The following is a 71,246-nucleotide window of genomic DNA, read 5'->3' as shown; positions in this document are numbered from 1 at the left end:
CGCCATAAAACACAACCACTTCGTATCGTGGATGTTGGTCAACGCGCTGTACACCAATGGCGCCATCAGACGGCTTAACCTCATTATACACCCAATCAAGTGAATTGTTGCGACTTGAATCTACGTATTCAAGATCCGAACTCGGGACCCCTACCATCACCCCAATGTTGGATCTACTCGATGCTTGTGTAAATTAGTGCTTGTTAGACAAATAAAAATCGATGTCGTTTTAAAAACTAAGGGTTAACAAAAGCAAGCAAGACTACGAGGTACATCCTCGTTCAATTGGTATCAACATCAACACGAACAGTGTAAGAAAACTAAGTCTCAGCCTTCCGACGTCCCACCCGAGCGACGAAGCCCGCCTTTATTGGAGCGACTGACCTTTCCGAACCGCACTAGAAAAAAAAAAGACAAATTTCAATTTAAAAAATTAATGATTATAGAATGAAATAATACGATGTAGCTAATAAAGAAACCGAGTCGAGAGGACTGAAAGTTGGCTTTATTCAAATATCTATAGGATGATATCATTTTTTTTGTAATCCTATCTAACTAAGGGTGTGAATTTGACACGACCCGAAAACCCGACACAAACCTAACACGAAATTCGCGGGTTTGGGTTTAGTCTAAACGAGTTCGGGTCAGTTTCAAGTTGAGCCAGCGAACCCGTTTAGCTAATCGGGTCAGGTTCGGGTCAACCCGAACGGGTTGACAGGTTGACCCGTTTAACTCATTTATATTATATTATATTTTTTATAATATGTTTTATGTCATAAATTAAATATTGTGTGTATTTATTGCCATAATTATAATTAAAAAGAGTAATTGTCATAAGATTTTATAATTTTAATGTAATTGTATTATATAAATTTGTGTGTTTTTGTAGTAAATTTTACATTTAATATATTAAATTGCATAAAAATATTTAAAAATAAAAAAAATTTGGGTTAAACGGTCGTGTTTGGGTCCAAATGTATGACAATATATTCGAGTTTGGGTTCATCTAAAATTTTCGGGTTCAGATCGGGTTGAACCCGCGAAAACAACCCGTTTAGCACCCCTATATCTAACCCATTAATCAGTAACGAAAGAACCCAACTCGACCCAGTTTGACATGCAAAAAAGCACGTTCTGTCACGTACGAACACGCTTACTTCGAGTTGATTGGGTACCTTATCACATTTCAGGAAGATCAGACGGTTCTCCTTGTCCTTTTCAATGCTCGTATCTCCGCCCTTGCAACTGTTGCAGATAACATATTCATCTGTAAAAGAAAACTTGTCAGCAAAGACGACTTTGGCCTCTAAAACAACAATCAATGCAAAGAGAATCGTACTCATGTATCGGCGTAGAATCCCTTCAAAGCTTTTGGGTGCAAATCTACCCTTCACCACCAATCGTTGCTGCCCGTCAAGCGATCCGCTAGTACCCAGTTCAGCAAGCAAGAAGGTCATAACATGTTCCGGCTGCCTATGCATCCTAATGTCGACACAAAACCAGAAAACATCTCAATTTTATAATAAGAGGCAATTACATATATACCCTTACTAACATTGGAAATATCATAAACACTGTTACAAAGTAGTTAAAATACTATATGTAGCGACGCTACGCTATTCGCTATAGCGACCATAACGACCGCTATGGACAACTATGTTCTATAGCGCACTTACATTTTGCAAATATCAACAAGATTGACGAAGACAGTTTTCTTCGTTCCTTCACGTAGAACTTCTGGTATCTTCAATATAGTTTTCCGTTTTTCCCCTGCAAGCTCCGGATTGCTTTCACGAAGAGTGTCAAAGACTCGGCTCAGAAGCTGTTACATTTACGAAAAGAGAAATCAAAACAAAAATTTTATAAAAATCATTGAGACACAAGATTGTGTACCTCCTCATACATGTAATCACGATCTGTCCCTTCCCATGGTTTCTCAGGATCTAGGTAACAAACAAACAAACAAACAAAAAGCAGCGTTCATCGAAGAAAGTAACAACAGTTGGTTGATTAACAGAAACTACTTACCATTTATATCTTCTTCAGCATCAACATCTTCGCTTTCAGCATCTACCTAATATGATCATAAAAAAAGACTCGTATTCAGGCCTATGTACAAGTCTAAACCGTAGAGAGAGGGGGGGGGGGTATGTAACTTACCTGTTTCTTCTTTTTCTTTTTCAGACCAGTAAATGTAGGTTCAAGAGTTTCAGCTACTGCATGCCAAGTTTGGATTTTAGTAAACTTGAGAGAAGGTAAAACATACAACTTCAAAATAAATATATATATATATATATATATATATATATATATATATATATATATATATATATATATGTATATATATATATCATGTAAGGATGACTCGTAGGGCTGTGAACGAACTGAATGTTCAGCGAACAGTTCGTAAACCGTTCGCGGAAAGTTCGTTTATGTTCATTCGTTTAGTTGATGAACGAACACGAACAAGATATTCCGTTCGATTAACTAAATGAACGAACACGAACAAAGGTCTCGTTCGTTCGACTGTGTTCGTGAACGTTCGGCAATATGTTCGTTTGCATGTGTTCGTGAACGTTCGGTAATATGTTCGTTTATGTTTGTTCAAGTTCGTTTGTTTTACTTTTCCCTTTTTTTTTACTTTCTCCCATAAACATTAGTTAATAATTATATTAAAAAAATAGTAAAAAATGTCTAACTTAATGATTGTTTTTGTTCATTTGCATTTGTTTGTGTTCGCGACTGTGGACACTGCATAAGAGTTCCAGAACCTGGAATTATATTCCTGTGAAGCTGTCCGTTCCGGGGGTTTGGAATTCTATATTTAAAATCGACTCAGATTTTTTGCAAGTTAATGTAAACATTAGAAACTATTTCGTCGCCACTATCGAGCGGGGCGACAAAATAAGGTTCTGGCTCGATGTATGGGTTGGGAAAACTCCGCTATGTTCTCGGTTCCTGGGTATCTTCGAACTGGAGCGGGTCAAGCAGGTGTGTTTGGCAGAGTGCCTGGTTCAGAATGATGGCACATGTGCATGGGTGTGGCAATGGAGAAGGAAGACGAGTGGATGTGGGGTGAGGCATCGGGTGAAGGTTTTTCTGTCAGGGAAGTGAAGGAGTTGTCTGCGGCATCGGGATTCCATGGGGAGTTCTATGCGTTCCCGTGGAACAGCTGGGCACCGAAAAAAGGTAAACCTTTTCTGTTGGAGAGCGAAGATGGGTCGCATACCTACGGTAGATTCTCTGCTGAGACGGAATATCCCGGTACCGTCACCGGTTTGCAAGTTATGCGGGGAGTTAGACGAGTCCGTAGATCACTTGTTTATTGGTTGCGAGTTTGCGGGTCAGGTTTGATGTCAAATTAGCAGCTGGTGTAGGATCCCCCAGATCTTTGCTTTCAGGTTCAGAGATCTAGTGGAGTTGCATAGGGCAGTTCCAGGAAACAAAACAAAAAAAAAAACGATGGTCCAAGCAATAATCATGGTTGCGGTTTGGAGCATTTGGAAGCTACGGAATGAGGCGATATTTAGTCAAAAAGCGGTGTCATTGTCTAGAGTTCTGGCGGACACCAAAGCTGATAGTTAGGCCTGTAAATGAACCGAACGTTCATGAACTTGTTTGGCGGGAAGTTCGTTTATTTAATAAACGAACGAACACGAACAAAAAAATTTGTTCGTTTAATTAAATTTTAGTAAATACATAAATAGTTAGATTTATATAAATATTAGGTTTTCTAACTACTTATATTAATATGACTAATTATTATAGTTATGAACTTTAATTTAGATATGTTTTCGGATGAATTATAATATATTAGACTTGTTTGTTCAATCATGTTAATTTATGTTTGTTTATGTTTATTCAAATATGTTTAGTTAAATTTTTTTTGTTTATATTCGTTTGTGTTCGTTAATGTTCGTGAACTGTTCGTTTAGGCTTTAAACGAACGAACATGAACGAACACGAACTTGCCCGATTTTGTTAACGAACGAACACGAACATAAACTTCTGTACCGTACGTGTGTTTGCGAACAGTTCACGGACATCTACATTTCCTTAACGAACGAACACGAACATAGCCCGGTTCATGTTCATAGGGTTCGTTTAAAGACTCGTCTTACCGTATAAGTGGGCGGTGGTATCGTCAACCAAGTGTTGAATAGGATCTTCAATGACCACCTTCTTTTTCTTCTTCTTTTTCATTGGGTCAACTGGTGCAACCTGCATGTCTGCCATCTGAAGCAAAGAACAACAAGAACGTGAACATCCTAACAGCAAATGCATTATTATTATATTAAGACTTGTTCGGATTTGAAAAAGAATTTTTGGGGCTTGTCCGTTAAATCGAATTCAACCGCACTACACTACACTAGAAGATGATTCACAACTAATTAGGGTAAACTAATCACAGACGAAAATTACAAACATACCTTGAGAGAGAGAGAGAGAAGAGGTCGATTAGGGTAAACTAATCACAGACGAAAATTACTTCGGATCGGCGATTAGGGTTTGGGTTTATCTGACGGGCAAGGGTATTTATATGTATGTATTGGCTGAGGAAAGGAACAGATTTTGGGGATTATCGTAAATTATTACAGTAATCCTTAATTAACTAGGATTATTATAATAGCTGTTTTTTCTATTATAATAATATAATTAAATTATTATTATTTATTTTTTTTTAACCGCCAACAAGCTCAATCACGAGCACTTTCGGAGCACCCACTGGACAAACGGAGTACTCCGAGAGTAACTCGAGTCCACCACCAATTCCGGGGAAAACCCGGCAACCCACCAGCCCGTAGGTACGACAGTGAAATTAACGGTAAAACCCGTTTGGCTCAAGGATCCAACCCAGGCTTACCTGGGTCTCCTATCATTGCCCACCAGTGCCTCACTCTGCACCAAGTGGAAGTCAAACCTGCATCTCTCAAGAGAAATGTAAGCCCTCCACCACTTAATCTAGAGATCATTGGCATTAATATTATTTTGTTATTTTTCATTTTCCTATCAAACTCTTGCCATGACTCTTCGAACCCAACGTTGCCTTGTTTGCGAACGCTTCACAAATACATATCCAACAAAAATCTCTCTTTCCCTAATTATGTTTATTTATTCTTCACAACTTAACACTAGTCATATTGGGGTGAGATAAGGCTTAAAGACCATTAGGTACTGAATTCAATTCTCACAAGAGAGTTTTCCCAAATTTATTGGTTTTCCTCATGAATTGGGTTGTTCCGCTGATGACACGATGATACTCCAGTGGTCCGTCAGTGATCAGAAATTTGTCGTTAAAAGAATATCCGTGGAGATTGCAATTTTCTTTTTAAGTCTACTTTGCCTTTACATTTACATAGTGGCAATGCCCACATGTTGTGGTGAGTGCGTATGTTTCGTCGGCTCGTAGTTTTTGTCACCAACCTTAGTAAATGGCAATTTATCGGGCGCTTCCTGCCCGCAGATACCTCCATTATGTATGTAAATATAACATTTTAATTTTTATTTGATACAATAAAGACTATTATGCATATATTTGTAATCGTAATTATAAATATATATGTAAAATAACTATGTATTTATAATATATAAACAATTAAGTAATTAAAAAATAATGACTAGCCAATCTCGGGCTTGAAAAGTTACAAGTTGAGTTCAAGCTTTGGATATAAAACTTAAAACAGGCCGAGCTTGAGCTCGAGCTCTCTTGAGTTAACGAGCCAAGTTCGAGTTTACATGAGCTTGGGTTTAGCTTGACTCATTTACGATGATAAGTGACCACCTAACCCCTAAGCTATCCAAAAATATATTCTTAGAAAATGTCATCATAAATTTAGTTTCTCTTGAATTCAAGTGATGAACAAATATCAATCAAGTTACTTCAGAACAAGAAGATCTAACTAAAAACAATATGCATGTATCTCCAAACACGATATTCAACATAGATGGTTGAATTTTCATGGACAGGAAAATAATAATGACAGAGAAAAGTTGGTTAGGGGATATACATGATGATGCAAAGCCTAACCGATAGTTATTAAAGGCTACACGAGGCGCACTCGGGGCGATTTGTTGGGCCCGGAGCTTTATTTGCGCATGGGCGCTCGCTTTAATAACTATGGCCTAACCTAAGGTTCTTCGGCTCCACAAGCTCGAGCCACTCTTGCGCCGGGGTTTAGCCGCTCTCTTTTTGTGTTTTTTGGGGTGGTAATTTGAAAATGGAGCGTATTTTTGGAGGTGGTCGTTCATTCTGGCTTGAATCTTCATAAACCAAAACAGGAGCTGTGTTGTTATTATTCTTTTCTTCTTCTGTTATCCGTAGCTTCTATATAGGATGAATATTTATTGTCTCTGAATTTGTTGTGGCTTCTTTGCTCTTGCCCAAAAGTTTGTTTATAGGTTATATGAGTTCAGATATTATATAAATCCAAAAAAAAAATGTAACTCACTCGTTTTCTTGATGCATCGCGAGGCTATTCCATGGGTTCATTTGCATTTTGAACCTGAGTGGACTCAGAAGTTGCATTTTCAGGTTTGACAACATCATCACCTGTATCTAATTTCATTAGCTGAGATGGCAAATGTAGACTAGACGGTCTTTCCATGTTGGTTGAAAAATACAGTTCCCCAACCGGTCAAGTCAATGGATTATTAGATTCTTGCAAGATCAAGTCCTTAGTGGATGAGATCCCCTCATTTTTCAATCATTAGTGTGTCGAGTTGTCCTTTATTTTGGAGACTTGTGATTGTGAAACTTCAATCTTCCAAAGTATTGTTCCAAGAAATAACCGTCGACAACAGATGGACGTCAAGGTATTGGAGACTCTAAACTCATTAAGCATGTTCTTAGGTGAAGATGGATCTGCAAGGAAGATTTTATCCAATAAAATCATGATAAAAATCCATCAAATTTTTATAAGATTCAACAAAACTGTTTTAAAGACACCTTTTGAAACTGATTATTTAACACTATATAATGTGATAATCGAAGTGAAATCTATTTATTCAAGCATTTGAAATTTGTCAAAATTATCTAACCTCAGGATTTCCAGTTTCAGGCCAGTTCAAAAATCTTCCCTGACTCGGGATCCAACAATAGTCAAATTAAGTATTGACAAACTTCAATGCTAAGCAAAATTACTGTCATAAACATAGATAACTGTCATGTAAATATCTTCACTTAAGCAAGTAACATAGTTTACAAATGTTAAAAATTTGCCAAACCCTTTGTAGCACCACTAGATGAAAGACTAATTTACCCTTATTATAAGTTTGTATCTTATGCATTATATTTAAAAAAATTTCTTTACTTTTGGGTATCTTAAAATATCATTCCCTCATGTAATTTACCCTTATTATAAGTTTGTATCTTATGCATTAAATTTAAAAAAAAAAATCTTCACTTTTGGGTATTTTAAAATATCATTCCCTCATGCATTATAATATTGTATATTTAAAAAAGTTATTGGGGTGCAGCCGACCCATGGCCAAGCCATAGGTCCCTCTTTTTGCCCATGATGTTTTTGACGACTAACCTTTACTTTGCACATATACGATGAAAAAAAATCATAGGTTGCGAGTGCGACCGACATCCATTAAAAATATTAAAATAATATATATGTTTGCACGTCTAGGGCTGCAAACGGACCAAACAAACACGAACAGGACCTTGTTCGTGTTCGTTTGTTAAGAAATATATGTGTTCGCGAACCGTTCACGAACACTTATCGAACGTGATTTTATGTTCGTGTTTGTTTGATAAGGAAATGAACTTTTTCGTGTTAGTTTGTGTTTGTTTCTTAATTTTAGGCAACGAATAAAAACGAATGTTAACGAACACAAACAATCGTTCATGAACAGAATATATAATACACTGACATTTATAAGATATTTAATTTGTCGGAATATTGAAGTATCTAAATAAATATAAAAACTAAAAACACTAATGAACTATTGAACACTAACGAACACGTTACCGAACGTTCACACGAACATAAACGAATGAACACGACCTCTGTTCATGTTTGTTAATTTAACTAAAAGAACAGAATTTCTTGTTCATGTTCGTTTGTTTAATAAACAAACGAACTTCCTGCCGAATAGTTCACGAACTGTTCGCCGAACGTTTGGTTCGTTTGCAGCCCTATGCGCGTCAGATAGAGAGAGACATGAGAATGGGGCACCACTTTTATCCGTTGTTGCATGTTAGCAATTCCAAATCTCACCCACAAACTTCATCTCAAACCCCATCCCACATCGCAAGGTTTGGAAACCCGGACAACTCTATGTTACACGCGTTGGAGGTGATCTTAGTACTACTTTCTTTTTAATCAACGCTTATATTAAAATAATCAGGATGTTGTAGCTTATAAGCAATATTAATGATCTATTAAATAATCAACAGTAGTTACATTAAAATAGAAATCTAAATTGTTTTGAAATACCTCACAAGAGAAGGAGTAAGCCACAATGTTATATAATAGGCAAACGAAAATGACTGAGTTATTGAATAATATGATCGCACTTGTGACTCTTGAACTACTTTGCACAATTTTATAATTCATGTGGAAAATGATGCAATATCTAACCATCGTTATCTGCCTTTAAAAATCAAAGACAACACTTATTGTAACCATCGTCATCTGCCTTTAAAAATCAAAGACAATACTTATTGTATGTTTTACAATTACTCTTTCTGGGGACAAATAATACACGTTATAAAGTTTCCATATTCACAAATACCCCTCTAACTTTTGATATTTACATTATTTCCCACCTTTCACATTTTCTTTTACAAATTCCTTGATGGTGAGAAACCACATTTGAGTTCCCTTCTACCATCTAGAGACAAACCATATGACAATACCAACCTAAATTTAACTTACACATGATACTTGATACATGTTTAATGGTTTCTTCTTATGTTTCAACTTGCAAGGAAACACTTTGGTCGACTTGCCGGTCGTTATATAAACTTAATTATCATAGGCTATGTACGAAGATGTAATCTCATCCCCCTTTGTTTTCCATCTCCAACATGTCAACTTTGTTGAGAAAATCCAAACCAAAATCGTCAACTCCGAAATCTTGACAATCCATTAGCCATGTAGTAGAGTCGTCCCATGAGCCTAACACGCTTGTATGATTCATGGACCTTTTGTCATCGTCTGATGACTCCCAACTCGATGCGTCAAGTAGAAGAGGCTCATTGTCACCTAAGAGGTAACTTAACATCTTCTCATCATCACATAGGGTTTGGAACGGCTCATTGTCCATACATGAGTAGTTGTTTTCGATTTGTGGAACACCTGGGTTCTCCTTTGAATTATCTCTACTTTCTAAAGTTTGTGAAAGGTTGTTTTCGGACACCGAGCTATGAGGAGATGACGTCTCACTTGTTTGAATTTCTTTAGGAAGAGGTTCATGAGTGACCGGATCAATTCCCATTTTCACAAGCTTCTTCTTGATATGAGTGTTCCAGTGATTTTTTATCTCATTATCTGTTCGGCCCGGTAATTTTGATGCAATCTTTGACCACCTGTAATTTCATTTTTCCACCAAAACCAATACAATGACACCGCGTGTTATTGTGGGAATTCAGTATATGCACAAAACATAAAATAATGTTTACAATTAGTGTTAGGCCTAATCAAATAAAAGTTACAAACATAAAGTTGTGAGCTAAAAAATTACGTTGCATGAAAAAAATACTGAAATCCACTCATATCGAAACCAAATACTATAAAAATGAATACAAGTGTAGTTTACGATATCAAAAATAATATTTTTTTTTAATACAACTCCGTTTTTAATAAAAAATATATCGGAATGTTGACAAAAAAATAGATTAAGCATACCGTAACAAAACTTTTTTAAAGTTAACGAACGCTGATTATTAAAAAATCAAATTAAATTATAAATAAAATATAAAAAAGTATATTATTTATAGTTTAAGGAGAACTAAAACAAAGAAAAAAAAAGGCATACGGTGATTGAATAACTACACATTTTATATATAATTGTTTTAAACTATCTAAAATATAATAATGATTACACAATGCATTTGTAAATTAATCCCTCACAGTCGAAAATAAAATCAAATTTTTGAACAACATACAGCATGATGTTACAACTAATCTAACATACCGACTGAAAATTTTCGTTGTCTTTAAGATTAACGATGAATTAAATAAATTACATTTTGACATGGTTTCTTGGCTCTTAAGAAAAACATTTTCTTGTTGGTTTGTTTCTTAATTATCGTTTAATTGAAAAATATTGCCATATTTTTTTTACCTAAAGAAATGAGATCACTTTAATTCTAGTGCAACCAAAACTTTTTAATTGGAGTGCATCATAAGGTTATTTTTTTGTTATTACATTTAGAAGTTCGAACTCATATTATAGTTAAAAAAATTTAGATTTGCAGACCCCCTTGACTCATCTGGTTTCATTGTTGATTATTGTGAATGCGCTTTTGCAAAATATGTAGAGAAAAAAGATGGAGCAAATTAAAGACGTACCGATTACCAAGGCGAGCATGTAGGTCAATAACGAGTTGTTCCTCGGATTCAGTGAGGAGGCCACGCTTCAAGTCCGGACGGAGGTAGTTGGTCCAACGAAGGCGGCAACTCTTGCCACAACGGCGGAGACCCGCCAACTTAGGGAGGGCTCGCCAACAACATGGGCCGTTTGTGAGGATAAACTTGATGAGTTTCGTGTCTTCTTCCGCGGTCCATGGTCCTTTCTTCACTCCAAGTTTGTCACAACATGGTTGCCTTCCCATTACTTAATTGTTGTTGCACCACCAACCTCCACCAAATAAACGAACTAAAAACTATGACTACTTGAAGACACTTACCAACTTTAGTACCACCACCAACCTACAATTATATATACAAATATATTCATAGAGATAGAGTGAAATAAAAGTAGGCATGTCCCACCATGAATACATGAAAGATACGGCTGAACCGCAACCCGGTTTGATGGTAAAAGTTGATGTGTAAAGGATTTCAAAGATAAGGGTGATACATACAAAAAAATTTAGTTAGCTTATACACATTATTATTCAGATAAATTGTTTGTATTGCTTTACGCAATAACTACTTCTAGGAAATTGGTTGATTTTCTAATACCACCATTTCTATGAAATTGGTTGATTTTCTAATACCACTATAAGTTATGATAAAATAATGAAATATTGGATTTTAATAATCACAACTATTCGTCGTTGGCCGCCAACAGTCCCAACTTTAAAAATAATCACTGGCAGTCATAACTTTTAACATATTGGCCTCTAATGGACCCTGACTAATAGAATCCTAACGCCGTTAGTCTCCGGTCGCCGGAGAAAATGTATTTTGGCCGGAAAACTCAACATTTTTGTCCCGAACCTCTTTGTAACCTTATTATGGACCTTTGGGGACCTTTTTCTAGTAAAAGCCAAAATTATTAAAGTCGCCGGAAAACTCCTGCCGGAAAACTCAAACTTTTCGGCCGTAGAACTCAATATTTTCGTCCCAAACCTCTTTGTAACCTTAGATTGGACCTTTAGAAACCTTTTTCTGGACAAAAACAATTTCCCGGCGATCGAAGACTAACGGCGTTAGGGTTCTGTTAGTTAGGGTCTATTAGTGGCCAATATGTCAATAGTTGAGAGACTATCAGTGATTATTTTTTAAGTTGAGACTGTTGGCGATCAACAACGAATAGTTGAGATTATTAAAATCCAATATTCCTAAAATAATTGGTGCTTCTTTATGAAGGAAATGTAAGTGGATTTAACCTGCTAACTAGGTATAAACTATAAAGCATATATCATAATTAGATCTTCAATGGTTACAAGATTTTTTTTAAGTCATTCACCTCAACTTAAAAAAAAAACCATACACAACACAATAAGAAAATGTTAATAAGCGATCACAAATCATATGCGTGACGATACCGAAAATACAGCTACAAAGTATGAAATTCTCATAAATGCAATATACTTATAAACAATTTGCACATGTACATAAAAAAACACTATACATATAACTATACAAGTATATAACAAGTTTTAAAAAATAGAATAAACAATTTGCACATGTGACAGAAATTCTTCATGTCTTTGTGCCACAAGGGTTCCACTAATAATTGAGCATAACATGATCATTAGAATACCAAATTCAAACAATGATATAACATTGAACATATGGGTGATAGATGTGTGAAACTATGAAGAAAATGCGGTGCAACAATAAAATCTGATAGAAACAAGGCACCGACGAGTTCAGGCAAAAACACGACAATGACGAAGTTTGACAAAAGCCGTATGACGAATTTTGAGGCACTTGCTTACACTGGTTTCTATCTCTATAGTTAGTTCTTTTCTTACGGTACAATCTAACTACATCTTTTTCTCAAGCAATTTTAGTGTTTTGTTGTTAGGAGATACTTGTGGTATTATAAAACAAAAATATAAAAACATTTAGTGCATTTAGATTTATCTAATATACATGTTAAAGGTGTTTCAAAGTTAGATTATTTTTTAAAGGAGTCAATATAGTTTTTAAATATGTTAAAGGTGATTCAAAGTTAGATTATTTTTTTAAAGGAGTCAATATAGTTTTTAAATTATTATTGTACCAAAATTAATTTATATAGTTGATAAGCAACTCCCTTTCATAAAACCGTCATTCTTTAAAAATGAATAGAATAATAAGTCTTTAATATTCAATGATTGAAATAAGAATATTTTGGCATGTTATATGAGAAAAGATGAAACAAATATTACATGAAAAAATAAAGACAAATTAGAAAACATAGATTTAATATCTCAAGAAACAGTCTTTAAGTTTGGATCATGTTCGAAGTTTTAAAATGCAAGATTTACTCGATTATCGGTATAAATGTACAATGGTAACCCTTGATATGATACGATACAACTTGAGGGACTAATCTAGAAACAATATAAAGTGTAGGGGTTAAAGTTTCTACTAGTTTAAACAAGTCTCCTCTTTCTTACGCTATCATAGCCTCACTGCTTTCGTCATTATGACGTTTCCCAATAAATTTACGAAATATTATTATTTTCTCTGTAATTTTTGTCAAAAGTATATTCTTTGGACCGGTCATTGAAACTCGGTGTTTTACCGAATCAGTGTCGGTACGCAATGGGTTTCATCTCTACGTTTGATATTTCCACATTTTACGGACTACTGAGTACAATATATATATATATATATATATATATATAAATTAGTTAGAAGTATGTTCGTTCTTAAAGTTAATGTTGTTGAGTAGAGGTGTAAACAAGCCTAGAGGCTCGAGAGCTACTCGTGATCGGCTCGATTAAAAGCTCGAACGAGCCGAGCCTTGACGAGCCCGAGCCCGAGCTCGAACCTGAAATAGAGCTCGTTTTGTTATCGAGCCCGAGCTCGAGCCTGAAATACAAAGCTTGTTTAGGCTCGCGAGCCTAAACGAGCCTATACAAAATTTTAATTTTTTAATATATAATATATTAATAATGATGATAACATTGATGGGCCGAGCTAGAGCCGAGCTTTAGCTCGTTTAAACGCTGTTGAAGTGAGCTCAAGCCTAGCTTTTAGCTCGTTTAAGGTTGTTCTCAAAATAGTTCGAGCCAAGTCGAGCCGAGCTCGAGCTTTGGGTTTTACTCGCAAGCCGAGCTCGAGCTCAAAGAAGTAGGCTCGAACCGAGCCGAGCTCGAACTCGAGCTTCATAAAAACCTAACGAGCCGAGCTCGAACTCGAGCTTCATAAAAACCTAACGAGCCGAGCTCGAGCCTGGTCGAGCTCGGGCTCGGCCCGGCTCGTTTACACCCCTATTGTTGATGTATCTACACTTTGATTTCCATATTACACCATCACTATACCCTTTGTAATTGTCTTTTTCACAACTACAATTACATGCGGATATATATGAAGGGGTATGTTCCGATGGTTTTAGTGATTAACTTGAAGACATAGTCGAGTAATACTCTGTCGTTACAGTCTACTGTGCTTTATCGGAGCAACAAATCATAGTACCCGCCGCAACGCGACAGAATGCCATTTCTAGTTTATGTATATTTATAAAACATGCGTTACATTATCATGTATAAGACAAAGTAATACATGGCTTTGACTTACAAACTAAATAAATAATATTGGGTTAAAAAAATATACAATATGAGACGTTTTTTTTAATATATATATATTTTTTTATAAACTTCGATCATTTTCATTCTAATCATCAGGGCAAATTACATAAGGATAGCAGGTAGACGAGCAACAAACTGCGCCGCCATCCCTTTCTAAATAGAAAACCCCAATCTACTAAAAACAAAGCCTCACCCCTGAGGGGTCGAAAAGTTGCTGTGTTCCACACGCTGAACTCTGGACAAGAAACGAACTGCCTCTGGCGCCAAAGAGCCAAACGTGTCAAACGGTAGGGGGACAAAGACATGCTGATTATCCTCACAAGCTTTCGCGTGCTTTTCCACCTTCTTCGACTCTGCTTTTAGTACCGCTTGCCCCGCCACAAACACATTTTCCCGGAACCCGGCTAGGGGGATACAGCTGTAATATAATTGAATTACCAAGGTTTTTGTTTATACTAACAGTATAACATATTATCGACATATAGTTTGAATGATAAAATTATCATCCATGCAATGTTAACGATATGTTGTGACTTACATTCCTATAATTGTCACTACGTAAATTGACAAATTCACCAGTTATAAAATAAAACATGAATGCAAAACAAAATGAAAATTAAATGCATACAAAAGAAGTTATCATTTGCATATAGGAACTTACGTTACAACCAAAGCTTCTTTGTTCTAACGCCATCAGTTTTCATGAAGTATTTGAGAATTCAAATCTCGCTAAGATTAATAATCAGATTCAAATAGAGATGATGAAATGAAACTTTCTCTTACTTCATCGTTTTTTGTTTGTGAGAGGTGATACTTGATTGCGACACTACGTGTTGATTTTGATCCAATTTTTGAGACCATAAGTCAAGTTGTACATGCAATTTAGTTGATATGCAACTGGTGAAAATATAATTGACACAACAGTTTACGAGTTTTAAAATAGATCAGTAGTAGATAATTCTCAGTATAAAAACTCAAGATAGCAATTTAAAGTAGATATTCAGTTTGAGAAATTAAGGTTATAATCACTAACAAGCAAAAAAAATAATATTGTGTTCTTAGAGCACATACATATTTTTAAATTCGATTTTAGAGTCTTTAAATAGTTAATGATTTGAGACAATGAGTAGTTTAAAATCCATGATTTTATTTGGAATTGGGTCATTAGATTTTATCACCCCCAACTATTCGCTATTGGTCGCTGCCACCCCCAACTATCACTTTGACGCACATCACCTTCAACTTAACACTTAACATGTTCTGTCACCACGTCGTTAACTGATCACTAATTTTTATCCTGTTACTACAGTTTTTTGGGTGTCATAGGGATCTTGGGAAGGTTTTAGGGATCTTAGGACACCCCCAAAAGTATAATAACAGGATCAAAAGTTAGTGATCTGGTGACAGAACACACTAAGTGTTAAGTTGGGGGTGACGGGCGTCAAAGTGATAGTTGGGGGTGGCAGCGGCCAATGGCCAATAGTTAAGGGTGATAAATCCAATAAGCCTTTGGAATTTAATTAGACCATGTGTAGTGGTGAAGAATTATAATGCCCCCACCATGTGGCATTATCCGACACGTGTCATCCCAGTCAGCATGGGGCATTATAGCAAAAGTGGTGTAGTGGGCATAATGCCTAATAATGCCCCTTCCAATTATTAAAAAGGATTAAAAAAAAAACTTATTCAAAAAGATGAAAAGTCATCCACTAATGTGTGCTCCTATTAGTCAGTCAAAGTTCTACTTGTTTGCTTTGGGCGTTTTAAAGAAAACGCCGGAAGATTTTTTTTTCAAAAATTTTATAAAGTAACGCCCCATGTAATGGTGGGGTAGGCGTTTTTGGGCGTTTTTTTTGAAATTTTTTTAAAGAAAACGCTCCACTACACATGGTCTTACATATCTAGAGTGATATACATTATGTGGGTAATGTATGACGTATCTTTTCCAAGTGATAAAAAGCCATACCTACTACAGGACATCTGACATTTTCTTCAAGTTACATATCAACATTTTAAAAGAAATTCAAACTTTAAGTGTGATATTTCAACTAGAGAGGGATTGATATTTGGACTTCTTTAGAGGCTAGCATTAAGTTAGTCATGAGTGGTCAAATGAAGATTATTACAAGTCTTATGGAGAGTTTGGTAAAGAAAACATGCACTTTGGAGTAAGTATTTTCTAAAGTATGGTTAGTGGTGGGGATTTTAATTTTTCTCCAATTTTTTTGGTGAACAAACTAACCCACTTTTTGGGTTCACGCACTCCAAACCTTTTTCATTACATGTGCCTTTCAAACACAATATGCCATCATCCCTTCAATGACTTGTGCTTACACATGGTTTGATACGTATAACTATAGACATACATAATTGTATATTTATTTATATATGTACACACTATATTAGAAACCTGTATATTACATGAATTGAGTAAAATAACTATTAAATAGTTAGTAAATAGAAGATTTAGAAAAAATAAAACGATATTTTAAGATAAGATATGACTAGCTAGCCTGTTTTAAATCAAGAAAAAAAAAAGATAGTACGAAGGTGTAAAATAAAAAAAAAAACGAGAGAATAGTCTTGAGCTTACAAAATTATGACACAACCAGTTAATTACTAAGTAGGTGTGTCAAGAGGAGTGTATTTTCTAGTAGTGGTGTGTATATATACATAGAGAGAATAGATAATGTGAGAACTACAAAGTTACATGAAAACCAAGAAAATCAGCATCAACCAAACAAATTTTTTATATTTTTTCTTACTTACACACACATATATATTACTAATTAAAAAACACAAAAAATACATAGCTTGTAAATTACTTACTTACATACACACACACACACATATATATATATATATAGGGTAAGGATAGTGTAAAAAGGGCCTAAAGTGTGAGAAGTGTAAGAAGTGTATTATAACACTATATATAATACTATATAACACCATATAAACACCGTATAACAATATGTAACACCATATAATACCATATAACACTATGTAACACTATATATCATTATATAACAAATATAACACTATACATCTATCATAGACATGCTACCAGACAACATATAGTGTTATATTTGTTATATAATGATATATGGTGTTACATAGTTATATATGGTATTATATGGTGTTACATATTGTCATACGGTGTTTATATGGTGTTATATAGTATTATATATAGTGTTATAATACACTTCTTACACTTTGAGCACTTTTTACAGGATCCTCTACCTATATATATATATATATATATATATATATATATATATATATATATATATATATATAGCTCGTTAATCTACATATATTTTTCTACATTTTTTAATATTTTACAATAATAACAGTCTAATAAAAAAGTTTAAAAAATAAAATAAAAATAATTGTTTGGTTGATAGTGGTTCTCTCAAGTTTTTAATTACTTGTAGTTCTCTTATCATTCTCACCCTATGTATGTAGAATTATCTTGTAAACTCTAAATTGTATAAACCGTGAGAACTCATAAAAAATTAATCAAAATCATTATAAATGATAAAAAAAAACTTTATTTTTTATTTATTTAGAACGAATTCTAATCATTCTTTACTGATATTAACCACATATACCCACATCTTGCAATATTTTAAGTATCCACTTATTGGATTGATGTGAGGCACCGTACACTAGACAGTGCAAAAGCAATAACAAATAGTATGCACAAATAGATCACAGAACAAAATTTCTGTATGAATAATAGTCAGCTGCAACTAGTGGCTTCTCTGAAGCCACCTTGGTTGCCATGCCAAGATAAAAACGTCTTCATAGCCATTAGAAACTAATTCACAGTTTAATAACCACTATAAAAACAGTAAAGAAATCATCAAAGCATGTTACCTCATGTAAACACAAAATTCTACACCAAGTACAACATAGTTAAAAAAGGTCTCAAATGAGGTTGTCCTCATAATCATCACCACATATGCCTATCAAACAAAATAGCCCAAAAGAAGCAACGTAAGGACGATAAACCTGTAAGTATGTTGTTCTTTTTGTTGTTTTGTTAGTACAACTTAGGTCGGTAGAGGGTTTTAAGGTTGACCCCTCAACGTCATATCGAATTAGAATGACGTCTCAGATGACTTTGTCCTCACCATCCTTGAATACAAAGTTCCCCGAGACCACAAAACCAAAAGAACCAACACAACCACAATTAAGCTATAAGAAGTGACACCTCAAGCTAATCATGTTAAATATTTATAGTAACTGAATACAACAATCCATACTGACCACCAACAACAAAAACTAGATCCCAACTGAAGGGGTATGGTCCCAAAAGCCCGCGCAAAACTTCCTCCGAGTCGCGCGAAGGACCATACTCCTTAATCAATTACATTTTCGATCTCAACCTCGTGCGGGGTCTAAGCAAGACAAAGCAACAACTTAGAATCCTGAAGTCGAGCCTCCAAGCGCCCATACCTTGCGCAGGCCAGTTCCATGTGCAGCAAGAGCCACGCATGGATGCGGCGTAAAGACGTCTTAAAGTACAAAGGGTACAAGTGTCAGAAGAAAAGAGCCAATCCGCATTCTCCAGGCTCTGCTTAATCGTGCACCACGATCACCTGATGAGCAGGAGACAAAAAGTACTCAAGGACGCCTACGTGACACCAATCACGGGGCAGAGACACCTGCACCACGATCTCCACTAACTGGCTGATGACAGAGTCCGACAACAGCGACACGTGGCTCCACTCATGGTGCGCCAGCACCGAGAAACATCCAGAAGACACTAACGGTCGACACCAGTGAGACAATAGGCATATCCATTCTATTGTCGTCTTCCGGCCCAAGGCCCATCAGCCCACATCCTTCACACCACTCCGGCTATAAATAGAACACTTCATTCACAGGTTGATTCATTCTATTCCCTCTACTCTCACTCATTACTCACTTTAATCTCCTCGAGATAGTTACTTATTCTCACGCGCAAATGTGACTCATGTCAACACGATTGATAACGAAGCAGAGCGTCGTCTCGACCTCGATTTACTAGAAGAGAGGCGCGAAATTGCGCAGATTAAAGAAGCAAAGTACAAAACACAACTGGAAAGGTATTATAATGCTAGAGTCCGCATTTGTACCTTCACTCCAGGAGAGTATGTCTTCAGAGACAATGAAGCTTCAAACGCTGAACGGCCAGGGAAACTAGCACCCAAATGGGAAGGCCCGTACTTAGTACACGAAGTGCTAGGCAAAGGGGCATACAAGTTGCGCACTCTGGATGGACACATCATCCCACGCACATGGAATGCGCAACAATTGCGCAAGTGCTATATGTAGCTACCCTTGGCCCCGCGCCTTTACTTTAGCCACGAGCCTTTTCTAATTTCTATGTTGGCTAAACGCTCTACGAGTCTGCAATGTATGACGGCCTAAGCGCCTATTTCTTAAATGAATGAAAGCATATGCCTTATGTTTTCTCCTAGAATGATGACTTGTACGTTACAAATGCATGTTAAACTTTTGATTAGCACGAAAACACTTCAGTAAATTACGAGCTATAGATTTACACCTCCAAGGTCTCCGCGAACGTAGCGCGAGACCAAACAATTACATTCACACAAGAGCCACACTTACGTTTATTCGCGCTAACTTAACCAAAGTTTCTAGCAACAGTGCAATAATTGTAACTCGAAAAATGGAAAGCAAAACGTAAAAATCATATTCAAACGGCGCAAAAGCGCAACAATTACAATTCGGCAAACAACCTTGCGCATTTCAAAACCAAAGGCAATGTGTCCAAAGAACAACCCTGGTAGCCGCGCAGAAGTAATCCAAGCAATTACACGCGCGCCGTCAACCAGGGTCAAACAAGCACCATCAGAGCATTTAACTTCTTTTTTCTTGGTCTAGAGCTCCAACCATTTACTTCGTGCATGGTGCAGCACTGGACTGGGGGGACTTGAAGGGGTATGGTCCCAAAAGCCCGCGCAAAACTTCTTCCGAGTCACGCGAAGTACCATACTCCTTAATCAATTACATTTTCGACCTCAACCTCGCGCGGGTAGAGCAACACTCGCCAACGCCGCGCGGGGTCTAGGCAAGACAAAGCAACAACTTAGCATCCTGAAGTCGAGCCTCCAAGCGCCCATACCTTGCGCAGGCCAGTTCCATGTGCAGCAAGAGCCGCGCAGGGATGTGGCGTAAAGACGTCTTAAAGTACAAAGGGTACAAGTGTCAGAAGAAAAGAGCCAATCCGCATTCTCCAGGCTCTGCTTAATCGTGCACCACGATCACCTGACGAGCAGGAGACAAAAATTACTCAAGGACGCCTACGTGACACCAATCACGGGGCAGAGACACCAGCACCACGATCTCCACTAACTGGCTGATGACAGAGTCCGACAACAGCGACACGTGGCTCCACTCATGGTGCGGGCCAGCACCGAGAAACGTCCAGAAGACACTAACGGTCGACACCAGTGAGACAATAGGCATATCCATTCTATTGTCGTCTTCCGGCCCAAAGCCCATCAGCCCACATCCTTCACACCACTTCGGCTATAAATAGAACACTTCATTCACAGGTTGATTCATTCTATTCCCTCTACTCTCACTCATTACTCACTTTAATCTCCTCGAGATAGTTACTTATTCTCACGCCGGAGCCTGGTTAAGAGGGAAACCCCCATATTCCCCTCTTAACGAGCTAACGGTGTTCTGTTTTGCAGGTTAATCAATCACTAAGGAGCTCAAGAAATCAAAGAAGATTAACCCGTATGGTAGAAACATAAACCAAACTAATCATCCCTAATATTAGTTACGTGTTTCTTCACCAACATAGAGCCAAATGGTTTGCTCGAGCAAAAACACAAAAGAGATTGTAAAAACCAAGTGCGGTTAAAAAGGGTAAAAGTCAGGCCTTTAGTGGAAGAGTGAGTACATGCGTCCAAAAATAAACCTGTATGAAAGTTATAAGTAAATAAGCAAACGTACAACACATTAATGCTGACAAAATCTACAAAGCACACAATACAACCTAATATACGAAGAATAGAGGACACTGTGCTCCATTCATATGGCTCAAGTCACATACATTCAACATATTCAACAACATAAGCTTAATCGCAGTAATGGTCTCAACATAACATCATAAAGAACAAGACAAAGTCTAAACAATATAGCAGGGCAACAAAATCATCTTCAACAACCAAATAACCATCCACTCAGAAACATCCAACAGCAATTGTCTCAGCATAACCATAGACCCACCCGCACTAAATACCCCTCAATACACAAACACATAACAACAATCGTCGAAGCATAACCTGATACACCCAAAGTTAAAGTTTAAATAGTCTTAGACAATTAAACAGTCATCGTGACCGACTGAAAAACCATGAACACATAGATATTCAACAACAATCATCTCAGCATAGCATCATAAACCAAAACCAAATGTGTAAACAGTCTCCGACAACTACATAATCATCATGACCCACCAAACAACATTGAATACACAAACATCTGATAACCTTCAAACACACGCATTCAACCAAAAACACTATAAATGTATGATAAAAACCAAAAACAACATGAACCATCGTTAGAAACCAATCTTGAAAACCAACCCACAACCAAAAAACCAATCCACCAAAAGCAATCGACAACCAAAAACTATGAATTGCCTATAAAAAATTACCAGAAAATAAATGTCGTCGGATAAGAATACGACAACAACAACACTACATAGCAGTAGACGCAAACACGACAAACAACAATAGTACATAATTGTATAAACACGAAAACAACTATAAAAGACAATCATCCACCCTACAACAATAAACCAAACTAAAAACTTACGGAGATTCGCCGGAGAGGTACGCCAGAAGAAGCAGAAGAGAGACGTATACAACAAATAAGAAATTGGGCGGTGAGGGCTGAGCCTTTTAAAGCCTCCACCGACCTAAATGGTACAATAAACCAACAAAAAGAACAACCAACCTAAAGTAAGTAAAATCTACAAAGCCAAAGGAATAACCTTCGATACCTAAAAATCTTACCAATTAACGTGATATAAATAATATAAACTTCCGTAAATTGAAAAGTCTAGGTTATGGTGTGATTACAAATAAGATATTTTCTAAATGCTACATGGAAAGAAAATAAATATACGTGAACTATTTAATAAAATTAGTTCTGGACTTGTGGTATTCAGTATTCATGTGTTGCAATTGCCAATTCGGTGTCAAATGGATTAATTAGACTTGCTATGGACGGAGAAGGAAACAAAAAAGTTGGAATAATGGGCTAAGTGGAGATTGTACATGGGCTTCAACTTCAAAGTGATAGGGTTGCTTTTAAAGAAAAGAAAGACGCACGACATGAAAGCGGCAAACAAAACAAGCACCGTAACATAGACATGCATCAGTACATCTTTCCTACACATTGATATCACTAGGTTACTAACTCTTATTTATTTATTTTGTTATTAAAATACATGTAAGTGCAGATTAGAAAGCACAATCATTGGTCATATATTCCTATATTAGTTTAATTTTTTCTAAAAAAACCATAAAATAAAACTTCAGAAGCAAACTCATGGACATTTTGATCATAAGATCATTGATTTAATAAATTCTTACAAAAAGAGCCGTTATTCCAAAGCTATATATAAGCATAATATATCCTATGCACAGATTTTGTAATTTACTCTTATATTAATATAAAATTTTGTGGTGATTTACTCTTATCGTCTCTTTTTCAGGACTGTTTTTTTAATATCATTTCATAGTTGTGCTTATCTTGTTCTTTCGTGGTATTGTAGTAACCTACAAAACAATGTACTTAAGTGGATATTATTCTCCCTTAAATTTAGGAAGCATCATGTGGTGGTTGTATATTATTAATTAGTGTTACCCATCTACATGACTTGTTGAGACAAACTTGATTAACTTATTGAAACTTGAATAATTTATATAAGAGTAAATTACAAAACTCGTCCTTTATGTATGTATGTTATTGCAAATCATGTCCTTTGTCTTCAATAATTACATTAATCATACCTAATGTTTACAAATCTTAACATTGTATATCCTTTACCCCAAACCCAGTTAATTTTCTAAGTTAATTGTAGTCATGTAGGACCTATGTGAGGGCATTAATGTCTTTTAACCTACCAATCTTTTTTTTTTCCAACTTTGGGGTTTTAAATTGGGGGAAAAATTGGTAGGTTAAAAGACATTAATGCCCTCACGTAGGTCCCACATGACTACAATTAACTGAGAAAATTAACTGGGTTTGAGGTAAAGAATATAACATGTTAGGATTCGTAAACATTAGGTATGATTAATGTAATTATTGAAGACAAAGAACATGATTTGCAATAACATGTATACATAAAGGACGAGTTTTGTAATTTACTCTTTATATAATCCATACTTCAATAATTAGTGTCACTATATATAAGGCTCACAACTATTCTCATCCAATGTCACTACTTCGATCATCTCTCGTAATCATAAACTTGCAAAAACAAACTTTACATATGAAAAAAATTGGGTTTTACTTGCTAGTTCTTGTAGCCACCATCCGGTGCACCACCACCGCACCCATCGACTTCATCCGAGCCTCATGTAAAACCACCTTGCACCCGCCTCTTTGTGTCCGCTGTCTCTCAAGTTACGCTGGTTCTATAAAGGGTAGCGATCACCATCTAGCCAAAGCGGCCGTTATAGTTAGCCTAAATGAGGCCAAGTTAGCCGCGGCCTTTGTTTCTAAACTGGCCCGAGTTTCTAGATTAAAACCTATAGAATACCAAGCTGTGAAAGACTGTATCAGCACCATGACCAATAGTGTGGTGAGTCTAAGCCAGTCGGTTCAGGAGCTGGAGCGGATGGGACGTCGGTCCGTGGATCAAGATTTCGAGTGGCACATGAGCAACGTGGAGACGTGGGTCAGTTCTGCTCTTACTTATCAGAATATATGTAGTGGGGGGTTTGGTGTAAATGGACATGTGAAGGATGTTGTGACTAAGAGGATGGTTTATGCTTCACAAGTCACTAGTAATGCACTTGCTTTAGTCAACAGGTTTGCTGTGAGCCACAGGAAAGGTAGTCATAAGCCATGAATCTTAAAGAAGTCAAAAGTCAAAAGACATGTATATCAAGTTGTGTGAAATACTAAATAGATTAGTGATGGTTGAAATATATAAATAACAAGGTAGTTCATAGGAATGTATATCAAGTTGTGTGAAATACTAAATAGACTAGTTTGTAATTTTGTATCCATAAGTGATGGTTGAAATATATAAATAACAAGTGATGGTTCAAATAAATAAATAATATACGGTGCCACAAAAACATTCACATGTACCATAATCTTTCACCGTTTTATTTTTAAGTTCTTTGAATTTCAATTAGAATAGTTTTGTTAATATAATTATTTGATTACAATTTCATCTTTCTTGGTAATGAAAAATTATGATTTGGTAAATACAAATAATTTTGTTTTAGCATGAAATAAAGTCATATATCGAAGATATAGGACCTGGATTAATTCCGTAATACCAGAGTATTTCTATTTGACTCGGTTAACCCGAGATGTGGTTACCCGCAAATGTTCTTATGCCTAGGTGGCCAATAAGATAAAAGGAAGGTTGCCTCATGAGAAAAGGAGATGTCGCTATCATTACGGAAAAACCCTAATGGGCCCTAGATTACTTGGTGATGACGTTAACTCTAATTCTGTCTCCATAAATACTCCGACACAAAGGGAATGTAGATCATGCTCTCTCACAAACCCTAATTACATACGTATCTATTTTGCATCTTTATTCACTCTCAAGAAGCTGATACTTATTCCAAGGTCGAAGGGTGGTCACTAGGAGAACTCCTTCCTGTGGCAAGACTAACGGTGTTGTTTTGTAAACATCATAAGAGCATGCCCAATAAGGGCATTTTTATTGTGTTTTTAGGTGATGTGGCAATTTTTGATTGTTTGTTTATTGGGTGGGGTTGTTTTTTAAGGAAGGATCATGCTAATTACACACGGCCAAAATAATTTTCACACCCCTAAGCGCCGCGCTATGGCCAAAGCGGGGCGCTTAGGGCGACAAAAGTTGATACGAGGTTTCGACTGACTGACTGACTGACAGACTGACAGACATAAAGGTGATACGAGGTTTCAGTCGCCCCGTGAACCCTAAGCGTCGCGCTTTGGCCATAGCGCGGCGCTTCGACCCCAAATGTTGCCTTTAAATCCCTGGCCAGACTCGACATTCATAATTCGGATTGTTTTTTGTCGATCTTCTTTACTCTATTAGTTACATTTTTTGAAAAAACGATGTCGTGGTTCAGTAACTATCTTTTCGGTCAATATTCTGACGAGTCAGTTGTTCCTGATTCTTACGAGGGGACCGCTATTTCTGACTCGTTTGAGAAACCGGTGTCGTCCAACTTGAGGGAGACAGAGGTTGTATCTGGCATTCGTTATCGTGATAACACGGTGCAGCTGGATTTGAATACCCCTGTGGAGGACCCTTACGCACAACAAGGTTATTCGAATTTCGGTTACGGTGGCGACTATAGCTTTGTACAGCAGGAGTGTTATCCAAACGACAGTTACGGTTGTCAACAAGGCTTACAAGGTTATTCGAATTTCGGTTACGGTGGCGAGCAAAGCTTTGTACAGCAGGAGTGTTATCCAAACCAGAGTTACGGTTGTGAACAGAGCTTTGAACATCAAGTCTATTCGAACCTCGGTGACGATGGTGAGCCGGAGGATGTGTCTGTTGACGAGGAAGGTTGTTACCCGGTTACATTTTCGTTTGATACAACGCAGACCTTTTCGTCACGTAAAGAGTTGGTGCGTTGGGTACAAGACACGACAAAAGACAATGGTTACCTCATTGTGACTAAGAGGTCGAATAAAAGAGGAGAGAATTACAGGATTTGGTTTCAATGTACTTTTGGTGGGGAGCATAAGAGTGTAGCTACACAGAGGAAAACGGGTAGCAAGAAAATAGGCTGCCCGTTCGAGATGATCGGGTTTTCGGAATCATCCGGAAGTGTTTGGAGGATCGAGGTGACGAAGGCGAAGCATAACCGCACTCCTATTGAAAACTTCGAGGGTCACGCGTATGCGAGAAGGCTTTCTTCGGAGGACAAAAAACTGGTTAAGGAGTTGGCAGAGCAAGATATTCCCAACCAAAGTATCTGGCGAACGCTGACAAAAAACAATCCGGCTAGAAAGCTTATTCCGAAAGATATACACAACGTTGTTCAGAAGATCAACGCCGAAAAAAATGTCGGTAAGTCTCCGATGCAAAAACTTGAAAACATTCTTATCGAAAAAAATTACACTTATTACATGCGCACGAATGAGATATCGAACGAAGTTGAAGACGTCTTCTTTGTTCACGAAAAATCATTCACTATGTGGTGTGCCTTCCCGCATGTGCTAATGATTGACGCCGCATACAAAACGAACATGTACAACCTGCCATTTGTTCAAGTCGTAGGCATGACGTCGACAAACAAATCGTTTACGGCTGCTTGTGCGGTAATTTCCGCTGAGAAGTCAGAGAACTACCAATGGGTGTTGCAGAGGATCAAGTCTATGCTGGCAGGATGTATGGAACCGCGCGTGATTTTAACAGACAGGGATTTTGCGCTAATGAACGCGTGTGAACAAGTTTTTCCAAAAGCGCATAAGTATCTTTGTCGGTTCCATATTCAACAAAATATTAATAAGAACAGCAAGAAGAAATTCTCTGACAAGGAGTGGAAAGAATTCGTACGTACATTTTGGACATTGTGCGAGTGTACGACCGAGGAAATATACAGGTATAACTTGGAAAACCTTGAAGCACAGCTGAAAGAAGCTGACCGTGAACGTGAGTATTTCTTACATAATTATGTTCAAATTTTATATAATAACAAAAACTGACTATTTACGTTTTTTAATTTTAGAGGTTTTTGATTATTTGAAGAAATCCTGGTTGGATCCGTACCGTGAAAAGTTTGTATCTTGCTGGATTAACCAAACTATCAACTTTCACCAGACTACGACCAACAGGGTTGAGAGCATGCATGCAACATTAAAAAGTCACTTTCCAAGTCATCGCAACACACTGGATAAACTTGTACTGTCTGTTGATCATGTTGTTGATAAACAATACGCCGAGATTAGAAGTAGCTTTGAAACAAGCCTCCGAAAAGTGATGACGCACCACAAGAATCAGCCCATGCTTGCATATATTCTCAGAAAGGTTTCAATATATGCGATTGAGCTTTTGAGTATGGAACTAAAACGTAAGGAAGACGGGTTGAGAGCCTACGGTGCAAGCTGTGGTTGCCAACTTTTTACCAGTTATGGTTTGCCATGTGCCTGTCGTTTGGAAAAGTTGGAAAATAAAGGTAATTAATATTTTTGACCTTTCTCGTTATGATTTTGCCACCTAATTTGTTTTCATCCACAGGTCAGCAAATCCGGATCACACACATAGACGTGTTTTGGAAGAAGCTTGACTTCAAGCCTGCAAGGAATAACATAGAGGATATCGATGTAGACGCGGAATTTGAAAAATTGAAAAAACAGATCGATCCAACACCCCCTCAAGTGAAAAGGAGCTTCTTTGAAAAGTTTCAGCAAATCCTCAATCCAGGGAACAGTAACAAAAAAACCTCCTGCTGTTCTGAAGAAAACTCGTGGTCGCCCAACATTGAAAACGCAGGAAGAAAGAAAGGTTGAAACCGCTAGACAAAGCTCTTACATTCCGTCAGAAGAAACTTGGGTCGATGCTTCAGACGATCTTCCCCGTCACAGCTCGTACATATCAGCCGAAGATTCTAGAAGAGAAAAGAATACCAAACCGCTCAACCTACACCCTGATTTCCCGAATATCAAGCTCGGTCCTAAGACGGATATAGCGATCCGCAACTACGCATCTCAGATTCCCAAAGTGATCCATCCATACATCGTTAGAATAAAGGACGTGAAACCAGATGGTAATTGTGGATTTCGATCGGTGGCTGTTGGGTTAGGAGTGAAACAAAATTCATATTTGAAGATCCGGGAACAACTTCTAAAGGAGTTACGTATGAACGAATCGCTTTGGAGGCAGGTTTTCGATCCGGAAAACATAGGACATTATGATGCGCTGGTTAAACGGATCGATTTCAAGGGGGTGGGACGAGCAGGTATCAAAAATTACATGTCGATGCCTGAGACGGGGTTTCTTATTGCCCAACGATACGGTGTGATTGTTCACACCTTCGACATTCGTGGGAGCGATACAATTTTCCCTCTGCTGGGCGGCCCAAACGAAGCTGAGGAACCTCACCTGGTAGTTGCGGTTGTGTTCGTCGACAATGGGCATTTCATACATGTAGAGCTTGGAGGTTGTTATCCAATGCCTCCCCCAAACCTACTCTGGACAGCGAACAGAACAGAGCGCGCAGCAGCCTGGCATACATTATACAGGGATCAGATCAACACGTACGAAATGCTTACGTATCGTGCCCCTGACCTTAATGTAACCCCATATGTTCACGATGTATCTTAAATGTGTTTAATAATAATCACGTTTGTGTTTGTTCAATATACGCGTTACATCACGTTAAAAACCGAATGTCACCGACACGACCCAATCAGATTCAATACGCACTTGTACGACCCGAAATGACAATATAGATCATAATACTACAATTAATGAAAAAATACGTCATGTTCATGTACGGTAGGCGGCTGATACACATAACACTTCTCACAGGAGTACTTGTGCTTTCAAACCTAAATGATACGAGATAACGGAATAAGACATCACACGTAACCGATTTGATCCGGAACTTGCAGTATAGTCCATATATATTAAAAAATGATGTATAATGAAAAAAAAAACGGAAAATTTAGACTATTTATCGACGCGTTTGTGAATTAAAATCAATTTTAAAAAATTTAAAAAATGCCCAAAGCGCCCCGCTATGCTCATAACGCTGCGTTTTGGACCCAAAGCGCCGCGCTATGGCCATAGCGGGGCGCTTCGGACCCTCGTTATACCCTGAAGCGGGGCAGCTTCTCCCCCACTTCACCCAAAAACAAAAAACACACACCAAACGTGCGATCTCACACAGTCGACCATTTTCGGAGATTTTCGAGGTTTTCAACCGCTAAAAGGTATAATCTCAAACCCTTAATCGTTTCTTTACAATATACATGTTGATTGTTGAGTTGGTTGTTTGGTAATGTCGATTTTTGCAGGATCTGCTCTTCAGAATGAAGAACCAAAGCGCCGCGCCGAGGCCATAGCGGGGCGCTTTAGTTCATGTTTATTTTTTTTTGTTATTTTTTTAATTATTATTATTTGTTTAATTATTATTAATTGTTTAATTATCATTATGTGTTTAATTATTATTATTTGTTTAATATTATTTCTTTAATTATTATTATTTGTTTAATTGATTATTATTTGTTTAATTATTATTATTTGTTTAATATTATTTGTTTAATTATTATTATTTTTTTAATTATTATTATTTGTTTAATTATTATTAATTGTTTATTAATATTTGTTTAATATTATTATTTGTTTATTAATATTTGTTTAATATTATTATTTATTTAATATTATTATTTGTTTATTTAATATTATTATTTGTTTATTTAATATTATATGTTTAATATTATTTGTTTAATTATTAATATTTGTTTATTTAATTATTAATATTTATTTAATTATTATTTATTTAATATTATTATTTGTTTATTTAATATTATATGTTTAATATTATTTGTTTAATTAATATTATTTGTTTAATTATTAATATTTGTTTATTTAATATTATTTATTTAATATTATTATTTATTTTATATTATTATTTATTTAATATTATTTATTTAATATTATTATTTATTTAATATTATTATTTATTTAATATTATTTGCTTAATTAATATTATTATTTGATCAACGTGCAGAGATGGATTTGTCCGATGAGGAGATTGAGCATATGGAGGCTGAGGGAGAGGTGGGGGACGAGGAGGAGCCGGCATGTCCGTATCTTCAGTTTCCGGTGGGGTCACGGGCGAGGGGGAGATGCGCTAGGTTGCGCACCATAGAGATTGGGGAACATGTAGGGATAGATTGGGAGCTGCTGAGTACCGTGGGGGAGGTCGAGCGGGCGCGTGATATTATTGGGCTAGATACTCCTTGGTCGCGCCTATTTGAGTTAGCGATGGAGGACTCGTACCCTGAGCTTACGGTCGAGTTTCTTTCCACGTTTACATACGCGCCGCATCCGGCGGATTACGTGGAGGACCCTGCTTTTTCAGTCCACGAGGTTACATTCCGTCTCGCCAGTCAGGAGTTTGAGATGAGTGTGCGGGAGTTTGCTGTCCATACAGGTTTGTACACTGAGCCTGAGCTTGATAATGATTTATATACGCAGGCGGTTACGATGATGGACAGGCAGACGCTTATCAGTTTCTGGAGGGCCATTTCCAGGGCTCCCTTTGGGAAATCCTGGCAAAAGGCCACCACCATTAGAGACCCCTTGTACCGATACCTGCACCATGTTATCGCGTTGACTATCGTGCCACGGGGTTCCAGCAAGGAGAAGGTCAACCTCAGTGACCTTTTCTTTCTATACTGCCTACTACGCCGCCAGCCCTGCGATCTAGCAGCCAGCCTGGCAGATTACTTTTCTACTGCATACCACTGGCAGCTCCGCGCTCATTTATCACCGCCATTGCACGCTCGCTAGGGATCGTACCCGAGCATGATCCGCTGCTGTCCGATCCGGTCCCGTCATCCAGGTTGGGCCGCGCGTCAGTAGCCGCTATGCAGATCACCCGTACCTTTGATGTCGGTCTGAGGTTCAGGGGTGCTGACGGGCTGATTTGGCAGCCAGAGGTGTTGCCGGAGGTCATCCCGGTTGTTATTGAGGTGAGGCCTGGGATGTTAGCCCCTCCTGATGTTCAGCGGGCCGCTCGGCGGGCTCAGCTACAGGCTCTGGGCATCGATGAGCCTGAGGCTCAGGCTCAGGCTCAGGCTCAGGATGATCCGGCGCAGGAGGAGCGGGTCGAGGAGGTCCCGGTACCACCAGTTCAGCCAGCTCCTGAGCCGCCACAGTACCCGCAGCACGTTTACGCTGACCTGCCTCCGGCAGCGCGTGAGGTGGCTCGGGACTTCGATTGGCGCCTCAGACGTCAGGGCGCACGCATTGACTGGATCGTCCAGACGCTCGTTGATCTACGAGAGCTCGCTGCGTTGCCTCCACTTCCCCTCCCACCGTCCCCACCGCACGAGGATTAGTACATTACTTTGTTTGTTTAGTGTTTTGTTATGTATTATGTACTTAGTTGTACCTTTTTGTTGTGTATTGTATGTACAAACTGATATATATATATATAGAGTAAGGTTAACATACAAAAAGCCTTATCATACATCACGTAGGAGACAATGGTAACCGTTAGATCAGGGGTATAATCACGTATGGGACCACATAATCACGCATGGGACCACATAATCACGCATGGGACTATAATCACGCACGTTCTATGATAATAACGCACGTTATATTTTTTGTCATGTATGTTAATGTAGGTTAAGCCTTGAAGTACATTATACTTTCTCTATATATATATATATATATATATAGGTAGAGGATCCTGTAAAAAGTGCTCAAAGTGTAAGAAGTGTGAGAAGTGTATTATAACACTATATATAATACTATATAACACCATATAAACACAGTATAACAATATGTAACATCATATAATACCATATAACACTATGTAACACTATATATCATTATATAACAAATATAACACTACACATCTATCATAGACATGCTATCAGACAACCTATAGTGTTATATTTGTTATATAATGATATATAATGTTACATAGTGTTATATGGTATTATATGGTGTTACATATTGTTATACGGTGTTTATATGGTGTTATATAGTATTATATATAGTGTTATAATACACTTCTCACACTTCTTACACTTTGAGCACTTTTTACAGGATCCTTACCCTATATATATATATATATATATATATATATATATATATATATATATATATATATATATATATATATATATATTGCAGTTAATCTTCTATTTACATCACGTTGGTTCTGGATTGTTTACGTTTAATTCTTATGGCTTTCTGTACATTTTATTTAACGTGTTCGCTTTAATTTAACAAAATAAACAGCGTTAAGAACTTATATTATACACATTCTATAAAAATAATGACGTAATTATAAAACAACGTTAATTTAACAAAATAAACAACGTTTTAATTCAAAAAGGCAACATTCAATCATTCAAAAACAAATTCCCATTCACAACGGCAACTCTCACATAAAAATAAACAACGTTAATTTAACAAAATAAACAACGTTTTAATTCAAAAAGGCAACATTCAATCATTCAAAAACAAATTCCCATTCACAACGGCAACTCTCACATAAAAAATTTTTCCTCCAAAAATCCCTACCAAACTAATTCAACCAAAAATCCCTACCAAACTAACCCACATCAACCCAAATCAACCCCAACCAAGGCTGTTGTCTTTTTGCACATCCAAAGCGCCTCGCTATGGCCAAAGCGGGGCGCTTTGGCTTTGGTCAACAGACAAGGACTGACTTCTGTCAGTCCTTGTCTGTTGACCAAAGCCAAAGCGCCCCGCTTTGGCCATAGCGAGGCGCTTTGGATGTGCAAAAAGACAACAGCAGTGTGCGAATAGACCTAGCTTTTAAGGAAAGAGAAAATACATTAGTTTGTGGTGAAGAATAATTGGTTATGTGAGTGAAGAGAGGAGAGAGGAGAGTGAGGGTTGTTTTTAAGGAGAGAGAAGAGATTGTGAGTGGGCAAGAGAGAGAGAAAGATGATGACATGTGTCACATTATTGTTGATGATGATAACATGTGCCACATTATTGTTGATGATCTAAGAAATCCAAGATTCAAGTAATATTTCAAACCGAGTACAATTAGATGAGATCCGGTTGAAACCAATAAATCTGTTCTAGTATTTCTTCGTATAACCAAATTCATGTATTTAACATGCTTCAGAACCCTTCTTGATGCTACCTTATCTGTCTCACTCGTCCTAGACACTCACTACAAATGCTATAACAGTTTCCAAACAAGTAAATATTAAAAATTGTCCTAAGTGGACATCGTTGAAAAGTGATGCTAAGACCATTTCCAATGCAACATATTTGGCGGTGTATTTAGACTGTGGCAAAGAAAGAAGTAGATGTATTTGATATTCATTGCAAAAGATTATAATATCTTTCTCAGAGTAATTAATATCCAACTCATTTTTAAAGTGCTTTATCATCAATTATTTAAAAAACTTTTAATTATTTTTACATTGTGTAATTACACATTGAAAAAAATATCTGGATAACCCATACATTTATTCACCCTTATTTTGTTATACAATTAAACCTCTTGACTCACGTTTAATTTCAAAGAAATGTTAATGTTCTATTTTGTTATACAATAAAATAAAATGTTGGATATAAGATGATTAACTTTTGATTGTGTTATATGGTTTAAATTAGAAAAATATTTAAAATTGTACTTGTGTTTACTTTCGATCATTTTCGATAGTAAGTCAATTTTTTTTTAAACATATCATGTCGTCAACCATAATATTTAAAAATTCATTGGTTCTGCAATTTTTGGTAATTTAATTTAAAAATATCATTATCATTTTAAATATAATACAAAATCATATAAATCCGTATTTTATTTTTTGCTAAAATTTAATCTAAAAATATCATTATTATATGGGACAAATAGGATTTTGTGGGAAGGTATTGGCCAACTTAATGATATATTTGAAATAAAGGCGGATACGAAAGATGTTGAAATAATTCATGTTATTAACTTGATTTAAAAAAAAAAAAATCAATTTTGATAAAAAATGATTTTATCAAAAGGGTTGATATAGTGTTGACCATGGTTGTAAAAGTCCGCGTAAGTACTCCCCGAGTACTCGCTACAACGTAGGATGGCGAATTGTTTGCTTAGGCCAATTACTCCCCGAGTATTCTCCGTCTAGGCTGAGTACTTCCAGAGTATTAGGAATCGGCTAACGATTTTTGCAACCATGGTGTTAACACATGAGATTCTTTGTAATTGTTTATTAAAAGTAGGGGTGTTCATCGAATCGAATATCGAATTTTCGAATTATTCGAATCGAATTGTTCGAATAATTTTTATTTTTCCTTGAATTCGTATTCGATTCGAATTCGATTAAAACCTATCGAATTCGAATCGAATTCGTATTCGAATAAAAAACCCAATTCGTATTCGATTAAAATTTCGAATTCGAATCGAATTCGAATAAATTCGATTTAATTCAGATTCTTTAAAACATGTAAAAAACTATAAAAATGAAACATAAATTTTAAAGCAGCCATAAAACAGGATATCACATTAAAAAGTTTCAAATAAAGTACCACAAGTCTAAAATTCAAAACGAGAAGCCGGGAATAATCACTCCATATTATAAGTTAATATTTTTATGTTTAGAAATCTATTGATAGATTTGTTAATTATGTTTTACTTATGGGTCATTTATGGGTTTGGTAATGGGTAATTTTAATACTTGGAAAAAATTTAGAAAAGAATTTATAGTATAGCTTAATAAAAGTTATAGATTTATTATATATAAAAATAATAAATAAAAATGTATAATTTTTATTCGAATTTCGAATCGAATCGAATTTGAAATTATAAATTCGTATTCGATTCGTATTCGATTTACTTGACTCGAATTGAATCGAATTCGAATTCGAATTCTTATAATCGAAACGAATTCTTAATAATCGAATCGAATTTAAACGAATTTCGAAATTTTTCGAATTCGAAACGAATCCTGAACACCCCTAATTAAAAGTAAGATCTCAGGCTTATTTTTTTAAAGAGTTGAATTTATAAGGGGAGAGGGGGTGATGATCTTATCACTCACAACATCCAATCAAGTTCCATTATGTCGTCAACCATTATTCCATTACTCACAACCTTTTTTAGTGGCAATGCCCATTACTCACAACACCCAACAATAAACCCTCACACCCCCTCACATCCTTTCCTCCATCACGTGTTGATTTTATCACGGGATCCTTCCATAATTTAGGGAAGAATTAATTACATAATCCTATCTATATTTACATAAGGTATATCTATTACACCCCCGCAGTCGAAGCAAGAGGTGGACGAATTTTGAGACTGGAGCGGAAGTCGTCAAATAAAACCCGAGGTAATCCTTTGGTGAAGATGTCAGCAATCTGAAGTTGAGTAGGGGTGTGAAGTATCCGTATCGTGCCACGTTGAACTTGCTCACGCATAAAATGAATGTCAAGCTCGATATGTTTTGTGCATTGATGCTGAACAGGATTACTCGACAGATAGATAGCACTAATATTGTCACAATACACTAAGGTGGCTTTGGAGAGAGGTTTGCGCAATTCAAGAAGAAGGTTGCGAAGCCAGCAAATTTCAGCAACAACATTAGCAACTGCACGGTATTCGGCTTCAGCACTAGATCGCGAGATGGTCGATTGCCGCTTAGAAGACCAAGATAAAAGATTTTGCCCCATATAAACGCAATATCAAGATGTAGAGCGACGGGTGTCGGGACACCCTGCCCAATCATCGTCTGTATACGCCCGGAGAGAGATATCCGAACACGAGGATAGAGTGAGCCCATAGTCTGCCATGCCTTGAATATAACGAATAATGCGTTTCAATGCCTGCCAGTGATCAATGCTAGGATGATGCATGTGAATGCATATTTGTTGAACAACATAACTAATATCGGGTCGAATAAACGTGAGATATTGAAGAGCACCCGCGAGGCTTCGGTATAACGTGGGATCTTCAAACGGTGTACCAGATGTAGCGGCAAGCTTAGGCTTTGTATCGACTGGCGTACCGTCCGGATTGCATGAGGACATACCCGCACGATTAACAATATCCAAGGCATAAGATTTTTGTGACAGAAACATAGTCTGACCGATGCGAGAGACCGTAATACCCAAGAAGTAACTAAGAGGTCCAAGATCTTTCATTGCGAATTCAGCCGCGAGGCTGCCCATTAGTTGCACTCGTAGTGAATCGGTAGAAGTGGTGAGAATAATATCATCGACATAGATCAATAAATACGCAATATCACCCCCGTAATGATATGTGAAAAGAGAGTTATCACATCTACTTTGCAAGAAACCCATTGAAGTAACAAAATCCGTAAATCTTTGGTACCACGCCCTGGGTGCCTGTTTAAGCCCGTAAAGAGACTTCTTGAGACGACACACGTGGTCTGGATAGTCGCGATGGCGAAACCCCATAGGTTGATACATATACACAGTCTCCGTAAGATTTCCATGAAGGAAAGCGTTTGTAACATCTAGTTGATGAATGGGCCAGGACTGTGACAACGCCAATGTTAAGACTGTCCGAATAGTGGCCGGTTTAACAACCGGACTAAAAGTTTCCCCGCAATCAATACCCACTTCCTGATTTCGACCATCACACACAAGTCGTGCCTTGTATCGATCTAACGTGCCATCGGACCTGTATTTATGGCGAAAAAGCCACATGCTATGAATAATATGCATATCAGGGTGTCTCGGGACAAGTTCCCAAGTCTTATTTTTAATTAAGGCATTAAATTCGGTTTGCATGGCATTGAACCATTCCGGGTTAGATAAGGTAACAGTGGGGTTTTTAGGTATAGGTGCAATGTAGGTCGAGGAGAGGTTGAAAATTTGTTTGGGTTTGGAAATACCAGACATGGCACGGGTTTGTATTGTGCGAAGTGGTGGAACGGGTGGTGGTGGGTGCGTTATTGGACTAGGTGATGAAGGTAGTGGGCTGGGAGACGATACATCAGAGAATGAGTGGGCCGAGGGGTTGGTTTAGGCCAAGGGGGGGTGGTATGTGAGGGGCTGGTGTGGGCCGTGGGACTAGAAGGGGGAGGTAGGGCCGTAGGGATGGGTGTGGGTTGTGTGTGGGCCAAGGGAGTAGTGGGCGGTGAAGTGGGTGGGTCTGTTGGGTGGGTAGGTTGGCGAAGATAAGGATGTATAGGGTTATCAAGGAATTGGTAGGAATGAGTTGCGTGTTTGTGAGGTTTGGAAAAGGGAAATATGGTCTCGTCAAAAAGAACATGACGGTTGATGGTAATGGTTCGGGACTTGAGATCAAGACATTTGTACCCTCTATGGTTCGAAGGATAGCCGAGGAACACGCATGGGTAGGAACGATAGGCAAGTTTGTGTATGGTCGTATGAGGTATAAGAGGGTAGCAAATACACCCGAACACACGTAAGTGGTCATAAGATGGCAAGCAATGGTATAGGCGTTGGGTAGGGGTTTGAAAATTAAGTGTTTTGCTTGGGATAATATTTAATAAATATGTTACGGTTTCAAGGGCATGATGCCAATAAGTGTTTGGGGTTGAAGAGTGGGCCAAAATGGTACGCATTAGATTATTGATGGTGCGTATTTTTCGTTCTGCTTTACCATTTTGTGAGGAGGTACGCGGGCAAGAAAAACGGAAGTGCATGCCATGTGTGGTGCAAAACGTATGAAATTGGTTATTGGCATATTCACGGCCGTTGTCACATTGAAATTGTTTAATTTTGGTGCCAAATTGGGTTTGAATGAAAGTAGTAAATTTAGTGAACATGGCATAGACATCGGATTTGTGGGCTATAGGGTATGTCCATAAGAAATTGGTATAATCGTCTAAAAATTAAGGCATAGTAACGGTGTCCCCCATTGGAAATAATGGGAGAAGTCCAAACATCACTGTGAACTAGATCAAATGGCAAACGAGTACTTGTATTAGATGTAACAAAAGGAAGTCTAGTATGTTTCCCAAAAATACAAGCATGGCAAACTTTATTGTTTAAAGAACCACAAGAAATTGAAGAAGTTTTTAAAGTTTGTAAAATAGTTGGGCCTGGATGGCCGAGCCTTTGATGCCAGATGTCTTGAGAGATAGCTGCAAAAGTGGACGTAGTGGTGAGGTTCGTGATGTTGGACGGGTTGAGAGTGTAAAGGTCCCCCGAGCTATTGCACCGTAGGATAGGTTTCTTGGTCTTGAGATCCTTCACAGTAAAACCATATGGGTCAAATTCAACAGATAATTGGTTATCAGTAGTAAAACGACGTACCGAAATTAGGAGCGTATAAGACGTTGTTTAATTTAAAGGGAGGGAAAGGTGGGGAAGGGTTATGTTGCCTTGTCCTAGTACCGGAATGGTTTTGCCATTGCCAACAATAATGTTGCGAATAATACCAGAATTAAAAAGAGACAGAAACTTATCAGATTGAGGAGACATTGTACCTGACGCACCGGTGTCCATAGTCCATGAAGAGTCGTTGTGATGGAGAGCCAAGTTGTATAGTGCTTGTGCTATGTCAGTTGGAACATATCCAGTAGCATACGATTGGGCCGAAGATGGAGTGCTCGGTTTTGGGCCAAGAATACCTTGGGCCGATTGTTGTTGGGCCGGTTGAGCAGGAGGTGGGTTGGATGGATAGGGGCATGGGGGAGGAGACCATTGGGCCCAAGGAGATGTCGGTTGTGGTGGGTAGTAGCCGGCCCAGGGAGGTGGCGACCAGTAGGGTGGTTGGTAAGGAGGGTAGCGGCCACGTCCGTTAGAGGAGCGACCACGTCCACGGCCTCGGCCGCGTCCGCGATCAGAGCCGGCATGGTTGCAGGTTTCAGAGGGGGGCGGCGGGGCGATTCGGTGGTGGTGTGAAGTGCCGTGCTGGCGGTTTGAGCCGATATCTTTGCTTGAGCGGTCTTGCGTTCTTCAAGTTGGCATTGACGAGAGCGTGTGTTGTAGAAGTCCGGGAGCGGTTGGGTTTGCTGAAGAATTAGGGAGATGCTCTCATATTGATCTGTAAGCCCGGTGAGGATCTGAAGAACAAGCTGATTTTCGGATATGGTGGAACCAAGACTGATAAGTTGATCGTGAAGAAGCTTCATATATTGACAATACTCGGTCATGCTGGAGAAATTTTCGAGCCGCGAGTTGAAGAACTTGTTTTGTATAGTAATTGTGCGAGCAACTTGGTTGTCAAGGAAGAGGTTCTTAAGACGGCACCATGCGTCATGAGCGGTAGTGTTGGTGGTCATGATGGTGTGCATGAGATCTTGAGAGATGGTACCGTAGATCCATTGGAGAACAATGGAATCGATCCGTTCCCATGACTCAAGATAGGTGGGTTTGGCGGCCGGAGCTTTTTCATTGTCTTTGTCGGCTGTTTCTTTGGTTGCGGAGGAGGATGCGGCGTCCTCACGGGGTTGTAAGTGGTCGAAGACCTCATATGCTTTATAGTGGAGGACAAAGAGTTCGGCCCAAGTGTTATAATGTTCAGTTTGACTATCAAGGATCAAGGGGATAGAGTTTTTGATGTTGTTTACTGTGACAACGGGGTGAATGGTAGGGGACGCCATGGCCGGCCGAGAAGAAGAAGGTGGCGGACGGCGATAGAAGAGGAAAAAGAAAGTAGGTTTGGGGTTAGGCTCTTGATACCATGAAGAATATTATCGCTCAAATTGATCATTCTAATTGATTGATACCTCAATATATACAAAATACAATCCCATAATTTAGGGAAGAATTAATTACATAATCCTATCTATATTTACATAAGGTATATCTATTATTGCCAACTTCCACGCGTGGTATTGTTCCATCACGCACAATTTCTTTGTCACCCCGCCTCCCCTAATAATTTTGTATTCATTATTCAAAAATGTTAGGCTAAATGCGTTTATATTATGCTAAGACTACAAGGTATGGTGATGGACCATCCTTGGAGGATGATCCGCCACGTAGGCGACACGTCATAGTCCTCCCAAGGATGGATCATCCTCCAAAACTAGGGGGCATGGGAGAATGGTCCTAGTCATAGTCTTCCACCACTTTTATGTTTTTTTTTAATCTTCTACTTTTTTTTTAACATTTAACAAATAAAGTAACAAAATATTTTCATTAATATTAAAAAACATTACATAAACTTAAAAAATAAATTAAACTTAAAAAAAATAAATTAAAAAAAAAACATAAACTTAAAAAACTAAAGTTAAAAAAAAAAAACTTAAAAATATCCTAACATATTAAAATAAGCTACTAGTCTTCGTCTTCCATGTGGTGGCCGGGTTCGTTTTGAGCGTTGTTTCAAATGTACTCCACCAAGTCCGCTTGTAGGTTGTGATGTGTGTACTCGTTACGTAGAGCGAAGACGTTCAAATCTTGTTGTTCCTCACTAACTGGAACAAAATTTCCAGTAGACGCGTTTTCGTCGTACTCGCATATCGCTCTCCCTTCGTCTTCAATGATCATGTTATGAAGGATGATACAAGCGTACATAATGTGTCGTAACCTCCTTGGTGTTTGCGAACGTGCTGGAATAGAAATGATGTGCCATTTTTTTGTAGAACACCAAAAGCCCGTTCAATATCTTTTCTTGCGCCCTCTTGAAACTTTGCAAACTTTTTTCTTTTGTCGTCGGTAGGGTGCAGGATAGTTTTAACGATTGTCGAGTACGTTGGGTATATCCCATCGGCTAGGTAGTAACCTCGCCTGTACTCCACCCCTGAAACCGTAAAGCTTGTGTCTGGACCTGTACCCGCCACTACATCATCAAAAATCTGTGACTGGTATATGAGGTTGAGGTCATTGAGCGAACCAGGTAGACCAAAAAAAGCATGCCATATCCAGAGATCCTGTGACGCAACAGCCTCTAGAATGATAGTCGGATGTCCCTGATCTCCCCTAGTATACTGACCTTGCCATGCAACTGGGCAGTTCTGCCACTGCCAGTGCATGCAATCAATGCTCCCGAGCATTCCTGGGAAACCATGTCTCTGTTCGTGTGCTTGATATAATTTTTGAACGTCGTTTGCGTTCGGTTTCCGCAGGTATCGCTTGCTATACAATTTGACAACCCATTGGCAAAACTTGTGCAAACATCGACGTGCGGTTCTTTCAGACATCCTAATGTACTCGTCTAATGCATCGGGTCCGAAACCGTACGCAAGTTGGCGAATGGCCGACGTACATTTTTGTAAATTACTGAAACCCCTTTGCCCCCTAGCGTCGTTTCGCAATGTAAAAAACGGATCAGACTGGGTCATGTCGCCTGCAATACGTAAAAACAGTGGACGACTCATGCGGAAACGACGTCGAAAAATCTCGGCTGGGTACACGGGTTCGTCGGCAAAATAATCGGCTACTAGTTTATCGTGGCCGACTATAAATTTAGAACAAAACATAAATGAAATTAATTATAAAATACATTTTAAAATCTATATAAAACAAAAGGAAAAAAAAGTAAAATACCTTCTTGGTCTCGGTTATATTTTGCTCGTCTAGTTAGCCGTTGGGACGACCCTTCATCGGCCGCCATGAACACCTGAGCCGCGTTCATAATCATGTTGTGCATAATAGCATCCTCTTCCGAAGATGATGAATACCACGCGGACGAAGACGATGAAGACATAGAAGAAATTGAAGAAATGGAAGAAACGGGTGAAGCCATGATAATTTTTTAGCGAGAGATGGGGTGGTAGCGGGTAAAAATGGTACAAAATATGATGAGTTTTTATAAAAAAGGAAGAGTGGTTTATAAAATGTGAGAGAGATGGGGTGGTAGTGGGTGAAAAGTTGTGAAAAAAGGGGTTAAAGATGTGAGTATTTATAAAAATGGAAGTGAAATGGGGTGTTTTTTAAATTATAGCCGTTTGAAATTAATTTTTTTTTTATTTTCAACGGTCAAAAAGTGGAGGGGCCACCACTTTTGCTTCGTCGCAAACGGCTACAACCCAACGTGGAAGACGGGATGGGATGGGGGCGGCACGGTGTTTGGACCGTCGCCGACCCGTGACGAACCGGGGCCGCACCCCATACCGTCTAGCCTAATATTGATTTAATTCTTTCCAGAGATCGAAGCAGGTGACAAAAACCCAGGTACAATCAATTCAAAAACATGATTTTGTTTTTATGTATATTTTGACACTTCCAACATTGCATGTAGTTCAATTTGCCATCATCAAATCACGGGTTTTTCATATGTGAACCCCACCTGGCGTTCACATTTTGCCAAGTGGTATCTTTGTTAATTTGCATGCCGCGCTACACTTGAATATATGCAGTGAAATGAAGTAATGAAGTTGTCACTGTCTCCAAACTAATTAACGTACTTCTGCTTTCTGTTTCAATGGCCTGCTTCAGCTATCGTCTAATATGTTTGCTTCTTGTACTTATGATGGTGATGGCACTACCTAACGGAGCTGCTGCTGCAAGAAGAGGTTCCGATTATTGGGATCCATTTATCCGGTCACCTGTGGATCTGGAGGATGACGAGTTGGGGAATGGCACTAGATGGGCACTACTTGTCGCTGGTTCAAAGGGATACCAAAGTTACCGGCATCAGGTTAGTATCCGTTAAGATGTCGCACTCATTTTCACTAGTTAGTTATTATATATACTTAAGGGCTGGGCATGTATGTCTAGCGGTATTAGGGGTAGGGGTGGTCATCACTCACCACCCATTTATCACTCACAACCTCCAATCAAGTTTCGCCATTTCATCAACCATTATTTCATCACTCACAACCTTTTTAGTGGAAATGACCATCACTCACAACACCCAACAATAAACTCTCACACCCCCTCACATTCTTCCATTTATAATCACGCCAATAAACTTCCACGTGTGAAATTCATGGTGCGGCGGTGGTTTGTTTGAAACTTCCACGCGTGAAACTCATATATGTATTTAAATGTGTTTATACTACAAACATAACGCAAAAATTTTGAAAATAAAAATACCGTTAAAATGTTAGAGAATATATACTTTGTATGAAATTAATACTCAGTACCCCTTAGAAATATAAAGTTTTATTAATCACAGGCAAATGTTTGTCACGCTTATCAAATACTCAAAAGAGGAGGCTTGAAAGATGAAAACATTGTTGTGTTCATGTATGACGATATTGCCACATGTGATGAGAATCCAAGGCCTGGTACAATTATTCATCACCCGGAAGGGGGCGACGTCTACGCCGGAGTACCAAAGGTACATTGCTATATCACTTGCTAAGGGAATAACAAACTCATAATCCATCACTAAAATATTACAACTTTTATTACAGGACTACACCGGGGATGCAGTTACAGCTGATAATTTTTTTGCAGTGATTCTTGGTGACAAAAGTTCGGTGAAAGGTGGAAGCGGAAAGGTTATTGATAGCAAGCCGGATGATCGAATCTTTCTTTACTACACGGATCATGGAGCTGCTGGATTGCTAGGTGAGTGTTACAAGCAGGGACACAACTAATGTATTAAGATGGGTAGCACGGGCTACGACTCAACCCAGTATTTGTAGTGTATTTTTTTTTTCTGTTTTTTTTTCGCTTTTATACAAAGGATACCCTAAACAAATTAACACGAGGATACCCCTAAATTATTGGGCTAGCTCCGCCACTGGCTACAAGAATTTCATTTAATATACTAGATTGAATTAGTGGTCATGATATATTAGTCTTATTTTGGTTGTAGGGATGCCGGAAAAGCCTTATGTTGTAGCCAATGACTTCGTTGAGGTCTTGAAAAAGAAGCATGCCATGGGTACATACAAAGAGATGGTAATGCATACTTAACTATTAAACTAAACTTAAGAGTACTATATATGTGATGTTATTTATATGAAAGTTTTGATGGGAAAAACACAAAACCCGGTCACAAACGGTAAACACAAACGCGGAAGCAAACTTCGTTTGACCAAGAATTTTCCCAAACTTGAATGAACCTTTGAGGATGCAAACAAATAGGGTATACCAACTACAATCTAAACAACCCGGAAACAATAATAACAAGAACACCAAATTTTAGCGTGGAAAACCTCTCAAGAAAGGAGAGTAAAAACCACGGGACTACTAGAGCCGCTTCAAATCCACTATCACCAATTTAGAGCAATACAAAGTCTTCCCTAGGTCTACTAGAGGCATACAATAATCATCATACACTTGGAATCAACAACATCAAGCATATGGAATCAAATACAAAGACAAAAGAAGGAAATCACCAAAATTCTGCAGAAATTCGCTACGAACAGAGGCCGTGCAGATGAACTTCCAGACCTGATTTCGACAAACCCACCGTTGGATAAGGTCGCCCTGGTGTGCAGATGACTGTGCCCAAAAATCAGAGCGATCCAACGGTTCAAACTCCGGGAAACGGACGACCTCTGCAGCTAGGTTTTGGAGTGACGGAAATGAGCGAAAATTTTCTTCTTCTTGGTGTGTTGTTTTTGTGAGGGTGTTCACCAAATGAACCCTGCTTCTTCTCTTTTATCCATCTTCAAAAAATAAGATTGGGCCATAGAAAGTATTGTTGGGCTTCCTCATTGGCCCAAAAACCCAACAATTCTCCCCCTTTTTGGCCTATGAGGAAGAGTTCGCCATCCCGGCGATTGAGCAACATATCTTCAACTTTTCCCTTGCCAAAGATTTTGTCAACATATCGGAACCATTATCATCGGTATGAACTTTATCAAGTTCGAACAACTTGTCTTCAAGCGCATCTCTAATCCAATGATACTTCACATCAATATGTTTTGTTCTCTTATGAAACATAGAATTCTTTGCAAGGTGAATAGCACTTTGATTATCACAAAGAACCACGTAGCGCCGTTGCATAAAGCCAAGCTCCTGCGTAAACCTTTTCAACCACAACAGTTCTTTGCATGCTTCTGTTGCTGCCACATACTCAGCCTCAGTTGTAGACAAAGCAACATACTTTTGTAGTCTTGACTGCCATGAGACAGCTCCCCCTGCAAAAGTCATCAAATATCCAGAAGTGGATTTCATGTTGTCTTTGTTTCCCGCCAAATCAGAATCCGTATAACCAACAAGCATTGGCTCTTCATTCCCAAATGTTATACCCAATTTGGAAGAACCACGTAGATATCTAAAGATCCACTTAACTGCTTCCCAATGCTTCTTACCTGGATTTGATAGAAACCGACTAACAACACCTACTGCATGGGCAATATCAGGTCTTGTACACACCATTGCATACATCAAGCTTCCAACCGCTGACGCGTATGGAACTTTATCCATGTCTTCAATCTCCTCCTTCAAAGAAGGGCAATCTTTATCGGTTAGTTTAAAATTGGGAGTAAGAGGCGAACTAACCGCTTTAGCTTTAGCCATGTTGAATCTGCTGAGCACCTTCTCAATGTATTGCTCTTGTGACATGTGCAACTTCTTTGAAGCTCTATCTCTAGTAATCCGAATACCAAGAATTTGTTTTGCTGGGCCCAAGTCTTTCATAGAAAACGACTTGCTTAATTCTTTCTTCAGCTGAACAATTCTCTCTGCATTCTTGCCTACAATCAACATGTCATCAACATAGAGTAATAAAATGATAAAATCATCATCACCAAATCTCTGAAAGAAAACACAGTGATCTGAAATAGTCTTTCGGTAGCCTTGCTTCCCCATAACAGACTCAAATTTCTTGTACCACTGTCTTGGTGCTTGCTTCAACCCATAAAGACTTTTCTGAAGCTTACAGACATAGTCTTCTTTACCTTTAACCTGAAAACCTTCAGGTTGCTCCATATATATTTCTTTATCCAAGTCACCGTGAAGGAAAGCTGTCTTAACATCCATTTGCTCAACCTCAAGATCAAGACTAGCTGCCAAACCAAGAATCACTTGAATGGAACACATCTTCACGACTGGAGAGAAAATCTCATCAAAATCAATACCCTTTCTTTGACTGAACCCTTTAACCACCAATCTGGCTTTGTACCTAGGCCTCGAGGTATGTTCTTCAGTCTTCACTTTGTAGACCCACTTGTTCTTCAAAGCTCTTTTGCCCTTGGGCAACTTTACTAACTCAAAGGTATTGTTCTCATACAAGGAATTCATCTCATCTTGCATGGCTTCAACCCACTCCCTTTTGTGTTCATCTTCCATCGCCTCTTCATAACACTCGGGCTCTCCCCCATCAGTGAGCAAGACATACTCATCAGTAGAATAACGGGTGGAAGGATGACGGTTTCTTGTAGACCGTCTGAGTGGGATAAATGTTGGCATACCTGGCACTGGTAACTCTGGATGAGGACCCTCATCTAACTCTTGCTGCTCTGGAGTATCATGATTATCAGTACCGTGTTGTTCATCATGTTGAATATCATCTTCATTATGTGGCTCAGAATGTTGTGGAGGAACTGGATCCAAATCAGTAAGATCATCAGTATGTTGAGGAACTATCTTTGTCTTCTCAATATCTTTCAAACTTTGATCTTCAATAAAATCAGCATCGAAACTTCTTATGAGTTTCTTCGAGATTGGATCATAAAACCTGTGTCCAAACTCATCTCCCCCATAACCAACGAATATACATGGCTTGGTCTTTACATCAAGCTTTGTTCTTTCATCTTTGGGAATATGCACAAAAGCCTTGCATCCAAAGACCCGCAAATCATCGTATGAAACATCTTTGCCGCTCCAAACCCTGTCAGGAACATCAAAAGACAAAGGAACACAAGGAGTACGATTAATAACATTTACTACGGTGTTCAAAGCTTCACCCCAAAAGGAATTAGGCAACCCTGCATGTGACAACAGACATCTAACCCTTTCAGCCAATGTTCTATTCATCCGCTCTGCTAGACCATTCAATTGTGGTGTCTTTGGAGGAGTCTTTTGGTGCCGAATACCTTTCTCTCTACAGTAAGCATCAAAAGGACCAATGTACTCGCCTCCATTATCTGTTCGAATACACTTGAGCTTCTTCTCAGTTTGTCTCTCAACTAAGGCATGAAACTGCTTGAACACATCTAATACCTGATCTTTAGACTTCAAAGTATAGGCCCAAACTTTTCTCGAATGATCATCGATAAAAGTGACAAAGTACAAGCAACCCCCAAGTGTTCTAGTCTTCATAGGACCACAAACATTCGAATGTATTAAATCAAGTATATTGTCTCTCCTATGTGGAGGGTGACTTTTGAAAGAAACTCTTTTCTGTTTACCTGCCAGACAATGAGAACACTTCTTCAAATGAACATCGTGCAAATCGGGCAAGGCATTCTTCTTCAACAAAATAGACATCCCTTTTTCACTCATGTGAGCAAGTCTCCTATGCCACAAGTCGGTCATATCGGCATTCACTAACAAATTGACCGAGTCTTTGGAGATCTTCGGATGCGTTCTGTATAACTTTGAACTTCTTTTACCTCTTGCCACAATCAAAGAACCACGAGTGAGTTTCCAAATACCATCACCAAAGGTACTATGGTAACCATCATTATCAAGTAAACCAGCGGAGATCAAATTGAGTCTAATATCTGGAACATGTTTTACATTGTGTAAAACCAACTCCATCCCAGTGTCAAACTTCAAGCAAACATCCCCAACGCCTACAACCTTTGATAGCCCGTTATTACCCATCTTAACAACCCCAAAGTCACCAGGTGTGTAAGATGAATAAAACTCCCTTTGTGATGTCACATGACACGTAGCACCACTGTCAACAACCCAACTCGGATCATCACGTGCAATGTTCACCATATCATAATCACAACAAACGAAGAACTCTTCGGTAGCAGTATTAACTTCAGCTGTGTCATTGCCACCATCATCTTTCTTATGATTGTTCTTTTGATTGTTGTAATTAGCCTTCTTTTTCTCCCTTTTTAATTGTCTGCAGAATTTAATTGTGTGCCCTTTCTTACCACAATGATGACACTCATAATCAGCAAACTTACCTCTAGACTTACTACGATGCTTCTCTTTGTTACTCGGACCTCTACTTTGACCTCTCCCCCTGCTCTCTGTGGCCAAAACATCTGATTGTGAAGAGGAACCCTGTGATTTTCTTCTCATCTCTTCATTTAAAATACTACTTTTAGCCATTTCCATAGTAATAATACCATTTGCTGCAGAGTTGGACAATGATGTCCTAAAAGTCTCCCAAGAATCCGGTAAAGTACCAAGAAGCCATAAGCCTTGTACCTCGTCTTCAAACTTGATACCCATTCCTGCAAGCTGATTAATAAGACCCTGAAAAACATTCAAGTGATCAGTAACAGGAGTTCCATCATTGTACTTCAAATTTATCAACTGTTTAATCAAGAACAGTTTATTGTTTCCGGTCTTTCGAGCATACAACTCCTCAAGCTTGTTCCACAAAGTACGAGCATGAGTCTCCCCACTAATATGGTTCAAAACATTATCATCAACCCATTGGCGAATATAACCACAAACCTTTCTGTGCAATATATTCCACTCTTCATCTGTTTTATCACCCGGTTTGTCAGTATTAAAAACAGGCATATAATAATCCTTAACATAAAGGAGATCTTCCATCTTTCCTTTCCAAACATGATAATTAGAACCATTCAAATTTACAATCCTACTTGTATTAGCTTCCATTGTTCAATCAAGTTTCAACCCAATAACAAGAGCCAATGGCTCTGATACCACTTTGATGGGAAAAACACAAAACCCGGTCACAAACGGTAAACACAAACGCGGAAGCAAACTTCGTTTGACCAAGAATTTTCCCAAACTTGAATGAACCTTTGAGGATGCAAACAAATAGGGTATACCAACTACAATCTAAACAACCCGAAAACAATAATAACAAGAACACCAAATTTTAGCGTGGAAAACCTCTCAAGAAAGGAGAGTAAAAACCACGGGACTACTAGAGCCGCTTCAAATCCACTATCACCAATTTAGAGCAATACAAAGTCTTCCCTAGGTCTACTAGAGGCATACAATAATCATCATACACTTGGAATCAACAACATCAAGCATATGGAATCAAATACAAAGACAAAAGAAGGAAATCACCAAAATTCTGCAGAAATTCTGCAGCTACGAACAGAGGCCGTGCAGATGAACTTCCAGACCTGATTTCGACAAACCCACCGTTGGATAAGGTCGCCCTGGTGTGCAGATGACTGTGCCCAAAAATCAGAGCGATCCAACGGTTTAAACTCCGGGAAACGGACGACCTCTGCAGCTAGGTTTTGGAGTGACGGAAATGAGCGAAAATTTTCTTCTTCTTGGTGTGTTGTTTTTGTGAGGGTGTTCACCAAATGAACCCTGCTTCTTCTCTTTTATCCATCTTCAAAAAATAAGATTGGGCCATAGAAAGTATTGTTGGGCTTCCTCATTGGCCCAAAAACCCAACAAGTTTAATACAAAAATAAATATGATACTTATGTCTCTAAAGAATGTTAGTTATTGTAGGTTATATATTTGGAAGCATGTGAAAGTGGAAGCATCTTCGAAGGCTTGCTGCCTGAAGATCTCAACATATACGCTATAACTTCAACCAAACCCGAAGAGCCTAGCTATATAATCTATTGTCCAGACATGAATCCGCCTCCCCCACCCGAGTATACAACTTGCTTGGGAGATACATTTAGTGTTGCTTGGATGGAAGATAGGTATTTTTAAGATTTCCATGATTAAGACTTTATGGTGGTACGGTATATGGTTGTTTACGAGTCCTGATTAAACTTTTTACGTGTGTTTTAATCAGCGAAACACATAACCTGAAGAAAGAATCCTTGGCGCAACAAATCAACAAGGTTTGAGAATATATATGGCTTTAAGTATTTGGCTAAGAACAAATGTATTATGTGTTTTAAATGGTTTAATATGTGTTATGTGGGCACATATTCATGTATAGGTGAAGGAGAGGACATCTATGTTCGGTACTTACGCGAATGGTTCTCATGTAATGGAATATGGTACTAAAGTCATAAAACCGGAGAAGGTCTATCTATATCAAGGATACAATCCTGAAACCGCTAACCTACCAGCTAATCGGATTCACTTTGACAAGAAGATGGAGAGTGTAAATCAAAGAGACGGAGATCTAATATACTTGTGGCAGAAGGTAAGCAATTGTGATTTGTTTGTTTAACGCAAACATGTAATCATTCATATATGTGTAGTACAAGAGATCATCGGTATCCAACAGAGCGGAAGCTCTCAAGCAGATGACAGAGACGCTAAGGTATATGGCGCATTTGGATAGCAGCGTCGACATGATTGGGGTGCTTCTTTTCGGACCACAAAATGGTGGTTCAATCCTACGTTCGTCTAGAGGTCGTGGTCTACCTCTAGTGGACGACTGGGATTGTCTTAAATCGATGGTACGTTTTACTTGAACCAACATATACTTTAAACTAGGGACTTTTCCACTTTTGGCCATTGTACTAAATGAGACGCCTTCTTTTGAAGACTCGATTATTTGAGAAGCATTGTGGCTTGCTAACTGAATACGGCATGAAGCACATGCGTGCCTTTGCAAACATTTGCAACAATCTAGTTGAGGAGACTGAGGTGGAGGAAGCGATTATTGCTACTTGCAGTGGGAAGAACATCGGACCATATGCTAGCCTTGGGGCTTATAGTGTTTGAGAATTTTATCAAGCGTTCTCATGTGGTGTTTACTTGCGATATTAGCATACTTGATAGTGTTTATTTCAACTATATGTTTGCATGTTTCCGTTTCAAAAAGAATTGTGTTTTGTTTCTAGCTATGCATTCGCATGAGTACAAGCAACCTAAAAAAAGATAATGGGTTAAGACATCCAAAATCTAAATTATAATCCGGTCTGTTTCAGATTAGTTGTGCGGTTTTTTTGGATCATGGAGTGAATAAATTTTGGATTATGGACTCTAAACATGAACTTGGGCTGATTGGGTTTAAACTTAATATTGGTTAATTGTAGGGCTGGCAATTTTACAGGAATACACGAATACACGACACGAACCTACACGAAGTTAACAGGTATCGTGTATGGCCTTAACAGGTATCGTGTACCAAACAGGTAGACACGAGATTACCTGTTAATTTTCGTGTATAAACAAGTTAAATACCTGTTTACCTGTTAATACCCGTTAGTACACGATAAGAAATTAAATTAAGTAAAACTCATTAGTCATGTGTGTGTGGGTTCCTTAATTCCTTTCTAATTTCATTCCTCATTCAATTCAAAAAAAAAATAATAAAACCATAAACTCCCTCCGTAACTCTCAGATAGCATGCCGTGTTCGTGTTTTTGTTCGTGTTAACAGGTATTAACAGGTAATTTTCGTGTATAACAGTCGAACATACGTGTTAACAGGTATTAACAGGTAATTTTCGTGTATATCGTGTCGTGTTCGTGTTCGTGTTTGAAAAAAAGGACACGATAAGTTATCGTGTCGTGTTCGTGTATAGGGTTTCGTGTATCGTGTCTTATCGTGTCGTGTCTTATCGTGTACGGGTATACATGATATGCCATCCCTAGTTAATTGGAGTAAGGTATTAAGGCCCGCCCTGTTTGGTTTGCAAAATTAAGCAATTAAAATTAAGGTGAATTTTATCAGAAGTTGTATTTGGTTTACATAAGATGAAATTTTAATTTTCTTAAACCTTATATTTTATAAATTGTACGTTTAGTGATTGTTGTTGTTGTTATTATTAATTCAAACACGCTTTGATAATGTTTTTTACTATTTCGATTTAGTTCTTCTTTTTTACGATAATGTTTTATATTTCGTTCTAAATTTTGCGAGTTAACACATTGGAAAACGCGTGCATGGTTCAACATTTTACGACTATTTTTGTTCAGTTTAACAGTCCCATCGCAACTCGCGGGTCCTAAATACTACTACGAGATCATTTGTATAATCTACACGTGAAAAAAAAAACATAAGCATATTAAATAGGGGTGTGGAGAAAAACCGAAAATAGAAAAACAAAAGAAAACAAGAAAGCAAACCGTAGATATAACTGAAAAAAAACCCGAACCGTATCTGTAACTTAAAAAAGCTTAACCGATTTGTGAATTCGGTTTTTAGTTCCACAAAATCTTGCTTATTCGGATAACCAAACCGGATTCAATCGAATAATAAAACTGAATAATAACCGTTAAATTGGATGTGCAAAGCAAATAAACGGTTAAATTCGGTTCGATTAAACACAGTTCCAATTCGGAACAATTCATTTGTTGGGTTAGGCCCAAAATAGTTTCAAATCTGAATAAACCAATATCCAAAGACACCCGACGTTATATTTTTTTAAACGACTAAATGTTTCACTCCCTACATTATATTTTTTTTTACCATCACGTCCCAAAACTGTCACTTTGTTATCACGGGTTCAAAACTGCTAAACCCACCTGGCTTTCAGATATACTTCCGGGGCCCACATTCTCTACAGGTGTTGTTCTTCATTTGCATGGCACACGACCCTCCCTCTTTTGTTAACTTAAGCAGGCAATCTTTCTCTTAAACTATTTTGGGCTTCAATGACGGTCTCTCATATAATATGTTTGATTCTTGGATTGGTGACGGTATCTTATGGAAGCAAAGGTTCCGGTGACCGGCAGCAGCTGTGGGACCCGTTGATCAGGTCACCGGTGGATCTGGAAGCAGATGTTGATGAAAATATGACCAATGGAACCCGATGGGCGGTTCTAGTCGCGGGTTCGAAAGGGTTTGGAAACTATCGGCATCAGGTGAGTGTATGAGTTGATAACTTGATATATGTATTTATGGATGTTTTTTGTTATGTACAATCTGAGCTCCTGTTATTATTGATCTTTTAATGCCCCACTAAATTAGCATGCATGTAGTTACCACTACAAAACAGACTATTAGTAGGATATTAGCAACGTTATTGCAACAAAACAAAATGGTCACTAAGTTCGCATATGATGGCAAAGCATTTAGAAATAAATAGGTAATTTTGAATGAGTGTGAATGTGTCAGAATGTGTGATTATACATTATACCATTTTGAAACATTTTCACATATGGAGTTGCCGTAATTAGGATGTGCAACATCTCTAACCCTTTTGAGGCCTTCATTGGGGCTCTATAAGAAAAAAAAGGTGTTTACATGTAGTAGGCACACTTTCTTTTCATTCTTCACACCATTAAGTTGAGTTGTGAGGGCTTTGTTAAGAGTTTATGTAAAATGTGGTATTGGGTTAAAGTGAGACTATATATATTAGAGATGCCAATGGGCCGGGTATGGTTAATCCCATACCCAAATCCGTCGTAAAATCTTGTCTCAGACTTGGCCCCTTACCCGTTGGATATCGGGTATACCTGATGGAATTTTCGTTGTTATATATTCTTTACATTCCTTTATAATTTAATGTTTAAAAAATCTATATAATATAATATTAAATTATAATAATAACATACATATCATCATCACCATAGTAATAATATTTAATATATTTAAAAATGTATATATATTATTATAATATTAATATCAAAAAATAATTTTGCATTCCATAGCATATAAATATGAATAATGTCATCAAAGTATGTATATATTTCAATGAAAAGTTTATTTTTCAAATAATAAACTATAAGAATGAAACATTACTAACATATGTGAATACTAAACAGTTTTCGGACATATAGTTTCGTGTAATCGGGTCGGGAATCATCTAATCCCATACCCGCGAAATATTTTTTTCCATACCCATACCCGGCCTAATACCCGTCCTAAATTTTTTGGGTTTCGGGTATATCTGTCGAGCCCGGGTATTTTTGTCATCCCTAGACTATATATGATTAGTTATATACTATTTATTATTTAAAAATAATAAAAATCATCGCATGTGTCTAGCGTAGCGCCCACCATGGCGGTGTGCGCACTTAGCGACTTGCTGAGGTTGCACCTTCCACACCCAGATTGAAGCCCACATAAGAACCTTTCAAAATGAACGTAATCACACTTCATTAAAATTATCTATTTCTAAAAAAAATACATGTTTTGCATACTTTGTTGGATTGTGTGGTTTATTTGGGACTGAAATACATTCTCTAAGTCTGTGATGGGTTTTTCAACTCTACTTAACCAATATATATTATATCACTTTGTATAAATTTGTCGGTTTTTGTGATTGAAAATATAACATTGTAGTGCCACAGGCAGATGTTTGTCATGCATATCAAGTTCTTAAGAAAGGAGGTTTGAAAGATGAAAACATTGTAGTGTTTATGTATGACGATATTGCTTCAAGTCCTTTGAATCCAAGGCCGGGGACCATTATCAACAACCCTAAAGGCGACAACGTCTATGCTGGTGTGCCCAAGGTACATTGGTATTTCTAATAAACAAAAACTGTTGGTGTATGATATTTGTCCTACTTTGCAATTTTGCATGCTAAGTGATCATACCATCAATTACGTGTAGGACTACAATGGGGAGCATGTAACGGTAGATAATTTATTTGCCGTGCTTCTTGGTGACAAAAAATCGGTAAAGGGTGGAAGTGGGAAGGTTGTCGATAGCAAACCGGATGACCGGATCTTTCTGTTCTACTCAGACCATGGAGGTCCTGGAGTGCTTGGTAAGTGTTGAATTTTTTTTAATAATACAACTAATAGTCATTGCTAATTAGTATAACTTCGGTTGTAGGGATGCCCAACAACCGTGCTCTTGTAGCGAAAGACTTGGTAGATGTTTTGAAAAGGAAACATTCCATGGGTACATACAAAGAAATGGTAAACAATCCAAAAGGTTAATGCCAATTTTTCTTCTCTAGAAATAATTGGAAGAAGTTAATCAATGTAGGTTATATACTTGGAAGCGTGTGAAAGTGGAAGCATCTTCGAAGGCATACTTCCACAAGATCTTAACATATATGCCACAACTGCATCGGGGGCTCAAGAGAACAGTTATGGAACTTATTGCCCGGACACAAAACCTTCTCCACCACCTGGGTATTCAACTTGCTTGGGAGATCTATATAGCGGTTGCTTGGATGGAAGATAGGTATTTAAGATTGCTAAAATTTATGTTAACACGGACTTGTTCAGATTTTGTATCGGTCTTTAGTGGTCTATGGATGTGTTCCGTATTGGTATATAGCAGTTAAAGAATTTTAACTTTTTGTGATTTTTTTTCATAGCGAGATGCACAATCTGAAAAAAGAATCGCTCGAGCAACAATTCAACAAGGTTCAGATAAGATCATGTGTCCTATATTCTTCAAAGGTTAATGTGCTTGCAATGATTGTTGTTAAATTTGTATATTTTGTTTATAGGTGAAGGAGAGGACATCTATGTCCAATACTTACATGTCAGGTTCACATGTGATGGAATATGGTACCAAAGATATGAAACATGAGAAGGTCTCTTTGTATTTAGGATTTGATCCAGAGACCGCAAACCTCCCGCCTAATCGGATTCACTTTGATAAGATGGATGGTGTGAATCAAAGAGATGTTGATCTTATATTCTTGTGGCAAAGAGTAAGTATTCATAATCATTTTGTTTATTTCTAGATAGAATCGTAAGCTTGGTTTGTGCTTATATATGTGTGTAGTACAAGGAATCGCCTGAAACAAGGGCTGAAGTTCTCAAGGAGATTACAGATACATTGACACATAGGGGTCATTTGGATAGTAGCATTGATATGATTGGGGTGCTTCTTTTTGGACCACAAAATGGTGGGTCAATCCTCAATTCGGTTAGAGAGCGTGGGCTACCACTAGTGGATGACTGGGAATGTTTTAAATCTATGGTATGTCATACTTGTAGCTTAAAGTAAAAACTATTCAAGATCTAAAATACTGTATGATTGTTTCGGTATAAAGTAAAGTTTCTTTTGTTGAAGGCTCGATTATTTGAGAAGCATTGTGGGTTGCTAACCCAATACGGCTTGAAGCACATGCGTGCCTTTGCGAACATCTGCAATAACTTGGTCGAGAAGGTGGTGGTTGAGGAAGCCTTTGTTGCTACTTGTGGCGGAAAGAACATCGGACCATATGCTAGCTTTGGGGTATATAGTGTGTGATTCTCTTACATGTTTAGCACGTGTTTACTCGTCTCCATTTAAAATAAACTTATGATGTGAACTTGTAACTTGAAAAATTGTGTTTTAAGGAAGTTTCTTGTGCATGTACGGATGAACTTAAGGAAGCGGGTCTTGTCTAACAATAATAAAGGTTCAGGTGATTGGGTGGGCACGATTCAAACTAACAACCAACCAACCAACCCGTTATTTTGCCTGACTCGAAATGAAAGTGGATTAGGTGGGTTACTCTTTTGACAAAATATGCCCCCCATATAGTTTAGTATTAGTTCATATTGTCTAGTTTGTAGGGGTGTAAACGAGCCGAGCTACTCGCGAGCTACTCGAGCTCGGCTCGAAAAAAAGCTCGAATGAGCCGAGCTTAAACGAGCTCGAGCCCGAGCCTAAAAACAAGCTCGTTTAGTAAACGAGCCCGAGCCCGAGCTTCGCTTATCGAGCTCGAGCCGGCTCGCGAGCCTAATCTAGCTTTCTGTTTATATATTTTTTATTAATATATTAAACATATATTTTTATAATAATAATTACCATTTATATAAATATAAAAAATAACTAAATTATATGTATAATAATAATTTTAATTAATATAAATTAATTAATAAATACTAAACGAGTCGAGCCCGAGCCGAGCTCGAGCTTTAGAAATAAAGCTCGAATCGAGCCAAGCTCGAGCTTTCATATGTTAAACGAGCTCGAGCTCGAGCCTGGTCGAGCTCGGGCTCGGCTCGGCTCGGCTCGTTTGCACCCCTAAGTGTAAGCACATCCGCAATTGGGTATGCCGACCCACGGATGTTGATGCGAATGGGAGAGGGGCGTTGTAGATGTGGTGGACAGAGAAATGAGGGAGAATACCGATCTCATATATACGTGGATGAGAAAGGGAGAGTTGTTGGTTTGTCGTCACAGACATTTTGTAGAAGATTTTGTGCTCAAAGTTAGTGTTGTTCACGAGTCGATTCTGAGTTAGTGTTGTTAACGAGTCGATTCTGAGCTGACACGGGAAAAAATTAAATGGAGTTAACAAATTAAAACAAAAAAACTTCTATAGTTTTGCTAAAAAAACTATAACGATTGAAAAACGTAATTTTTAACAGAGGGTGAAATCATAATTTTAATTAAGGGATAAAATTGTAAATTAAATGGACCAATGGGGGAGTGCCAGGCACCTGCCGGCATAACTGTAATTTTACACTGGGGGCAAAATTGTAATTTAACCAGGAAAACAAACAAAAACGATGGAGAAAATGTAAATTTAAGTTGGGGGCATTCGTAACGTAGCTGTGAGAAAAAAACCTAATGACAAATCTGTAAATTTAAACGGGGCAAAATTGTAACTTTTATCCGAGGGAAAAATTTAAATATTTAGATGGGAGCAAAAACGTAAATTTATTTTTATGTGGGGGTAAAAACATAAATTTAAACTGATGGCAAAATCGTAATTTTAAAGCGGGATAAAAATGTAAATTTGTTGGACCAATAGGGGAGAATTAACAGCACAATTCAGCCAATAATTCGCCAGCACTATTAGCCGCCCATTTAGGCCAATGATTGGCAACAACTATTACCGCACTTGAGATTGTAGATATTGAAAATGAAAATGTGTTTATACTACAAACATAACGCAAAAATTTTGAAAATAAAAATATCGTTAAAATGTTAGAGAATATATATTTTGTATGAAATTAATACTCAGTAGCCCTTAGAAATATAACGTTTTATTATTAATCACAGGCAAATGTTTGTCACGCTTATCAAATACTCAAAAGAGGAGGCTTGAAAGATGAAAACATTGTTGTGTTCATGTATGACGATATTGCCACATGTGATGAGAATCCAAGGCCTGGTACAATTATTCATCACCCGGAAGGGGGCGACGTCTACGCCGGAGTACCAAAGGTACATTGCTATATCACTTGCTAAGGGAATAACAAACTCATAATCCATCACTAAAATATTACAACTTTTATTACAGGACTACACCGGGGATGCAGTTACAGCTGATAATTTTTTTGCAGTGATTCTTGGTGACAAAAGTTCGGTGAAAGGTGGAAGTGGAAAGGTTATTGATAGCAAGCCGGATGATCGAATCTTTCTTTACTACACGGATCATGGAGCTGCTGGATTGCTAGGTGAGTGTTACAAGCAGGGACACAACTAATGTAGGGTAGCACAGGCTACGACTCAACCTAGTATTTGTAGTGTATTTTTTTTTTCTTTTTTTTTCGCTTTTATACAAAGGATACCCTAAACAAATTAATACGAGGATACCCCTAAATTATTGGGCTAGCTCCGCCACTGGCTACAAGAATTTCATTTAATATACTAGATCGAATTAGTGGGCATGATATATTAGTCTTATTTTGGTTGTAGGGATGCCGGAAAAGCCTTATGTTGTAGCCAATGACTTCGTTGAGGTCTTGAAAAAGAAGCATGCCATGGGTACATACAAAGAGATGGTAATGCATACTTGACTATTAAACGAAACTACTATATATGTGATGTTATTTAAATGAAAGTTCAATACAAAAATAAATATGATACTTATGTCTCTAATGAATGCTAGTTATTGTAGGTTATATATTTGGAAGCATGTGAAAGTGGAAGCATATTTGAAGGCTTGCTGCCTGAAGATCTCAACATATACGCTATAACTTCAACCAAACCCGAAGAGCCTAGCTATATAATCTATTGTCCAGACATGAATCCGCCTCCCCCACCCGAGTATACAACTTGCTTGGGAGATACATTTAGTGTTGCTTGGATGGAAGATAGGTATTTTTAAGATTTCCATGTTTAAGACTTTATGGTGGTACGGTATATGATTGTTTATGAGTCCTGATTAAACATTTTACGTGTGTTTTAATCAGCGAAACACATAACCTGAAGAAAGAATCCTTGGCGCAACAAATCAACAAGGTTTGAGACTATATATGGCTTTAAGTATTTGGCTAAGAACAAATGTATTATGTGTTTTAAATAGTTTAACATGTGTTATGAGGATTGTTGTGAAATTGGCACATTTTCATGTATAGGTGAAGGAGAGGACATCTATGTTCGGTACTTACGCGAATGGTTCTCATGTAATGGAATATGGTACTAAAGTCATAAAACCTGAGAAGGTCTATGTATATCAAGGATACAATCCTGAAACCGCTAACCTACCAGCTAATCGGATTCACTTTGACAAGAAGATGGAGAGTGTAAATCAAAGAGACGGAGATCTAATATACTTGTGGCAGAAGGTAAGCAATTGTGATTTGTTCGTTTACTAAACGCAAACATGTAATCATTCATATATGTGTAGTACAAGAGATCATCGGTATCCAACAGAGCGGAAGCTCTCAAGCAGATGACAGAGACCCTAAGGTATATGGCGCATTTGGATAGCAGCGTCGACATGATTGGGGTGCTTCTTTTCGGACCACAAAATGGTTCAATCCTACGTTCGTCTAGAGGTCGTGGTCTACCTCTAGTGGACGACTGGGATTGTCTTAAATCGATGGTACGTTTTACTTGAACCAACATATACTTTAAACTAGGCACTTTTCAACTTTTATTATATGGCCATTGTACTAAACGAGACGCCTTCTTTTGAAGACTCGATTATTTGAGAAGCATTGTGGCTTGCTAACTGAATACGGCATGAAGCACATGCGCGCCTTTGCAAACATTTGCAACAATCTAGTTGAGGAGACGGAGGTGGAGGAAGCGATTATTGCTACTTGCAGTGGGAAGAACATCGGACCATATGCTAGCCTTGGGGCTTATAGTGTTTAAGAATTTTATCAAGCGTTCTCATGTGGTGTTTACTTGCAATATTAGCATACTTGATAGTGTTCATTTCAACTAAATGTTTGCATGTTTAAGTTTAAAAAAGAATTGTGTTTTGTTTCTAGCTAGGCGTTCGCATGAGTACATACAACCTAAGGAAAGAGAGTGGGTTAAGACACCCAAAATCTAAATTGCATGTTTAGTTCTTCTTTTCTACGATAATGTTTTACATTTCATTCTAAATTTTGTGAGTTAACATGTTGGAAAGCGCGTGCATGGTTCAACATATTACGACCATTTTTTGTTCAGTTTAATAGTCCCATCGCAACTCGCGGGTCCTAAATACTATACGTGAAAAAGAAAAAACATAAGCATATGAAATAGGGGTGTGTAGAAAAACCGAAAATAGAAAAACAAAAGGAAACAAGAAAGCAAACCATATATATAACTGAAAAAAAAAACGGACCGTATCTGTAACTTAAAAAAGCTTAATCAATTTGTGAACTCGGTTAGCATGGGAGGCTCTTATGGTGTGCGAGGAGGACTTTCGCACAAGGCCCGCGATTTCAAGGGGCACGGGATTTTAAAAAAAATCGATATATAGATGTTATTTTAAAAAAAAAAAATTGTAAACTCATACAAATCCAATATAGTGGCCTATTATCAAATATCTTTTTATGCTTTATAATTTACCCAACTTAACGTTAGATTTATTGGGCCCAACCCAATACTAATATGATTTTAAAAAAAAATAAAAAAACAACTTTCGTTAAAGCATATGGGCACATTTTTCGAGCTCGAACAGGGTACGTGAATTCTCAGAGACGCCACTGTCGGTTAGTTCCACAAAATCTTGCTTATTCAGGTAACCGAACCGGATTCAATCGAATAAAACTGAATAATAACCGTTAAATTGGATGTGCAAAGCAAATAAACGGTTAAATTCGGTTCGATTAAACACATTTCCAATTCGGAACAATTCAGTTGTTGGGTTAGGCCCAAAATAGTTTCAAATCTGAACAATCCAAACTGAATTATCCAATATCCAAAGACACCCGACCTTATATTTTTTTAAAATGGCTAAATGTTTCACTCCCGACATGATATTTAGTTTATTTTACCATTACGCCCCAAAACTGTCACTTTGTTATCACGGGTTCAAAACTGCTAAACCCACCTGGCTTTCACATATGCTTCCGGGGCCCACATTCTCTACAGGTGTTGTTCTTCATTTGCATGGCACACGACCCTCCCTCTTTTGTTAACTTAAGTAGTCAATCTTTCTCTTAAACTATTTTGGGCTTCAATTCAATGACGGTCTCTCATATAATATGTTTGATTCTTGGATTGGTGACGGTATTTTATGGAGCTACCGGAAGCAAAGGTTCCGGTGACCGGCAGCAGCTGTGGGACCCGTTGATCAGGTCACCGGTGGATCTGGAAGCAGATTTGGATGAAAATATGACAAACGGAACCCGATGGGCGGTTCTAGTCGCGGGTTCGAAAGGATTTGGGAACTATCGGCATCAGGTGAGTCAGTTGATAACTTGATATATATATGTGTATGTATGTTTTTTATTATGTACAATATGATATGAGCTCCTGTTATTATTCTTTTAATGCTCTAAATTACCATGCATGTAGTTACCACTACAAAACAGACTATTAGGATATTAGCAACGTCATCCTTCACACGTTGTGTTGTGGGGCTTTATTAAGAGTTTATGTAAAATGTGGTATTGGGTTAAAGTGACTGATCACTATATATATTAGAGATGCCAATGGGCCGGGTATGGTTAATCCGAATATCCGATACCCAAACCCGTTGTAAAATCTTGTTTCAGGCCCGGCCCAGGTATACCTGTCGGGATTTTCATATATATGTATATTCTTTACATTCCTTTATAATTTAATTTTTAAAAATCTATATAATATAATATATTAAATTATAATAAATAACATACATATCATCATCATAATAATAGTATTTAATATATTTAAAAATGTATATATATATTATAATATTAATATAAAAATAATTTTGCATTTCATAACATATAAATATGAATAATGTTATCAAAGTATATATTTGAAATGAAAAGTTTATTTTTCAAATAATAAACTATAAGAATGAAACATTACCAACAAATATGAATATTTAAAAGTTTTCGGACATATAGTTTCGGGTAATTCGGGTCGGGAATCATCTAATCCCATACCGATCCCTTACACATGAAATATTTTTTTCCGTACCCATACCTGGCCCAATACCTGTCTTAAATGCTTCGGGTTTCAGGTATACCTGTTGAACCCAGGTATTTTTGTCATCCCTAGACTATATATGATTAGTTATATACTATTTAACATCAAAAAATAATAAAAAATCATCGCATGTGTCTAATGCTCACAAACCCATCCGGGCCCCCACCCCACGGCCCCTCTAGCGTAGTGCCCACCATGGTGGTTTGCGCACTTAGCGTCTTGCTGAGGTTGCACCTTCCACACCCAGATTGAAGCCCACATAAGAACCTTTCAAAATGAACGTAATCACACTTCATTAAAATTATCTATTTCTAAATAAAAAATACATGTTTTGCATACTTTGTTGGATTGTGTGGTTTATTTGGGACTGCAATACATTCTCTAAGTCGGTGATGGGTTTTTCAACTATACTTAACCAACATATATAACATCACTTTGTATAAATTTGTCGGTTTTTGTGATTTAAAATATAACATTGTAGTGCCACAGGCAGATGTTTGTCATGCATATCAAGTTCTTAAGAAAGGAGGTTTGAAAGATGAAAACATAGTAGTGTTTATGTATGACGATATTGCTTCAAGTCCTTTGAATCCAAGGCCGGGGACCATTATCAACAACCCTAAAGGCGACAACGTCTATGCTGGTGTGCCCAAGGTACATTGGTATTTCTAATAAACAAAAACTGTTGGTGTATGATATTTGTCCTACTTTGCAATTTTGCATGCTAAGTGATCATACCATCAATTAAGTGTAGGACTACAATGGGGAACATGTAACGGTAGATAATTTATTTGCCGTGCTTCTTGGTGACAAAAAATCGGTAAAGGGTGGAAGTGGGAAGGTTGTCGATAGCAAACCGGATGACCGGATCTTTCTGTTCTACTCAGACCATGGAGGTCCTGGAGTGCTTGGTAAGTGTTGAATTTTTTTTAATAATACAACTAATAGTCATTGCTAATTAGTATAACTTCGGTTGTAGGGATGCCCAACAACCGTGCTCTTGTAGCGAAAGACTTGGTAGATGTTTTGAAAAGGAAACATTCCATGGGTACATACAAAGAAATGGTAAACAATACAAAAGGTTAATGCCAATTTTTCTTCTCTAGAAATAATTGGAAGAAGTTAATCAATGTAGGTTATATACTTGGAAGCGTGTGAAAGTGGAAGCATCTTCGAAGGCATACTTCCACAAGATCTTAACATATATGCCACAACTGCATCGGGGGCTCAAGAGAACAGTTATGGAACTTATTGCCCGGACACAAAACCTTCTCCACCACCTGGGTATTCAACTAGCTTGGGAGATCTATATAGCGTTGCTTGGATGGAAGATAGGTATTTAAGATTGCTAAAATTTATGTTAACACGGACTTGTTCAGATTTTGTATCGGTCTTTATTGGTCTATGGATGTGTTCCGTATTGGTATATAGCAGTTAAAGAATTTTAACTTTTTGTGATTTTTTTTCATAGTGAGATGCACAATCTGAAAAAAGAATCGCTCGAGCAACAATTCAACAAGGTTCAGATAAGATCATGTGTCCTATATTCTTCAAAGGTTAATGTGCTTGCAATGATTGTTGTTAAATTTGTATATTTTGTTTATAGGTGAAGGAGAGGACATCTATGTCCAATACTTACATGTCAGGTTCACATGTGATGGAATATGGTACCAAAGATATGAAACATGAGAAGGTCTCTTTGTATTTAGGATTTGATCCAGAGACCGCAAACCTCCCGCCTAATCGGATTCACTTTGATAAGACGGATGGTGTAAATCAAAGAGACGCTGATCTTATATTCTTGTGGCAAAGAGTAAGTATTCATAATCATTTTGTTTATTTCTAGATAGAATCTTAAGTTTGGTTTGTGCTTATATATATGTGTGCAGTACAAGGAATCGCCTGAAACAAGGGCTGAAGTTCTCAAGGAGATTACAGATACATTGACACACAGGGGTCATTTGGATAGTAGCATTGATATGATTGGGGTGCTTCTTTTTGGACCACAAAATGGTCGGTCAATCCTCAATTCTGTTAGAGAGCGTGGGCTACCACTAGTGGATGACTGGGAATGTTTTAAATCTATGGTATGTCATACTTGTAGCTTAAACTAAAAACTATTCAAGTTCTAAAATATTGTATGATTGTTTCGGTATAAAGTAAAGTTTCTTTTGTTGAAGGCTCGGTTATTTGAGAAGCATTGTGGGTTGCTAACCCAATACGGCTTGAAGCACATGCGTGCCTTTGCGAACATCTGCAATAACTTGGTCGAGAAGGTGGTGGTTGAGGAAGCGTTTGCTGCTACTTGTGGCGGAAAGAACATCGGACCATATGCTAGCTTTGGGGTATATAGTGTGTGATTCTCTTACGTGTTTAGCATACGTTTACTCGTCAATAAACTTATGATGTGAACTTGTAACTTGAAATATTGTGTTTTAAGGAAGTTTGTTGTGCATGTACGGATGAACTTAAGGAAGCGGGTCTTGTCTAACAATAGTAAGTTTGATTTATGCTTATATGTCATAGATTAAAAGGTTCAGGTGATTGGGTGGGCACGATTCAAACAAACAACCAACCAACCAACCAACCAACCAACCCGTTATTTTGCCTGACTCGAAATGAAAGTGGATTAGGTGGGTTACTCTTTTGACAAAATTACCCCCCCCCCCCATATAGTTTAGTATGAGTTCATATTGTCTAGTTTCATGGGGCATGCTTCAGTGTAAGCACATCCGCAATTGGGTATGCAGACCCACGGATGTTGATGCGAATGGGAGAGGGGCGTTGTAGACGTGGAGGACAGAGAAATGAGGGAGAATACCGATCTCATATATACGTGGATGAGAAAGGGAGAGTTGTTGGTTTGTCGTTACAGACATTTTGTAGAAGAGCTTGTGCTCAAAGTTAGTGTTGTTCACGAGTCGATTCTGAGCTGAGTCAGGGCTCTAGTTTGGCTTAGCTTTAAATCACCCAACCAAGCTTAAAACTGAGCTGAAAACACTTCACTTACGCTGATATTATCACTATTTTAGTGATGTTCCATGTATGATATTACGGAAGATTATCTTTGTTAAAAGAGTTGCAATAAGAAAAAAATATAAAATCTTTGCAAAAAGAGTTGCAATAAGAAATACATATAAAATCTTGTTAAAAGAGTTGCAATAAGAAAAAAATATAAAATCTTTGTTAAAACTTAAAAAGAGTTGCAATAAGAAAAAAACTATAAAACTGGGACGAGAAATAAAATAAATTCTAAGTTTATTGACAAAAAAGAAATTAAAGCTATGAAACAAATCATGAACAGGAGACTGATTAATATATGGTTGATTAAGAGAAAAAAGGCGGATTAACGACAAAAATATTATTAATCTAACCTCATACTTCTGCATGTTAAAAACAAAACCTAGCCATCAATGTGATTATGAAATTGAAATTGACCTGCCCATCACATCAATAAATTATTATAATTAACTAGGATTAAGACCCGCCCGTGTTGCGGCGCGGATACATCGTAAACATTGAATGGATTAGTCCAAACATTATATGATGTATTAATCATATGAAACCACGTATTTCGACGTATCAATGTAACTCAATGTAACTTGTATAAGCATTGTGATTGGATCAAACGTAAAGTATATCAAATTCATATCGAACAATCATAACGTATTATGTGTGACCCAACTCATACATAAAAAACGTAACAGGTATAAAGGAAAATCTGACACATGTAATCGAAATGGATTAATTAGAGCTTTCGAATAAAAGAGAAAAAAAGAAACAATAATTTGACTCCACTCGGTTTGAAAAAAACTTTACGAAACATATATAAAACAAACACATAAACATATTATATTTGACATGAATCATTTCCCAAAAAATTTACGTCGAAACGTAGAACAACTTAAATTTATACCGAAACGTACATAAAAATATGCATGTAAAAATGGTTTTTTTAAACGAAAACGTGTTGTTTATAAAAAAAGTTTACGTCAAAATGTATAACAAATCATATTTATACCTACCCGTACATAAAATATGCACGTAAAAAATAGTTTTTAAGTAAAGAAAGTATAAGGGTAAACGGAAACAAAATATTAGTAAAAAATTTAATATGTTAGAAACGTTCGTAAAACCATGCCAAGTAGCACCAATGCCACACCGGCATCGACTCCCAACATCAGAAAAACTCGTAAAAATAAAATAGATAAAATGGAAAAAATTACACCGAACGAAAAACAGACTTAAAATCGTTGAACCACGCACACCCGTTACAGTGTGTTAATGCGAAGAAATTAATCAGAAACGTAAACGTAGAAAATAATAACTTAGTCGATCAAGAACCCGCCCGTTGCGGCGAACTTGTCAAAAGGGGAAAATGGATACGTTGCGACAGGCCTATCAAATTCGAAAAAACAGAGCAAAAAATGTTGAACCTCACATGCACGCTACGACGTGTTAACTCGCAAAATTTAGAACGAAACGTAAAACGAAAAACTTGCGAAAGATAAAAAGTATGAGGGACCAGAGTTGTATATAATAAAGTGTTGGGTTAAATTATAAAAGGTGAAAAACTTTGTGTTAAAAGTAAAAAAAATTAAAAGGGGTTAAAATAGAAAATATGAAAATGCTTGGGTTAAAAGTGAAAAATCAAAATTTTTTTGAAACACACCCTAAGCTAGGAGTACACCTTCCTAATGCACAAAATAGTTGTTAATTTATATAGTATAAATATAAATAATATATATTAGACCATGAGGTATGGTGAGAAACTGAGGATAGTCCCCAAAGGAACCATCCGTCACATAGGCGCCAACTAAGCATAGGTGGAGGACCACCTCCTTGAGAACTACCTAATTGTGTGGTGGATGGTCCTCCTCCATTTTTTTATTATTATTTTTTTGAATTAATTAAAACAAAGTAAATAAAAATAAAAAACTTACATTTAAATAAAAACCTAAAGTTACATTAAAAAAAATCCTAAAGCTACATTAAAAAAAAACCTAAAGTAACATTAAAAAAAACTAAAGTTACATCAAAAAAATCCTAAAACTACTCGTTGTTTTCTCCGAGATTCCAAAGTGATCGATCAAGTCCGATTGAAGATTGATATGTGTGAAATCGTTATGTAACGAGAACCTGTTTAAATCTTGTTGTTCTCCGCTAGACGGAACATTATTCTGCTCCACCACATTCTCGTCATACTCACAAATTGCATGCCCTTCGTCTTCGAGGATCATGTTATGCAGCAGAATATAAGCATACATACAGTATCGCAACTTTTTGGGTGTAAAAGCGCGTGCTGGGTTTTCGATAATATGTCATCTTTGTTGGAGAACCCCAAAACACCGTTCAATATCTTTTTCTAGCCGCTTCTTGAAACTTGGCAAATTTCTTTCTTTTTTCATCTGGAGGATGCCTACCCGTTTTAACAATGTAGAGTATTGTGGGTATATTCCATCGACAAGATAATACCCGCGTCTGTACTCCACTCCCGAAACCGTAAACCTCGTATCAGGACCGATCCCTTTTATAACATCATCAAAAACCTCGGAATTTTGTAGAATGTTGATGTCGTTATTCGAACCAGGAATCCCAAAGAAAGCATGCCAAATCCATAGTTCTTGAGACGCAACAACTTCTAGAATTATTGTTGGATGTCCCTGATCGCCTCGCGTATACATTCCACGCCAAGCGGTAGGACAATTCCGCCATGGCCAATGCATGCAATCAATTTCCGAGCATGCCTGGAAAACCGTGCCTTGCTTGGTGGTGTTGATACAAATTTTGAACGTCATTGTAATTCGGTTTTCACAAATATTTTTGGCTGTAGAACCTCACTACAAATTTGCAAAACTTGTATAAACATTCTCTAGCAGTTTTTTCGGACATCTTTAAGTATTCGTCTCAAGCATTGGTTGTCGTCCCATAAGCTAATTGACGAATAGCCGCAGTGCATTTCTGTAAGATGGTGAAGCCCATTTTGCCTCTAGCATCGGGTCGCAAGGTAAAAAACGGGTCATAAGTAGCTAAATCGTCGGCTATACGTAAGAAAAGTCGACGACTCATTCTGAAACGGCGTCTAAAATAGCCTCCGAATACAACGGCTCGTCGGCAAAGTAATCGACGAATAATCTTTGGTGAGCACCTACAAGATAAAAAAATATATATATACAACTTATAAATAAAAATATAATGCAACGCTATAAAAAATAGGAATAAAAATATAAGACTAAAACATAAAAATAAAAATATAAGACTAAAAATATAAGAATAAAAATGTAACTAACTTTCTCGGTCTCGCTCGATGTGTGGGTTCCTGTTTCGTGGTTGTGACGAAACCTCCTCCTCCTCTTCTTCTTCCAGAATTAGTTGTGTCGCCTCCACCACCTTGTTTATAAAATATTTTACGGCTTCCATGGTGTCCGTCGAACCCGATGAAGAGGAAGATGACATGGTGTATTTTTTAGAGAAGATTATATGAGAATGTGGGTGTATAAAAATGGAGTTGTTTGGAAAAAGTGGGTGAATTTTTGTATAAAAATAGTTAAATGTGTGGGTATTTATATAGGTTTTAAATTAAATGAATTTGGTTTTTTTTTTAAAAAAAACTATCCGTTCAACGGCATAAATGAAGGGGCCCCACCACATTGGCTCGTCTCCAACATCTTGGAGAAGCCGTGAGAGACGCGACGGAGCAACCGGGGGCGGTGTGCGACGACCCGGGACAGAGGCGACGAGGGGGAGACGGGCCCATACACTTCGGTTTTATGTGCGAATATTAACACCCATAATAATTAATCGGGAATACTTTTTGTAATGATTATTCATGGTTCAAATAATGTTTCAAGAGATATTTTTAAAACATTTATACGTGGAATTTTGATGAGTATCTCATTTTTAAACGTTCACCTTGTTTTTTTTTTTTTTTTTTCAAAAATGTATTTCAAAACAAGTATACATTTAATAGTTGTACTCAAAAGCCTTTAACTATAATTCATGATGAACATTTATACATTTAATATTATACTCAAAAGGGATAGGGTAAATTGAGAATCGCCTTAATTTGTGAGAACCGTGAAAACTAGGTCATCCAAAAGGTTTTTCTGAATTTTTTTTTTCAAAAGTAATAAAAAACCACTTGTTTCAGAAAAAAATAAATAAATAAATAAAATATCGCATACACACATTTACATGAGGCGTAAAAAAAATATTTATCTTCGTACAAAATTTACACCAGTGTGTAAAAAAAACTTGCATCAGTCAAAACTACCGACACGACAATTTTTTTTACTTTTTATACACATGTGTTTATAATATTTTCATCTACGTTTGTACAAAAAAAAATTTGACCCAACTCGCGTGGAAAGGGGTTCTCACAACTCGTGGTGATTTTCATTTTAACCGAGCCCATACTCAAAAGCCTTTAACTATTATTCATGATATATTTCGGTTCTTTGAGAAAAAGTAATAAATAATTTTGGAAATTTTAGCCTACTTAGTTTCTATCTTTTCCTTTTGACATAACAATATTCATGCCTAGTTCGTTAACAATCACTTTACGCTTTGGCCAAGTCATTCCGTCGGTGCCTTCAAGTCTCTTGCGTAGACCATCATATTTTTTTAAACGAAAAGAATAACAAGACAAAAGAGGACATCAAGTATTGTATTGCAAGTATGTTCAAACTTAAGAAATATTCATGTTCAAACTTAAGAAATATTCATGATTATATGTGATGACATTTTAGTTTCGTACATCACATTCCTTCCTTGGGTTGTTTTCCCACATCTAATTTTTGTTGGGTAAAAATCATGAAATCAATCAATTTTCCGGACACGTTGTGCTGTCATAGTAATGTATCAAGTTAGTTACGCTTATATCCATGAGATACGTGAATCAGATTGTAGTGTTTTATCCATGGAGAGGATTTAATTATATTATCTATCTTTAAAATCACAAGATCAATGGTTGTTTTGATTTGTTGGTAAGATCAAAATTTGCAATGGTGTTATACAACATAAAAACTTATAATTAAAGGTGTAAGCATGACTAGTGCCACCTCAAAGTTGTAGGTACTTATGAAAACCTGCCAGAAAAATGGTGAAGTCATCCTCTTGTTTGGTTCTTTTTTAAAAGAGTTGAGTTGCCTTCCTTTTTAATTATTTAGAACTAGTGGATTCCCCCACGCTACGTGGCGGGAATTCAGTTTGTATCAGCTCGAATTTGTACGGTACCGTCACTCGTTATACCAAACTAACGAAAAAAACCAAAAAAAATAAAGTCGTGGAATGACCATAAGGATATCGTCGCATCTTTTACATAAATCGAAAACCATAAAACCGAACATTGGTACTGATTTCGACAATACACATACATGTACCGATGTTGTTGGGTCTTAAACGGTTCGCTTCATCACAATACGTATTTATACCAAAGAAATATTCTATTTGAATACAACACCTTCAAAAAAATTAAAAAAAAACTTATACTATAATGTCGAGAAAAAATATATTTTAAATAGGACTACTTATTCAACTTTTTTATTTTTTTTGAAAAGCTTAAAAGAACAGAAGTTGATAAAACACAAATCGTTGATCAATACTAATAAAATATTATCAATAAATGTTCATCACTTAGTACAATAATAAAAAAAATTTTGTAGCGCGAATTCAATTGGTATCGGCTTGACTTGGTTCGGTATAGTCACTCGTTATACCAAACGAAAGAGAAAACAAAAAAAAAATAAAGTCGTGGAATGACCAAAAGGATATCGTCGCATATTTTACATAAATCGAAAATCATAAAGTCAAACACTGGTACCGATTCCGATAACACATACATGTACCGATGTTGTTGGGTCATAATTGGTTCACTTCATCACAATACCTGTACCAAAGAAATATTCTACTTGAATACAAAACTGTTTTCAAAAAATTAGAAAAAAAACTTATATTAGAAAGTCAATAAAAAAGTTTAAATACAACTACTAATTCAACTTTTCTGAAAAAAACTTAAAAGAACAAAAGTTGATAAAAAAATACAAATATTTATCAATATTAAAAAAGTAATATCAAGAATTAATAACAATTATTAAATGTTCATCACTTATGATTTTAATAACAATTATTAAATGTTCATCACTTAATATAATAATAATAGATTTTCAAAACACT

General features: G+C 37.3%; 8 protein-coding genes and 1 pseudogene across 9 annotated transcripts in view; 5 read left to right on the top strand and 4 right to left on the bottom strand.

Annotated features, from left to right (window-relative positions):
- Window positions 1–157, bottom strand: part of LOC110866030 (glycine-rich cell wall structural protein) — a 7,030-nt gene extending 6,873 nt beyond the window's left edge. Inside the window, exon 1 of the mRNA XM_022115385.2 lies at window positions 1–157. This exon is cut by the window's left edge and continues 145 nt beyond it. Coding sequence (XP_021971077.2) covers window positions 1–157 — 157 coding nt within the window.
- Window positions 158–181: 24 nt separating this feature from the next.
- Window positions 182–4,569, bottom strand: LOC110864268 (eukaryotic translation initiation factor 2 subunit beta). Of its 2 annotated transcripts, none has more exons than XM_022113305.2 (9): window positions 4,431–4,569; window positions 4,122–4,236; window positions 2,158–2,216; window positions 2,029–2,050; window positions 1,894–1,943; window positions 1,677–1,822; window positions 1,340–1,482; window positions 1,176–1,267; window positions 182–398 (listed from the first exon to the last, which is right to left on the bottom strand). In XM_022113305.2, the coding sequence occupies exons 2-9, from the start codon at window positions 4,234–4,236 to the stop codon at window positions 321–323; spliced, it is 705 nt and encodes a 234-aa protein (XP_021968997.1). In that variant the 5' UTR covers window positions 4,431–4,569; the 3' UTR covers window positions 182–320. The 2 variants fall into 2 exon arrangements, with proteins under 2 accessions (XP_021968997.1, XP_021968996.1); XM_022113304.2 differs by having other exon boundaries at window positions 185–398; window positions 2,029–2,074; window positions 2,161–2,216.
- Window positions 4,570–8,655: 4,086 nt separating this feature from the next.
- LOC110864269 (protein ODORANT1) lies at window positions 8,656–10,867 on the bottom strand. The gene is made up of 2 exons (XM_022113306.2): window positions 10,524–10,867; window positions 8,656–9,538 (listed from the first exon to the last, which is right to left on the bottom strand). Exons 1-2 carry the CDS (start codon window positions 10,784–10,786, stop codon window positions 9,010–9,012), a joined length of 792 nt encoding a protein of 263 aa, XP_021968998.1. The 5' UTR covers window positions 10,787–10,867; the 3' UTR covers window positions 8,656–9,009.
- A 12,760-nt stretch (window positions 10,868–23,627) lies between these two features.
- On the top strand, window positions 23,628–24,415 carry LOC110864270 (pectinesterase inhibitor 9-like). Its single transcript, XM_022113307.2, has one exon. The coding sequence runs from the start codon at window positions 23,676–23,678 to the stop codon at window positions 24,255–24,257; it is 582 nt and encodes a 193-aa protein (XP_021968999.2). The 5' UTR covers window positions 23,628–23,675; the 3' UTR covers window positions 24,258–24,415.
- Window positions 24,416–42,344: 17,929 nt separating this feature from the next.
- On the top strand, window positions 42,345–50,760 carry LOC110864271 (vacuolar-processing enzyme). Its single transcript, XM_022113308.2, has 9 exons — window positions 42,345–42,612; window positions 43,093–43,257; window positions 43,334–43,490; window positions 43,741–43,826; window positions 49,455–49,654; window positions 49,750–49,798; window positions 49,900–50,109; window positions 50,168–50,368; window positions 50,457–50,760. The coding sequence occupies exons 1-9, from the start codon at window positions 42,397–42,399 to the stop codon at window positions 50,634–50,636; spliced, it is 1,464 nt and encodes a 487-aa protein (XP_021969000.1). The 5' UTR covers window positions 42,345–42,396; the 3' UTR covers window positions 50,637–50,760.
- Window positions 50,761–52,488: 1,728 nt separating this feature from the next.
- On the top strand, window positions 52,489–56,050 carry LOC110864272 (annotated as a pseudogene).
- A 1,723-nt stretch (window positions 56,051–57,773) lies between these two features.
- Window positions 57,774–59,871, top strand: LOC110866033 (vacuolar-processing enzyme-like). Its single transcript, XM_022115388.2, has 8 exons — window positions 57,774–57,935; window positions 58,012–58,168; window positions 58,410–58,495; window positions 58,612–58,811; window positions 58,907–58,955; window positions 59,072–59,281; window positions 59,344–59,541; window positions 59,637–59,871. Exons 1-8 carry the CDS (start codon window positions 57,840–57,842, stop codon window positions 59,814–59,816), a joined length of 1,176 nt encoding a protein of 391 aa, XP_021971080.2. The 5' UTR covers window positions 57,774–57,839; the 3' UTR covers window positions 59,817–59,871.
- A 1,181-nt stretch (window positions 59,872–61,052) lies between these two features.
- Window positions 61,053–64,548, top strand: LOC110864273 (legumain-like). The gene is made up of 9 exons (XM_022113309.2): window positions 61,053–61,340; window positions 62,562–62,726; window positions 62,827–62,983; window positions 63,052–63,137; window positions 63,208–63,407; window positions 63,544–63,592; window positions 63,679–63,885; window positions 63,962–64,159; window positions 64,253–64,548. Exons 1-9 carry the CDS (start codon window positions 61,122–61,124, stop codon window positions 64,430–64,432), a joined length of 1,461 nt encoding a protein of 486 aa, XP_021969001.1. The 5' UTR covers window positions 61,053–61,121; the 3' UTR covers window positions 64,433–64,548.
- A 2,845-nt stretch (window positions 64,549–67,393) lies between these two features.
- On the bottom strand, window positions 67,394–67,870 carry LOC110866035. Its single transcript, XM_022115389.1, has one exon. The coding sequence runs from the start codon at window positions 67,868–67,870 to the stop codon at window positions 67,394–67,396; it is 477 nt and encodes a 158-aa protein (XP_021971081.1).
- Between the last annotated feature and the right edge of the window lie 3,376 nt (window positions 67,871–71,246).

The sequence above is a fragment of the Helianthus annuus genome, chromosome 6 (genome assembly GCF_002127325.2).
Source record: "Helianthus annuus cultivar XRQ/B chromosome 6, HanXRQr2.0-SUNRISE, whole genome shotgun sequence".
NCBI lineage: Eukaryota > Viridiplantae > Streptophyta > Magnoliopsida > Asterales > Asteraceae > Helianthus > Helianthus annuus.
The sequence above is the reverse complement of the archived record's forward strand: the minus strand, read 5'-3'. Positions and strand labels throughout refer to the sequence as shown.

What these genes read in the sequence shown, in the direction of transcription:
- LOC110864269 (XM_022113306.2), bottom strand. Translation starts at nt 10,786, where the DNA reads ATGGGAAGGCAACCATGTTGTGACAAACTTGGAGTGAAGAAAGGACCA. An exon ending in CATGCTCGCCTTGGTAATCG is followed by an intron (nt 9,539 to 10,523) that starts GTACGTCTTTAA and finishes ATGAAATTACAG; the next exon opens with GTGGTCAAAGATTGCATCAA.
- LOC110864270 (XM_022113307.2), top strand. Translation starts at nt 23,676, where the DNA reads ATGAAAAAAATTGGGTTTTACTTGCTAGTTCTTGTAGCCACCATCCGG.
- LOC110864271 (XM_022113308.2), top strand. Translation starts at nt 42,397, where the DNA reads ATGGCCTGCTTCAGCTATCGTCTAATATGTTTGCTTCTTGTACTTATG. An exon ending in TGGCGCAACAAATCAACAAG is followed by an intron (nt 49,799 to 49,899) that starts GTTTGAGAATAT and finishes ATTCATGTATAG; the next exon opens with GTGAAGGAGAGGACATCTAT. An exon ending in TAATATACTTGTGGCAGAAG is followed by an intron (nt 50,110 to 50,167) that starts GTAAGCAATTGT and finishes ATATATGTGTAG; the next exon opens with TACAAGAGATCATCGGTATC.
- LOC110866035 (XM_022115389.1), bottom strand. Translation starts at nt 67,870, where the DNA reads ATGACGTTCAAAATTTGTATCAACACCACCAAGCAAGGCACGGTTTTC.
- LOC110864273 (XM_022113309.2), top strand. Translation starts at nt 61,122, where the DNA reads ATGACGGTCTCTCATATAATATGTTTGATTCTTGGATTGGTGACGGTA. An exon ending in TGGAGGTCCTGGAGTGCTTG is followed by an intron (nt 62,984 to 63,051) that starts GTAAGTGTTGAA and finishes CTTCGGTTGTAG; the next exon opens with GGATGCCCAACAACCGTGCT. An exon ending in TCGAGCAACAATTCAACAAG is followed by an intron (nt 63,593 to 63,678) that starts GTTCAGATAAGA and finishes TTTTGTTTATAG; the next exon opens with GTGAAGGAGAGGACATCTAT.
- LOC110864268 (XM_022113304.2), bottom strand. Translation starts at nt 4,236, where the DNA reads ATGGCAGACATGCAGGTTGCACCAGTTGACCCAATGAAAAAGAAGAAG. An exon ending in TACCACCGCCCACTTATACG is followed by an intron (nt 2,217 to 4,121) that starts GTAAGACGAGTC and finishes CTTGGCATGCAG; the next exon opens with TAGCTGAAACTCTTGAACCT. An exon ending in TCTTCCTGAAATGTGATAAG is followed by an intron (nt 399 to 1,175) that starts GTACCCAATCAA and finishes TTTTTTTTCTAG; the next exon opens with TGCGGTTCGGAAAGGTCAGT.
- LOC110866033 (XM_022115388.2), top strand. Translation starts at nt 57,840, where the DNA reads ATGTATGACGATATTGCCACATGTGATGAGAATCCAAGGCCTGGTACA. An exon ending in TGGAGCTGCTGGATTGCTAG is followed by an intron (nt 58,169 to 58,409) that starts GTGAGTGTTACA and finishes TTTTGGTTGTAG; the next exon opens with GGATGCCGGAAAAGCCTTAT. An exon ending in GGGATTGTCTTAAATCGATG is followed by an intron (nt 59,542 to 59,636) that starts GTACGTTTTACT and finishes CTTCTTTTGAAG; the next exon opens with ACTCGATTATTTGAGAAGCA.